The following is a 72,089-nucleotide window of genomic DNA, read 5'->3' on the forward strand; positions in this document are numbered from 1 at the left end:
TAACATTACTAGAGTAGCACATAGATAAATTGTGATACAAAACACATTGCAATCATAAAGAGATATAAATAAGCACTTCACTATGCCATTCATAACACTGAATAAGTATTCTGTGAAATATAGCCTAAGAGACCCACACGGTGCACACACTGTCACCTTTACACACGTGGGACAAGGAGTCTCCGGAGATCACATAAGTAAAACTCACTTGACTAGCATAACGACATCTAGATTACAAGCATCATCATATGAATCTCAATCATGTAAGGCAGCTCATGAGATTATTGTATTGAAGTACATAGGAGAGAGATGAACCACATAGCTACCGGTACAGCCCCGAGCCTCGATGGAGAACTACTCCCTCCTCATGGGAGACAGCAGCGGTGATGAAGATGGCGGTGGTGTCGATGGAGGAGCCTTCCGGGGGCACTTCCCCGTCCCGGTGGCGTGCCGGAACAGAGACTCCTGTCCCCCAGATCTTGGCTTCGCGATGGCGGCGGCTCTGGAAGGTTTTCCGTATCGTGGCTCTCGGTACTGGGGGTTTCGCGACGAAGGCTATTTGTAGGCGGAAGGGCAGGTAAAGAGGCGGCACGAGGGGCCCACACTATAGGTCGGCGCGGCCAGGGCTTGGGCCGCGCCGCCCTATAGTCTGGCCACCTCGTGGCCCCACTTCGTCTCCTCTTCGGTCTTCTGGAAGCTTCGTGGCAAAATAGGACCCTGGGCGTTGATTTCGTCCAATTCCGAGAATATTTCGTTACTAGGATTTCTGAAACCAAAAACAGCAGAAAACAGCAACTGGCACTTCGGCATCTTGTTAATAGGTTAGTTCCAGAAAATGCACGAATATGACATAAAGTGTGCATAAAACATGTAGATATCATCAATAATGTGGCATGGAACATAAGAAATTATCGATACGTCGGAGACGTATCACCCATCAACATCAAGGGTACTGAGAGAGATCAGATTTCTAGCCATGTCAGGTATGTGTCTCACATCTGTCAGAGTGGGTGTCATGCCATCATGCATCTTGATCTGAACGGAGCCAATGCCCACGATCTCACGTGGGTTGTTATCTCCCATACGCACAACATCTCCACTCTGCAAAAACTCATAAGAACTGAACCATTCTTTGTTACATCAAATATGAAACGAACATGCAGAATCAAGGATCCACTCATCATTAACAGAAACACAACCAGCAAACACAACTAGGCAATCGCTATCAGAATTATCACTGGAAACAACATCAGTCTTACCATCACCCTCAGATTTGTTTTTCGGTTGGCAAGTACCATTTCTTTTCTCTTTGTTCTGCAACTTCCAGCAATCGTCAATATTGTGGTTAGTTTTCATACAATGCTTGCAGAACTTACCATCTCGTCCCTTGGACTTTGAGCGACCTCTGTCGGTCTTGCTCTTATCTCTGTTGTAGTTGTTGTAGTTTTTGTTTCTATTCTCGGTCCTGCCTCGGACCTGCAGTGCTTCTGCCTTAGATGACGAACCCTCTGCATGCACCATAGATTTCATTTTTTGCCTCTGCTGGAGGGCCTCACAAACTTCGGCAAGGGTTAGTTCATCACGACTGTATAACAAGGTGTCTCGAAAATTCACAAAAGAATTAGGCAATAAGACTAACAGTATAAGAGAGAGATCCTCATCCTCATAACTTACTTCCATGGATAACAAATCAGAAACGATCTCTCTAAATATCGATAGGTGATTCATCATTGACGCACCTTGTTGCAGCTTGTGCGAGAACAATTTCATCTTCACGTGCATCTTACTGGTTAGATCTTTAGACATGCAGATCGATTCCAGTTTCAACCACAGCGCCGTGATACGTCTCCAACGTACCTATAATTTCTGATGTTCCATGCTTGTTTCATGACAATACTTACATGTTTTGCTTGCACTTTATAATGTTTTTATGCATTTTATGGAACTAACCTATTAACAAGATGCCGAAGGGCCAGTTGCTGTTTTCTGTTGTTTTTGGTTCCAGAAAGGCTGTTCGGGCAATATTCTCGGAATTCGACGAAATCAACGCCCAGAACCCTATTTTTCCCGGAAGCATCCAGAACACCGAAGGAGAGTCGGAGAGGGGCCAGGGGGCCACCACACAACATGGCGGCGCGGCCCCAGGCCTGGCCGTGCCGGCCTACTGTGAGGGCGGCCCAGGCACCCTCCGACTGCGACTCTTCGCCTATATAAGCCCTTTCGACCTAAAAACGCGAGACGGATTGACGAAACTCCAGAAAGACTCCAGGGGCGCCGCCACCATCGCGAAACTCCAATTCGGGGGACAGAAGTCTCTGTTCCGGCACCCTGCCGGGACGGGGAAGTGCCCCCGGAAGCCATCTCCATCGACGCCATCGCCTCCATCATGCTCCGTGAGTAGTTCCCCCATGGACTACGGGTTCTAGCTGTAGCTAGTTGGTATCATATCTCCCATGTACTTCAATACAATGATCTCATGAGCTGCCTTACATGATTGAGATTCATCTGATGTAATCGGTGTTGTGTTTGTTGGGATCCGATGGATTATTACGTTATGATTGTCTATCTACAAAGTTTGTGAAGTTATTGTTGCTGCAATCTTGTTGTGTTTAATGCTTGTCACTAGGGCCCGAGTGGCATGATCTTAGATTTAAGCTCTATACTTATTTCTTAGATTGTATCTACAAGTTGTATGCACATGTCTATGTCCGGAACCAAAGGCCCCAAAGTGACAGAAATTGGGACAACTGGAGGGGAAGGCTTAGATATGAGGATCACATGTTTTCACGGAGTGTTAATGCTTTGCTCCGGTGCTCTATTAAAAGGAGTACCTTAATTTCCAGTAGATTCCCTAGAGGCCCGGCTGCCACCGGCTGGTAGGACAAAAGATGTTGTACAAGTTTCTCATTGCGAGCACGTATGACTATATATGGGAAACATGCCTACATGATTAATAGACTTGATATTCTGTCTTAATGCTATTTCAATCCTATCAATTGCCCAACTGTAATTTGTTCACCCAGCACTTGTTATTGGAGAGTTACCACTAGTGTAGATAGCTGGGAACCCCGGTCCATCTTTCATCATCATATACTCGTTCTACATGACATTGGAAGTAGTATCAACTATTTTCTGGTGCCATTGCTCTCATATTACTGCTCTTGTGTTATCACATTACTACTGCTCTCATATTACTGCTGCTTTCACATCACCCCTGTTACTAGTGCTTTTCCAGGTGCAGCTGAATTGAAAACTCAGTTGTTAAGGCTTATAAGTATTCTTTACCTCCCCTTGTGTCGAATCAATAAATTTGGGTTTTACTTCCCGCGAAGACTGCTGCGATCCCCTATACTTGTGGGTCATCAAGACTGTTTTCTGGCGCCGTTGCCGGGGAGGCATAGCTCTACTCATAAGTTCACCTGGGGAGTACACTCTACCTCTCTCTGTTTTATTTTATTTTGTTTTGCTTAGTTTACTTTTCTCTAGTTTATTTGTGCTTAGTTTATTTCTGTCTAGTATTACTTTGCTTAGTTTACTTTTGTCTAGTTTGTTTTTGTTCTGTTTTACTTTCCTCATATACCCAAAAATCCATAAAAATTTGAAAAACCTAAAAATTAAAAACTGTTGCTATGGGAGAACCTACAACCTACTTGGAGCTTATAGAATATTATAATAATTATAGAGAATCAAGAGCGGGAAAAGTGATGAGTGCTGTGATAGAAAAATTGAATACAATTGCTAAAATCTTGCTTAAACGCCATGATATAAACTGTTGCTCTCAACAGGACACTAAACATCTTAAATATCAATGTGGCTTTAGTGAGGAATTTTTAATTAAGAACTATAATCGGAATAGCTATATTCATTTTGGGTTCGAAGAGGTAGAACAATTTGTCATATTTATGGGAGCCTCTGAGATAGAATCCTTCATTGCTAAAAATTATGAAACTTGTGTTGTTTGTAAGGACCTTAAAGATTATGTCTCTTCTATCCTTAATTTTTGCATAGAAAGCTACAGTGATAATCCTTATATCATTGATTATAACGAGAGACTCATTAATGCACAAGAATGCACTCACAATTTGCAGGAACCTGTGGAAGAAGAAATTGATGAACCTGAAAACTTATTGGATGAAAAAGAGGAGGAAACTGATGAACCTGAAAGCTCATTGGATGAAAAAGAAGAGGAGAGTGATGAACAAAAGGAGGAAGAATGGATTAGCTACTCATGCCAACCTTCTAATGAGAGTAACTCTTTATCTCTTACATTATTTGATTGTCCTCCATGCTTACCAAAGGAGGATGAATGTTATGTTCCTGTGGATTCTCTTAAAATATTACCTATGAGTAAAACTTGTGAGAATGATTATGCTACTGTTATCTATGATAATCCACGCTATTTTGATAAATCTTATGATAATGCTTTGTTTGTGCCTGATGTCGAAATGCATGGTACTAAAGAATTTTGCGTAGCAAATGTTTATGATAAAGCTCTTGATGATGGTCCTATGTTACTTGATAATATTAATTGTACTACTATTGAAAATGGGATTGGAGAGTTCTTGACTTTATCTATGAGTCCCATATCTTTTGAGATTGATCAATCATCTTGTTACATTATTGATAAAAGTGGTTTAGAAAGTTTTGATCCTATTATTTTTTGAACTTGATAAAAATTATGTGTTTGTGGATCATGAAAAGTATGCTGCATGTGATAGTTATATTGTTGAGTTTATCCATGAAGCTACTGAAAATTATTATGAGAGAGGAAAATATGGTTGTAGAAATTTGCATGGTACTAAAACACCTCTCTATATGTTGAAACTTTTTGAGTTACTCTTGTTTTATCTTCTTATGCTTGTCACTTTGTTCTTCATGAATTTATTTGTGTACAAGATTCCTATGCATAGGAAGTGGGTTAGACTTAAATGTGTTTTGAATTTGCTTCTTGATGCTCTCTTTTGCTTCAACACTTATTTCTTGCGAGTGCATCATTAAAACTGCTGAGCCCATCTTAATGGCTATAAAGAAAGAACTTCTTGGGAGATAACCCATGTGTTTATTTTGCTACTGTTTTGTTGTGTCTTGGAAGTTTTTACTACTGTAGCAACCTCTCCTTATCTTTATTTTCTTGCATCGTTGTGCCAAGTAAAGTCTCTAATAGAAGGTTGATGCTAGATTTGGATTTCTGCGCAGAAACAGATTTCTATCTGTCACGAATCTGGACAGGGATCTCTGTAGGTAACTCAGAAAAATCTGCCAATTTACGTGCGCGTCCTCAGATATGTACGCAACTTTCGTTAGTTTTGAGTTTTCATATTTGAGCAATGTAAGTACCTGTTTAAAATTCGTCTTTACTGGCTGTTCTGTTTTGGCAGATTCTGTCTCTGTTTTTTGCATTGTCTCTTGTGGACTTTAAGCAAGGCTTTCTAGACATGGAGAGCTGTAGCTAATGTTTTATTGAGTTCTTGCAATGTATCACTACAGGACCAAGGTGGATTCAAGTTTTTTTTGAGTACTAACCCCTCTAATGAAGTTTATGAGAAGTTTGGTGTGAAGGAAGTTTTCAAGGGTCAAGAGAGGAGGATGATATATGATCAAGAAGAGTGAAAAGTCTAAGCTTGGGGATGCCCCCGTGGTTCATCCCTGCATATTTCAAGAAGACTCAAGCGTCTAAGCTTGGGGATGCCCAAGGCATCCCCTTCTTCATCAACTTATCAGGTTCTTCTATTGAAACTATATTTTTATTCGGTCACATCATATGTGCTTTACTTGGAGCGTATGTTTGTTTTTATTTTGTTTATGTTTGAATAAACTCGGATCCTAGCAATCCTTGTGTGGGAGAGACACACTCTCCGCTTTTTCATATGAACACTGGTGTTCTTAGCTTTATTTTAATGTTCATGGCGGAGTTGAAAATTGCTGCATTTATCGATATTTGGTTGGAAACAGAAAGTGCTTCATAATGTCTTGAATAATTTGATACTTGGCAATTGTTTTGAGCTCTCAAGTAGATCATGATTAAGCTCTTGCATCATGTAGTTTAAACCTATTAGTGGAGAACTACCGTAGAGCTTGTTGAAATTGGTTTGCGTGATTGGTCTCTCTAAGGTCTAGATATTTTCTGGTAAAAGTGTTTGAGCAACAAGGAAGACAGTGTAGAGTTTTATAATGCTTGCAATATGTTCTTATGTAAGTTTTGCTGTACCGGTTCATACTTGTGTTTGCTTCAAACAACCTTGCTAGCCAAAGCCTTGTACTGAGAGGGAATGCTTCTCGTGCATCCAAAACCTTGAGCCAAAACCTATGCCATTTGTGTCCACCATACCTACCTACTATGTGGTATTTCCTGCCATTCCAAGCAAATACTTCATGTGCTACCTTTAAACAATTCAAAAGCTATTATCTCTTATTTGTGTCAATGTTTTATAGCTCATGAGGAAGTATGTGGTGTTTTATCTTTCGATCTTGTCATTTACTTCGGACAGACTTTCACCAATGGACTAGTGGCTTCATCCGCTTATCCAATAATTTTGCAAAAAGAGCTGGCGCGGGGTTCCCAACCCCCAATTAATCAACCTTCATTAATAATTCTCTTCACATGTTTTGCTCTGATTCATCAGTAAGCAACTTAATTTTGCAAATAGACACTCCTTCATGGTATGTGAATGTTGGAAGGCACCCGAGGATTCGGTTAGCCATGGCTTGTGAAAGCAAAAGGTTGGGAGGAGTGTCAACCATAAATAATGAAACAAAAATACATGTGTAAACAAAAGAGAAGAGGGATGATCTACCTTGCTGGTAGAGATAACGTCCTTCATGGGAGCCGCTCTTGAAAGTCTGGTTGATGAGGTAGTTAGAGTGCCCACTATCATTCGTTGACAACAACAAACACCTCTCAAAACTTTACTTTTATGCTCTCTATATGATTTCAAAACTTAAAAAGCTCTAGCACATGATTTAATCCCTGCTTCCCTCTGCGAAGGGCCATTCTTTTTCTTTATGTTGAGTCAGTTTACCTACTTCCTTCCATCTTAGAAGCAAACACTTGTGTCAACTGTGCATTGATTCTTACATACTTGCATATTTGCATTCATCATATTACTTTGTGTTGACAATTATCCATGAGATATACATGTTGAAAGTTGAAAGCAACTGCTGAAACTTAGATCTTCCTCTGTGTTGCTTCAATGCCTTTACTTTGAATTTATTGCTTTATGAGTTAACTCTTATGCAAGACTTTTGATGCTTGTCTTGAAAGTACTATTCATGAAAAGTTTTGCTATATGTTATCTATTTGTTAGCAACTATAGATCATTGCCTTGAGTCACTGCATTCATCTCATATGCTTTATAATAGTATGATCAAGGTTATGTAAGTAGCATGTCACTACAGAAATTACTCTTTTTATCGTTTACCTACTCGAGGGCGAGCAGGAACTAAGCTTGGGGATGCTGATACGTCTCCAACGTACCTATAATTTCTGATGTTCCATGCTTGTTTTATGACAATACTTACATGTTTTGCTTGCACTTTATAATGTTTTTATGCATTTTATGGAACTAACCTATTAACAAGATGCCGAAGGGCCAGTTGCTGTTTTCTGTTGTTTTTGGTTCCAGAAAGGCTGTTCGGGCAATATTCTCGGAATTCGACGAAATCAACGCCCAGAACCCTATTTTTCCCGGAAGCATCCAGAACACCGAAGGAGAGTCGAAGAGGGGCCAGGGGGCCACCACACAACATGGCGGCGCGGCCCCAGGCCTGGCCGCGCCGGCCTACTGTGAGGGGGGCCCAGGCACCCTCCGACTCCGACTCTTCGCCTATATAAGCCCTTTCGACCTAAAAACGCGAGACGGATTGACGAAACTCCAGAAAGACTCCAGGGGCGCCGCCACCATCGCGAAACTCCAATTCGGGGGACAGAAGTCTCTGTTCCGGCACCCTGGCGGGACGGGGAAGTGCCCCCGGAAGCCATCTCCATCGACGTCATCGCCTCCATCATGCTCCGTGAGTAGTTCCCCCATGGACTACGGGTTCTAGCTGTAGCTAGTTGGTATCATCTCTCCCATGTACTTCAATACAATGATCTCATGAGCTGCCTTACATGATTGAGATTCATCTGATGTAATCGGTGTTGTGTTTGTTGGGATCCGATGGATTGTTACGTTATGATTGTCTATCTACAAAGTTTGTGAAGTTATTGTTGCTGCAATCTTGTTGTGTTTAATGCTTGTCACTAGGGCCCGAGTGGCATGATCTTAGATTTAAGCTCTATACTTATTGCTTAGATTGTATCTACAAGTTGTATGCACATGTCTATGTCCGGAACCAAAGGCCCCAAAGTGACAGAAATTGGGACAACTGGAGGGGAAGGCTTAGATATGAGGATCACATGTTTTCACGGAGTGTTAATGCTTTGCTCCGGTGCTCTATTAAAAGGAGTACCTTAATTTCCAGTAGATTCCCTAGAGGCCCGGCTGCCACCGGCTGGTAGGACAAAAGATGTTGTACAAGTTTCTCATTGCGAGCACGTATGACTATATATGGGAAACATGCCTACATGATTAATAGACTTGATATTCTGTCTTAATGCTATTTCAATCCTATCAATTGCCCAACTGTAATTTGTTCACCCAACACTTGTTATTGGAGAGTTACCACTAGTGTAGATAGCTGGGAACCCCGGTCCATCTTTCATCATCATATACTCGTTCTACATGACATTGGAAGTAGTATCAACTATTTTCTGGTGCCATTGCTCTCATATTACTGCTACTGCTGCTGTGTTACTGTTACTACTGCTCTCATATTACTGCTGCTTTCACATCACCCCTGTTACTAGTGCTTTTCCAGGTGCAGCTGAATTGACAACTCAGTTGTTAAGGCTTATAAGTATTCTTTACCTCCCCTTGTGTCGAATCAATAAATTTGGGTTTTACTTCCCGCGAAGACTGCTGCGATCCCCTATACTTGTGGGTCATCACGCCGCTATGGATTTCTCAGCCAGCACTTCCTGCAAGATATTGTTGGATAGATGAAGCTGAATTAATGAAAAAGCCTTACGGTCTTTCCTCTTTTCATTGTCTGTCCAGGTCTTGGCATCATTCTTGCCAAATCCATAAAGAGCTTCATCCAGATCAGAAGATTGGGTAAGGATCGCTCTCATCTTCATTTGCCATAGAGAAAATCTCGTGATATAATCCAGCGGCGGTAGATTGAACTTCAAGGAAGACATGTCGTAAAACCCTAGATTGAAACACGGCTCTGATACCACCTGTTATAAAAGCGACAGGCAAATAACGAAGAACGATAAAAGAAAACGCAGCGGAGACACGAGATTTAACGTGGAAAACCCCTTCCAACACAAAAAGGGAAAAACTCACATGCGCCAGCAAATACTTCACTATATCGGGGAGTGTTTACAAACGCCGTGGGTTATCTTATAATCTGATAAATCCTATCCGGCGGCTTACAAGAGGTATATATAGACGGTGGCATCGATCTGTACCACGACGGGCCCAACCCTACCGGCGACGGGCCTCGCTCCGCTAGTCAGAAGTTAGCCTCCCTTTAGTATATGAATTTGGATCACAATACAACAGAGATTCCGCATAACGAGTCATGTTTTCTTCTGTAGGTGCATCTCACACACCGCCAAGTAAAGACGAATGAAGTCGTGAAGGTGATACGCCATGAGCACTTGGCTTGTATCGATGTTAGTGATCCAAAAGTTGTCATTCTTTCGATGGATACATTTTTATGTTTGGAGTTGCAGAGATGGACGACGCCATGTCCTTAGGCTACAACCATGAAAGCCATGGTGTGTGCCAAAATTTATCCTTTTCTCCATTTCAGACGAACACTACCGGTGTATTGGATTTACGTTCTATTAAGCTGGTCATAGTGGTAAGTATCATGTAGTACTATCATGCATATGATACTTGTGTATGATTTTATCTCTATAGTGGGTAGTATGATGAGAAATGCAGAGTGGCTCTCGGGTGCTACACACTCCCATACTTAAAAAAAGTTATTTTTTTATTTTTTTGAAATAAAAAATGATCAGGTATTATACTTGTACATAAATATTTCCCTAGGAATACTTTCATTGTATCATGGGTTAACAAACAAACCTAAAACGTCCCATGACCAGATACTATTCACTTTATATTCATCATAAATTTTTTTCTTCTGAAAACCATGGGAATAATTTCTTTTCTAAACATATTTTTTACGAGTACAAACTTGATCATCCTTGGTTTCCAGGAAGATTCATTTTTTGGTTTTTTCTTTTTACTTACTACAATCTTTTGGGTGTATAGAGGTGTGTAGCACCCGAGAGCCAAAAGTCCGAGTTAGTAGTATCATGGAGTACTATCTTAGTCATCATATATTTATTATTTTTTAGAATCTCAATGTAAATTTTTGTACAAGATTTTTTTGGCACTAACTTTTCTCGTGAGTGATATGCGCTTGATAATCTAGTCTCCTCTCTCCTCCTTAGACTACTTATAGTGAGAGTAACTAAGATAGCAACATAGAGCTATATGCATTGTCAACTAGTCAAATTAATGACATTGCATGATATTAAATGAAGAAAAAGATGTTTGTGCTAACTAGTATGTTACCATAACATCACACTTTTCAATGTAGGATGAGTCCACAAGCTAATAATACACTAATGCATGATACTACATCTAAGTTGTTATGCACTATGAAGGCAGTAACATACTAACATAGACTAGTGTCATATACATGACACTACTCTTTGTTACTTACCACTATGACTAGTCTTAATTAGCTGTCACAATAATATTTTTGTAGGACCAATATGCATGATACTAGCATATACCAGCACTATGGCTAACCATCTTTATTTTCTCCCTTTGGTATTGACCGCCGAAAATTTATGATGCGGAAGACTTATTCCATGCTTTTGATAATTTCATGCGGTACTACCAGTAGAAAATCCCTAGAGTACTTGACCAGGTTGGAGTTGACCGCTGTTAATTCCAAACCATCTCTATTGTAGAACCTTTTTCCCTTGTTCTCGATCCTGTTTCCAGAATCGATTTTGACGACTACGGAAACTTTTGTGATGTGACGTGATTTTCTGATGCCATGCCATGGATTTATTCAAGGTCCTGGTCTATTCCACTTGGCACTACTGGTACCAGAAGAAAAAAAAATGTAGTAGACGAGGTAGCCATCACCGTTCTAGGTCCAGAACGTCTGTTATGCGAATGTTTTTTTCTTCTTTCCTTTCATGGCCGTGTTTTCGTAAGTGATGCTGACGTGTGAAACCAGTGTGATGTTGCAGATTTATTTCGATCGTCGGTCAATTACATATGGTACCGGTGAAGATCTATTGGGCCACTTGACAAGGATGCATTGGCGTTGGCGGCTACTAATCCAAACCCGTCTCTTTTAGAGAATGTTTTTCTATTTTGCTGATTCTCAAATGACACAGAATTATCTTAGTTTTTAGAAGACTCCAAAATCGTTAGATGTTTTTTGCGAGAAAAATCTGTATCTATGATAGAAGTTCACAAGAAGTACATGAAACCCCAAACATAGTAAAAAAACAGTCGACATTCTTGGGTCACCTAATGACCACTACCGTCACCAGAGCGACGTGCCGGTGCCGTTGCTCTCCTACCACACCACTGTCTCCTACCATAACCAGCTTGACGTTGTTGATGACGGTCGGGAAGTCTATCCCTACGGACTAGCGCGCTAGAGCCGAAGTCATCTTCATTGAACCCTTGAATTGTTATCCGAATTTTCTGACACCAAAGCTATAACACAGGTAGATCGGACAAGATCAACGAAACCCCACTCCCCTCATCGCCAGCGGTGAGATCGCCGCTGACGAGGTGGACGACGAGTAAACTTTATTCTTGTCCCGCACAACACCACCATAGCTATTATAATGTTGCTGCCGTTGACCAACTCTAACTTAGACAAGTCACAGTGATAAGTATCATAAAACATTATCATCATGCATATGATACTAGCATATGATAAGGATGCATGTTAACTAGTATATGATAAGGATGCATGTTAACTAGTATATGATAAGGATGCATGTTATCATATAGTAGTATTACGATATTTTTATATTTATTGGTTTGTAAAACCTCAATACAAATATGTGCACAATATTTATTTAATATTTATTTTTCTATTTCTATGTGCTATGATATGGTATCTATCTATGATACCACTATGATATCTCTTATTACTAATTATACTGATCCATCAGCTTTTTTTCATACATGGTACTACCTATAATACTCCCTCCGATTGATATTAGAAGACTTAACTTTGTATATAGATGTATCTAGTTAACAAACACATCTAGCTACATTCATATGTAGATAATACTAGCATGAATTGGCGCGGCGGCACGCCGCGCCTACGCTGTAGTGTGACGGTGGTAATTATATTTAAGACCATCACATATGATATGATTGATTATGATGGTTTTGATGCAGTTCGGATCACGATTTTGTTGGAAAAATATATCGGACGGCATGAATTACAGTCTAACACGGCAACGGCAACAAAGAGCAGGCGCAATTCAGAAATTCTACCGATGGGTCATAGATAAATAGTTGCATAACAACAGGAAGAGATTACATGCAGTGACATGGATCATAGCGGTAGGAATCAAAAATTGTTCTAGGCTTGGTATCTATGTGTTGTATCCCTCAATGTGCTCGGGGATTTTTTTCGCAGCCATTGCTCCCGAATATGTTCACCTTCATTGATGAACTCACCGTGTAAATGAAAAACATGGTAATTCTTCCATGAGTAATCTGTTACCAAGCAACTTTTCAGTGGGAATAGACTCAATAATAAAGGCCAAAGAACGTCCGTTCGTACCAAACATTAAGAAAATTTGTGAAGCAACCGAACGTGAAAGATCTAATAGGAATTACTTGACGTAAATTCCCCAAAGACAATCATCCTGCAAAGATATGTCATCTCCCAAATACTGCCGATATCAGTCGAGCGGATTTCTACTATTTGTGACATATACAAAAAAAAAACAGGTATACACAAATGCCAAGATTAAAAAAAGCACCGGAAAACATGCCTGCCAAGCTTCCTTGAACGTGTTGTATGGCCCACGGTTGCGTGTTGTGACAGTTGAGTGAAAATGCTGCATTTTAGGAGTCATTGACCGACGGCAATTTGAATTTGTATCCACCAACCTGCAATACACAAATCTTAGTGTAGGTAACAATCGCTCCGGCTTATAAAAATTTGTTCAATATTCGTGCATTCAGTACTACCATACCTCGTGTGACCGGAAACCATCAGTAGCATTAATAAAATTTAGCTCCTCACTAATTTATAAACTTCCTTATTACTTTTTAGTTATGGGCAGATAAGCCTTGATGTTGAGAGAAGCAGTTGGAGACCGAGCTTGGATCAGCACAGTAAGTATTACTGATTGAGAATGTAATAAGAGGAATCTAAGTAGATTGCATGGAATCTAGTTTGGCATTGTTTGAAGTAATCACAACTTTAGGAAGCGTCTTGGGAAATCGCCATCTGCAAATGAAACCTAGCAGCGGGAAATCACCATCTGCAAACGAAACCTACCAGATTAAGAGAAAATTTGATATGCACTGTTCCATTTTTTGTATTGTTGGTATAAATTGTCAATTTATTCAAAACCGTTCTCCTAACTGTATCTGGAACTTCTTATAATACCCATTGGTTCTGCATTTAGACAGCAACTTGTCTGTAAGATATAAGAGTAGACATGCTACAGAAACTAAATGCAAGGAAACGAAAAACATTGCATAACAATTCAGGAACAGCCCAATGACGTGACATGAGCGGCAGCAAGTCGTAGCCATTGGAATAAAGCATCGTGGCCCATATATTGTGCAAATGAATTGACAACTGTAGGTGGCGGCCCTGAACTTCGCCACAATAGGGGGAAAAAACCAGCAAGTGTAAGACTGCCTATTGAGGCGTAGCTAATCGAAAACAGATTCCCCTAAAAAAAACTAATCGAAAACAGATAGTTATAATTAAGCAGTAGCAAAACAGAGAATAGTAATCGACTGAGAATACATGGCAATAGTACGTGCATAGATAGTAATATGAACGGAACAAATGATAACGGTAGAAGAGCTAGGTCAATATATTACATGGCATATGATAACACATGAGTGTGCAAGGACGTATTATACAGTGAAGGTGATGACAGCCAAAGTAGTAGATCTTTAACAAAACAGACATAACACCTATGAGCACAGATAACTCGTAGGACTTGAGGACATGGTCTAAACAGTCTACTGGTCATTGATATAAAAAAAAAAGGCATACACAGGATAAACCTATGGGCCTTGAACAACAGAACCATGCCCCAAAACAAAGCCTACTTGCTACATATACCAGCCAGAGAATAGCTTGTAGATAGTAGAAACGGTAGTAGATGCAGTACTTCTGACGACTGAATTATCCAATCCTTCACTCTCTATGCGAGTTGTATGATACGTGCGCGAGAACGTGTGAAGCAACCTAGTCATCATCTCAGAAATGCAATCCCTTCTTCGACTTGAGGTTCTTACCAGCACCATCGTTCTTGCAGTTTGTTCTTCCAGCAGTATCAGAGGCAGTCTATAGGCAGAAGGCATTGTTTGTCAGAAAATCAAAAACAGAGGTGCTCTGCTAAGACAACACAATTTTAACTCATCGACTATAGAAGCTGATGATGGTGTACTCTGTGGCATAAGATCCATGGACGGTGCCGGAGTTGAAGTTTCACCAGGGCCTTGAACCTGCTTTGGAGTTTGAGGAATAGGGAGACCCTTAAAATGCCTTGTTGCAGAGTAACATTGGCACAGATAATCGGCTCGGCAATCTGTAACTGGAGGTGGCTGTGCAATGCATCTAATGATTCACACCTTGGGAGTGACAATGACACTGAATTCTCTTCCCGTGATGGCAAGCAAATCATGGGGCACTGCATCAGCTTGACCTCTGACACTTGACACAAGCATCAATGCCTCTTTTCCAAAGACAACTTCTCCTCAGGGCCCAAACAAATATAAGTCTGCAAATTTCGCGGTATGAGGATTGGCTAAGTCAGCATCAACTACTTAGACAATGAATCCGTACTTGATAGAGTAATAGCACAAGGGAAAAAAAAGTTGGGCAAGAACTTGTCACAAACAGGACAGAAAAATGTATAATAAATACAGCGGAAATCAGAAGACATGGTGAACAGGTGCGTGTACCTTGGCAGAGGTACAACAGTAGGGCACCGAGGACATTTGTATACTCCATCCGCTAACCTACTTTCTTCCAGCATTCTATGCAGCTTATATAATACCACCCCTTTTTTTGTGAGAACTTCAGTGATTCTAACAGATATCTTGTAGCGTTTGCCCTAAACACATGTACCAATGGATTTAGCAAAGAGAATGCATAACTAATATTTCAGCAAAAGCACTGGAGTTCATTGCGTAAACCCTAAACCTTGTATACTGTAGCCTTTTTAAAGATAATGGGCATATTAAATTCGGATTTAATATTACATCTGATCAGCTATTTGATGGAATATATGCACAAAACTGAAGAAGCTCAGAGTGGAATATATTTTGCGGCATGCAAATAGAAATTCCGGAAAATTGGAGAGCATGCTGCACTCTCATGATTTAGAAATAGGGAATTTGAATGTATATACTGCACAAAGGACAAACATCTTATATGTAAGAGCATAGCGAAGTGACAGGATGGCATATGTGAGTTAACACCACTGAAGTGGTGAACTTTACTTTCAGTACACTATACGTTAAGCTCATCATCGTTTCTTAATGTCTAGCGTGCAAGGAAATCTGAGAAGCAGGCATCATATTGATGTAGAATATGGAAATGATGAGAAAAGGAATGTACTGTGCAAATAGATGTCTTCACTTTGAAGATGTACAACAGGGCCTTTCCTCTTCGTTCTTAAATTCAGAGGAAAACCCACTATCCAAAGGTATGTGCAGATCCATAGGGATTTGAAGTTAGTAGTCACCAAAGTGTGTACCTGACTTGAATCTTTTGCAGTATAATCTGTCATCCGGACATACTGCCTAGAAAATATAAAGAAATAATTTAGTAACCTTTGTGTTATGGAAGAAATAAATAAAAAGTTCAATGATGTATCAAATGAACACAAGGGGTGAGAAAATAGCTTGCAGAACCATGTATGAATCACAGTGACAGTAGTAAAACTCTCCGTAACCAGATTCCGCATAAATAATTCAGGTACCAATCAATAAAAATTAAACAACGTAATATTGATAGTACAGCTGGAATATAATGACTAAGAAGATTTAGATACAGCATTTGCAATATTTCAAAATATACAGAAACTTCATACTTTCAAGGCCAACTAAAGTAGTCCATTCTTTTAGCTGGCCATCAGACCAACCAGAACTATTGTAGATGTAGCAAAACAAACTGATACTCCCCAAAGGAAAATCTATAAGATATTTCTTATAAGAGATCCTAATAATTAAGGAGTTTCTAAGAAGAAGAAACTCTAGCTTCACAACATATGAATCAGCGGTGCAAGTGCATGATAGCAGGGAAGTTCAGACAACAGATAAATTAATGGTGGAAAAACCCTCGGTGCAAGGACCACTGTGGCGTCATGTTGCACCCTGCTGGTAGCCATGGGTGCAATAATAATAGATATTTCTATCGTACATATTATGACTATGGCACGGTTTTGGCAGAAAATCATGGGATACACGATGGTAAATATTATTTTATCAATTTGAAGAGAAAAGTTGATTTGCTATCACATAATCCTCAGGATCACGTTCTTGACAAATATCATCAAACCTGTATACACCAAGGTAGATTGAAGAAGCAATTCAAAATGCAGATCACAATTCCATATAATTTTCTAACCCAAGGTAGATTGAAGGAGGAATTCAAAATCCACAGTTCAGTTCCATATAATCGGATAACCCGTGAGCACCTCGATAAATTTTCAATGTTATAAATGAACAAAAAACTGGTAGGTGATGATGTTCATGCTCCTGCTAATATGAGGAAAATGATGTCCTTGTGGTTAGTTAAATAGAATATATTGACAAAAACGCACAATAGGATTTTGCTTGTTTTAATGTAGTGTCATGGTTCAGTAATAGAGATGTTAGATGGGTATGTTAACAAAAAGCACAATAGGCTTTTGCTTGTGTTGATGTAGTGTCATGGTTCAATAATAGAGATGTTAGATGGGACTGCAACACGAAATTGGTTTGTTTTGCTTGCCAGTTGCGCGCTACACATCGAATAATATGTATTCAAGCACTTGAATAAACAAATATCTTACTAAACATAAGATGAATAAATCATCCAGTTACCACAAGGTAAAATAAATTAACATCCAAAAGATGAGCCAAATGAACGATTAGTAAATAAAAAGTTGATGTTGTACAGACTTAGGTGTTTAAGCATGACACTTCACAGTGAGTACCTTTTGTTTGAATCACATCGGAAATACATGAGACAATCCTGAAGCCAACATCAACTTTGCCACTCTCTAATAAGTGGTATCCAATATATGTTCTTAAACATGATATAAATGTCAGGGAACTGAATTTGGACTGCACTTCCTAGATTTTGGCGTTACTAAGAATACTCATTAAATAAGAAACGTTAAAAGCATATGTTAATACTGGGAGAAATACAATCATCTAACTATATTTGTGTCTCCATCCATATACAAAATTTATCTTAAGATCAGCAGTAGTATTATAATTATGATAAATCAAGCTATCAACAAATATCATTTCAAGCTGTAATGGAAACCTGTATATATTTGGTAACAATACTTATCAATGGAAGGTAAGCAAGAGCTGAACTAAGTTGTTGGAGCAAGTAACTATAGAAGTGTGTGGAAGCCAACCTTCGGTATACTGAAATAGCTAAACGAAAATACATGGGATATATATATGATCAACAAATGGCTCACTTCAAATACATATTTTAAGCATTCATGTAAGAAATAGTGTCTGAGTCTAACTTGCATATTAGTACATCACACAAAGAGTCGAACAGAACAAATAGATGGTTGCAGGCATATATTAGAACATGTCAATGCAATTTGTTTATATAAGAACTGTAACAGAAACTTACTGTGTTCGAGTCTTTTTTCCGTCAGAATCCCATGACCAGCTCCCCTTCTAGATCTATTGGACAGAAACTTACTGAACAATATAAAATATGACCCAATTTATAACAGTGAGGAAATTAGGTCATCAGTCTCAGAAAATTCAGAAACTTTAAACAACAGAGTAAATCACGATTGGAAAAAGGTTCAGGCTTTCCCTTTGCAAGATTGAACATGTGACAGAACAACTGGAAACCCAAAAAATCGCTACTACCGAACCTGCAATCTATCGTGCTCCATGAGTAAATCTTCCATAGAACCATCGGCTCTCCATGGACCAACAAAACTGCTAGAAGACCAAACCAGCTAGACGCGGCCTAGGCTCGGCGCGGTTCATTGCAGTACGCACATACCTGCAGTAGTAGCACCCGTCTGAAGAACGGCCATATGAGAAGATGAAATAGACACTCTCACGCGTGCAGGTGACAGGGAGTGCGATGGAGACGATGCGATGGTGTACTACAAAGTGAGCGGCAGGATGTCTGCCGTGGACTCCATCCTCGTGGAGGCGGCCGATTTAGTTGTTCCGGAGCAGCCGCCGGGATGAAGACCGTGCCCCTCAGCGACATAGCGGCGCCATGTCCAGCCAAGAATCCCGCAGATGAGGCAACTCCCCACCCGCAACAGCTCCTCCCCCCGCGCAGCACGGCGAATCAGTCCGGCGGGGTCGTCGGCCGCCATCCAGGTGAGGAGCTACAGTGGAAAAGGCAACGCTGGGGGCAGCTAGAGCGCCTTGATGACGGCCAGCACTCCCAGGGGGACCCGATCGAGGCCATGGCCGACGCCCGCGAAGGAGACCGTGGCAGTGGGTCAGCACATCCCACCGCTTCTCCCACTGTATCCCCGTGGCATGGCCCGATGAATAACCGCCCAGGGAGCACCACGAGAGGACCGCCGCCACTGGGATCCCCTCCGTCCATGCGCCTCTTCCCCGCTCCCGCCGTTGGATTTCTCTGGTACCACCATCCTCTGCGCTCCGCCCTGCCGACGACGTCGTAGTTGTCGGTGGCGGCTGTTCGGGGCAACCGATCTACGGCGGCTGCGGAGGACTGCGGAAGCGGCTCGGTGATGACCACGGCTTCGGAGGACCTACACGCAAGGCCAGCGGCCAGAGAGGAGATCGGCCAAGGAAGGGCTGGTGTGGTGAGGAATCTGGCAAGATGGGTGGAGTTGGAGCAGGGTAAGATGAGGATGATTAATGTGGAGTTCTCCGTAGATGAGGTAGATGAAGCTGAAGGGAGGGCATCCGACGTGTAAAGAATTGAGAAGGGAAAGAGGCAAGGTCAAAGCGGTTCTGATCAGGTGGCCCACTATAAACAGCAAAAGCCACACAATAAATAGACCAATCTAAGATAACGGGCCAAATCACACACGCGTCAGCACCATACGGACTGGTTGGTTCCCTAAAATTTTCTGACGACACCCAAATTGCACACGGAAAGAAACACTGCAGGAATTAACCATCAAGGAACCTACGTGTCAGCTCACAGTTAATCCAAAAAGTAACTCAAAATTATGAGAAAAATCGAGTTGGTTCAGGTTTAGTATAGTAGTTATTAAGTCAATTAATTATAATTGGAGGGAATACTTTTATTGTGGATAATTTTAGAAAACGTAATACAACGCCGAACCACAAGCGGGGGCAGGTCCAAGGTCCTCACACTCTAACTTAGAGCATCTCCAGCCGTCTCCCTGGGAAGGTCTCCAGGACGCCTTTTTTCATCCGGATGGACGAAAACGGCCCAGTTGCACCCCCGGCTCCTCGTTTTCCTCCGGATTATGCCTTTCATCCATCCGGAGAGCCCAGTTCATCCCCGGATTCCTGAGGCCCGGTCGGGGACTCTAGACGAAACAAAAGCTCGTGAAACATCGAGCGGGCCCGCGTTGTCGGCGACAGAACTGGTAGCTCCCTCCATTAATTTCGTTTTCCCTCCAAAATGCGCCGCATAGAACCATTTTCCCCGACGAATTTCGGAGGAGCTACCGCCATTCTCCCCCACAGTTGCAGCTCCTCCTCTTCCCTTCCACCACCATGCCGCCGAAGAAGCTCACCGCCGATGGCGCGCCGAAGGAGAGGAAGCCACAGGCGCCAAAAAAGAGGCCGTCGGGCTGGACAAATGCGCAGTGGGCGGCGGATGTGGAGCGGCAGCGGAATGAAACTCGCGGCAGGGCGGAGAGGGAGAAGAAGTGTAACGCGAAGAGGGTGGCGGCGGCGACGGAGGAACAGGCGAGGCTGATCTCCATTAACTTCGGCCAGCCGTGCGTCGGTGATACGTCTCAAACGTATCTATAATTTCTTATGTTCCATGCTAGTTTTATGACATTACCTACATGTTTTGTTCACACTTTATATCGTTTTGATGCGTTTTCGGAACTAACCTATTGACGAGATGCCGAAGTGCCAGTTCCTATTTTCTGCTGTTTTTGGTTTCAGAAATCCTAGTAAGGAAATATTCTCGGAATTGGATGAAATCAACGCCCAGCACCTTATAATTCCACGAAGCTTCCAGAACACCGGAGAGGGACCAGAGGGGAGGCCCTGGGCCCCCACACAATATGGCGGCGCGGCCAGAGAGGGGGGCTTGCCACCCTGGCGTGTGGCCCCTCCGTAACCCCTCCGACTCCGCCTCTTCGCCTATTTAAAGGTCCCTGACCTAAATCTTCGAGACGGAAAAGCCACGGTACGAGAAACCTTCCAGAGCCGCCGCCATCGCGAAGCCAAGATCTGGGGAACAGGAGTCTCTGTTCCGGCACGCCGCCGGGACGGGGAAGTGCCCCCAGAAGACTTCTCCATCGACACCACCGCCATCTTCATCAACGCTGCTGTCTCCCATGAGGAGGGAGTAGTTCTCCCTCGAGGCTAAGGGCTGTACCGGTAGCTATGTGGTTAATCTCTCTCCCATGTACTTCAATACAATGATCTCATGAGCTGCCTTACATGATTGAGATCCATATGATGAGCTTTGTAATCTAGATGTCGTTATGCTATTCAAGTGGATTTTACTTATGTGATCTCCGGAGACTCCTTGTCCCACGTGTGTAAAGGTGACAGTGTGTGCACCGTGTGGGTCTCTTAGGCTATATTTCACAGAATACTTATTCACTAAGTTATGATTTGAGTTGGATGTCTCTATGAAATTGTGGTGTGTTAGTACCTCCTATGAATGCTCAAAGTGATAGCGTGGGGTGTTCATTAGTACTTGGGAATACATCTTTAAGGTTTGCCTACATGATGAATTAGAGTTCGTTATCTTGCCAGAGAGTAATTCGGAATAGCATAGTGAAGTGCTTATTTATATTCCATTATGATTGCAATGTTGAGAGTGTCCACTAGTGAAAGTATGATCCCTAGGCCTTGTTTCCAAATACTGCAATCATCGCTTGTTTCTTTGTTTTCTTGCATCTTTACTTCCTGCAATATTACTACCATCAACTGCACGCCAGCAAGCACTTTTCTGGCGCCGTTACTACTGCTCATATTCATTCATACCACTTGTATTTCACTATCTCTTCGCCGAACTAGTGCACCTATACATCTGACAAGTGTATTAGGTGTGTTGGGGACACAAGAGACTTCTTGTATCGTGATTGCAGGGTTGCTTGAGAGGAATATCTTTGACCTCTTCCTCCCTGTGTTCGATAAACCTTGGGTGATCCACTTAAGGGAAACTTGCTGCTGTTCTACAAACCTCTGCTCTTGGAGGCCCAACACTGTCTACAAGAATAGAAGAACACGTAGACATCAAGCACTTTTCTGGCACCGTTGTCGGGGAGGAAAGGTAAAAGGCACTCATACTCCGGTCCCAGGTAACTAAGTACTATTCTGTTGCCGTTGTGTGTGTGCTCGAAGCTATTTCCTTTAGATCCTGCAATTGCATCTTTTTGTTTCTTGTTAAACACTAGTAAGGCATAATGGAAAATATCTGTGAGCTTTTTAAACTATTTCCTGAGTCAAGACATGAATGGTTTAATGCGAAAAGTAAAAAACCTATGGAACCTTATTTGCATGCTAGTAGCAATGATATTAGTATGAACGCTTTGAACACCATTGTTGCTAATGATATAGAAAATTCTAAGCTTGGGGAGGTCGGTTTTGATGAAAATGATCTCTTTAGCCCTCCGGGTATTGAGGAGAAAGTTTATGTTGATTATGATATGCCTCCCATATATGATGATTATAATGATAGTGGTCTTTTGGTGCCGCCTACTATGGAGAGTAAATTTTATTATGATTATACTATGCCTCCTACACTTGATGAGAATAATAATGATAGCTACTTTGTTGAATTTGCTCCCACTACAACTAATAAAATTGATTATGCTTATGTGGAGAGTAATGATACTTTTATGTATGTGAATAAGAATGCTTTATGTGATACTTATATTGTTGAGTTTGTTCATGATGCTGAAAGTTATTATGAGAGAGGAAAATATGGTTGTAGAAATTTTCATGTTACTAAAACATCTCCCTATATGCTGAAATTTTTGAAGTTACACTGGTTTTATCCTCCTATGCTTGTTGCATTATGCTTCATGAATTTTTTTATTTACAAGATTCCTTTTCATAGGAAGTGGGTTAGGCTTAAATTTGTTTTGAATTTTCTTCTTGATGCTCTCTTTTGCTTCAACTCTTATTTCTTGCGAGTGCATCATTGAAATTACTGAGCCCATCTTAATGGCTATAAAGAAAGCACTTCTTGGGAGATAACCCATGTGTTTATTTTACTACAGTACTTTTGTTTTATATTTGAGTCTTGGAAGTTGTTACTACTGTAGCAACCTCTCCTTATCTTTATTTTATTGCATTTTTGTGCCAAGTAAAGTCTTTGATAGTAGGGTTGATACTAGATTTGGATTACTGTGCAGAAACAGATTTCTGTCTGTCACGAATTTGGGCAGGGTTCTCTGTAGGTAACTCAGAAAAATCTGCCAATTTACGTGCGTGATCCTCAGATATGTACGCAACTTTCATTCAATTTGAGAATTTTCATCTGAGCAAGTCCAGTGCCTCTAAAAAGTTCATCTTTACGGACTGTTCTGTTTTGACAGATTCTGTTTTTTATTTCGCATTGCCTCTTTTGCTGTGTTGGATGGATTTCTTTGTTCCATTGACTTCCAGTAGCTTTGGGAAATGTCCAGAAGTGTTAAGAATGATTGTGTTACCTTTGAACATGTGAATTTTTGATTATGCACTAACCCTCTAATGAGTTTGTTTTAAGTTTGGTGTGGAGGAAGTTTTCAAGGGACAAGAGAGGAGGATGATATACTATGATCAAGAAGAGTGAAAATTCTAAGCTTGGGGATGCCCCGGTGGTTCATCCCTGCATATTTCAAGAAGACTCAAGCGTCTAAGCTTGGGGATGCCCAAGGCATCCCCTTCTTCATCAACAATTTATCAGGTTTCTTTTCTTGAAACTATATTTTTATTCGGTCACATCTTATGTGCTTTACTTGGAGCGTCTGTGTGCTTTTATTTTTGTTTTGTTATTTTCATTCTCTGAATAAATGCTTGTGTGGGAGAGAGACACGCTCCGCTGTTGCGTATGAACACATGTGTTCTTAGTTCTATCTTTAATGTTCATGGCGGAGTTGAAAACCGTTTCGTTAATTGCTCTTTGGTTGGAAATAGAAAATGCTTCATGTGGTAATTGGTATAATGTCTTGAATAATTTGATACTTGGCAATTGTTGTGCTCATATGGATCATGTTTAAGCTCTTGCATCATGTACTTTGTACCCATTAATGAAGAACTACATAGAGCTTGTTAAAATTTGGTTTGCATGATTGTTCTCTAGAGTCTAGATATTTTCTGGTTAAGGTGTTTGAACAATGAGGAGACGATGTAAAGTCTTATAATGCTTACAATATGTTCATATGTGAGTCTTGCTGCACCGGTTTATACTTGAGTTTGCTTCAAACAACCTTGCTAGCCTGGCCTTGTATTGAGAGGAATTCTTCTCGTGCATCCAAATCCTTGAGCCAAAAACTATGCCATTTGTGTCCAGCATACCTACCTACCACATGGTATTTCCTGCCATTCCAAAGTACATTACTTGAGTGCTACCTTTAAACTTCTATTCTTTGCCTTTACAATACATAGCTCATGGGAAAATAGCCTTAAAAACTATTGTGGTGAAGAATATGTACTTATGTATCTTATTTCTTAATAAGTTGCTTGTTGTGCGGTAACCATGTTTCTGGGGACGCCATCAACTTTTACCTTTGTTGAATATCATGTGAGTTGCTATGCATGTTCGTCTTGTCTGAAGTAAGGGCGATTTTCATGATCAAATGGTTTGAGTATGCATATTGTTAGAGAAGAACATTGGGCCGCTAACTAAAACCATGATCCATGGTGGAAGTTTCAGTTTGGACAATCAATCCTCAATCTCTTATGAGAATATTATCTGTTGTTAAATGCTTATGCATTAAAGAGGAGTCCATTATCTGTTGTTTATGTTGTCCCGGTATGGATGTCTAAGTTGAGAATAATCAAAAGCGAGAAATCCAATGCGAACTTTCTCCTTAGACCTTTGTACAGGCGGCATAGAGGTACCCCTTTGTGACACTTGGTTGAAACATATGCTATGCAATGATAATCCATGTTAATCCAAGCTAATTAGGACAAGGTGCGGGCACTATTAGTATTCTATGCATGAGGCTTGCAACTTATAGGATATCCTATACATAACACATATGATTTATTACTACCGTTGACAAAATTGTTTCTATGTTTTCAAAATAAAAAGCTCTAACACAAAAATAGTAATCAATGCTTCCCTCTGCAAAGGGTCTTTCTTTTACTTTATTGTTGAGTCAGTTCACCCATTTCCTTCTATCTTAGAAGTGAACACTTGTGTCAACTGTGTGCATTGATTCTTACATGTTTACCTATTGCACTTGTTATATTGCTTTATGTTGACAATTATCCATGAGATATACATGTTGAAGTTGAAAGCAACCGCTGAAACTTAATCATCCTTTGTGTTGCTTCAATGCCTTCTACTTTGAATCTATTGCTTTATGAGTTAACTCTTATGCAAGACTTATTGATGCTTGTCTTGAAAGTACTATTCATGAAAAGTCTTTGTTATATGGTTCAGTTGTTTACTCATTGTCTTTACCATTGCTTTGAATCGCTGCATTCATCTCATATGTTTTACAATAGTATTGATCAAGATCATGTTGGTAGCATGTCACTTAAGAAATTATCATTGTTATCGTTTACCTACTCGAGGGCGAGTAGGAACTAAGCTTGGGGATGCTTGATACGTCTCAAACGTATCTATAATTTCTTATGTTCCATGCTAGTTTTATGACATTACCTACATGTTTTGTTCACACTTTATATCGTTTTGATGCGTTTTCCGGAACTAACCTATTGACGAGATGCCGAAGTGCCAGTTCCTGTTTTCTGCTGTTTTTGGTTTCAGAAATCCTAGTAAGGAAAGATTCTCGGAATTGGACGAAATCAACGTCCAGCACCTTATAATTCCACGAAGCTTCCAGAACACCGGAGAGGGACCAGAGGGGAGGCCCTGGGCCCCCACACAATATGGCGGCGCGGCCAGAGAGGGGGGCGCGCCACCCTGGCGTGTGGCCCCTCCGTAACCCCTCCGACTCCGCCTCTTCGCCTATTTAAAGGTCCCTGACCTAAATCTTCGAGACGGAAAAGCTACGGTACGAGAAACCTTCCAGAGCCGCCGCCATCGCGAAGCCAAGATCTGGGGGACAGGATTCTCTGTTCCGGCACGCCGCCGGGACGGGGAAGTTCCCCCGGAAGGCTTCTCCATCGACACCACCGCCATCTTCATCAACGCTGCTGTCTCCCATGAGGAGGGAGTAGTTCTCCCTCGAGGCTAAGGGCTGTACCGGTAGCTATGTGGTTAATCTCTCTCCCATGTACTTCAATACAATGATCTCATGAGCTGCCTTACATGATTGAGATCCATATGATGAGCTTTGTAATCTAGATGTCGTTACGCTATTCAAGTGGATTTTACTTATGTGATCTCCGGAGACTCCTTGTCCCACGTGTGTAAAGGTGACAGTGTGTGCACCGTGTGGGTCTCTTAGGCTATATTTCACAGAATACTTATTCACTGAGTTATGATTTGAGTTGGATGTCTCTATGAAATTGTGGTGTGTTAGTACCTCCTATGAATGCTCAAAGTGACAGCGTGGGGTGTTCATTAGTACTTGGGAATACATCTTTAAGGTTTGCCTACATGATGAATTAGAGTTCGTTATCTTGCCAGAGAGTAATTCAGAATAGCATAGTGAAGTGCTTATTTATATTCCATTATGATTGCAATGTTGAGAGTGTCCACTAGTGAAAGTATGATCCCTAGGCCTTGTTTCTAAATACTGCAATCATCGCTTGTTTACCGTTTTACTGCATCTTTACTTCCTGCAATATTACTACCATCAACTTCACGCCAACAAGCACTTTTCTGGCGCCGTTACTACTGCTCATATTCATTCATACCACTTGTATTTCACTATCTCTTCGCCGAACTAGTGCACCTATACATCTGACAAGTGTATTAGGTGTGTTGGGGACACAAGAGACTTCTTGTATCGTGATTGCAGGGTTGCTTGAGAGGAATATCTTTGACATCTTCCTCCCTGAGTTCGATAAACCTTGGGTGATTCACTTAAGGGAAACTTGCTGCTGTTCTACAAACCTCTGCTCTTGGAGGCCCAACACTGTCTACAAGAATAGAAGCACACGTAGACATCAGCCGGCCAATTCCTCGGGCCATGGCCGACCCAAGGTATGATCGGCTCTACTTCCTAGTCGCCGGTGTCGCCGTCCACGGCCATGTTCCAGGACACCTACGCTGCCGGCATGGCGGGGTTTACGCCGCCACCGCCGGCGTACGACGGTGCGATGTACGAGGGTATCTCACCTGCCGTGCGACGTGGGCCGCTCTCCTTCTCCAACCCCGGGATGCCGCCGCCGAATGAGCTTGTGATGCACGAGATGATCACGTCGGGCTCCATGGCCGCCGCGTCGAGCCCGAGTTTCTTCACACAAGAGGAGGCAAGGGCGACGGAAGCCGTCGCGGGGCAGCGTCAACCTCGACCAGGACGATCACCACGATGAGAACGACGGTACCCAAGACGTTGACGAAGAAGATGAGCAGACCTACCTCGACCAGGACGTCGACGAAGAGGAAGCGCCTGAACCCACGGAGGCGCCGTCCAAGGGGAAGAAGAAAAGGAAGAAGAACTCGTCGCCAGCCGAGACGCGGATCAAATGGACAGACAAAGAAGAGAAGTGCCTCGCCGAAGCTTGGAAGACCGTGTCCATGAACGGCATCACCGGCGCCAATCAGAACTTCGACACGTACTGGCAGCGGGTCAAGGTGGCGTTCGACGAGCGCAAACTCGTCGATCCATACTACAACAAGTGATACGCAGCGACAAGGCAATGGGCACCCATTGGGGGCCGGCGTGCAGCCAGTGGCACAGCATACAGGAGGAGCTCGACAAACGCGTTGTGAGCGGCGACGACTTTGAAGCAAAGGTATGCTCACTCGCCGTGGCTCCTCCGTCGACTGTACATCGTCCGAGGTTTAATCTTCAATCGCCGGCCTGTTTTTGCAGATGCAGCGGGCGCTCGACATGTACGCGGACGACAACGACGGCCAGATGTTCAAGTACCTCAACGTGTTCGCCCGCATCGAGGAGTGCGAGAAGTGGAAGGAGGTGCGCAAGAATCTCGCCAATAACAAGGGCGAACAGTACAACCCTGACGATCCAGCACCTGCCGCGTCGGCAGGCCGCCCCGAGCTCGGCCAGAAGAAGCTGAAAGAGCAGAAGAAGGCCGGCCATCCAGCCGACAGGTTGCAGGCGTCCTTCAATAAGTGCTGGGCCAACGCGAGGGCGCACGCCGCCGGGGACGACAAGCACGACGTGCGGTGGGAGGTGATGCTCGCCAACCAGGGCGTCCGGATTGCCTTGCTCAAGGAAACCTCCGCGGCGAAGAAGAGAAACACCAACCTGGCGTTCCTGATCGGCGGCAACGACGTCAACATGGACGAGGAGACGAGGGCTTGGTACGACGCCCATCGCCAAGAAATCCTCCTGCCCCCGTCGGCTGCTTCGTCCTCCTCTTCGACGTCAACTCCCGCCGCTGCGACAACTGCAGACGCCAATGCTTCGCCGCCCGATGCCGCGCCAGACGAGGCTCAGGACGGGACCGCCGATGAGCCTGTAATCATCTAGTTTCTGTTTCGATCGCCGGAATGTGGCTGATGATCGCTGGACTTTGGCGATTCTTTTGTGTAGCGGGAAGACGGTTTTTTGAAACTATCGCCGTTGATGGGCGAATGCCAGCGGTGCGACTGGAAAAATGCTGCCCCCACGCCCTTTTTACATCTAATCCGGCGTTTGTTATATCCGGATTTTCGCCCAGGGGCTCGAACGGCGGGAGATGCTCTTAGTCACTTCCAACGTTTTTTTTTTTTTTTTGCTTCGTTCATAGTAGTGTTTCCGGAATCGTTGTTGACGAGTGTGGAAAACTCTTTTGTGATGTGGCGGGTTTATTCCGCCCCTCCGTCAAGTCCATTTCACGTGATAGAAAATTATCAGAGTATATACGTAGCTTGACAAGGTAGCATTGACCGGCCGCTGTTAACTTGAAACCATTTTAAACCTCCATCTGATCAAAACCATAGCACACACCTGGATTTCAATCAGTAAAGTATACGCAAATAACTTAATCAAGTCAGCACCCGGCAGCCAATGGTGCAGTCGCCCCAAAAATTCTTCAGCCGCCGCCCAGCGACTCCATCCGCGCGCGCGCGTATAAAAACCTCGAGACGGCGCCGCGTACATGCCGTCGTCGTCCGTGGCCTCGCCGATCGAGGCAGACTACTCATTATCCACCGCATGCCGGCCGCCATGTGGCCTTGGCCGTTGGCGTCGTGGTCGTGGTCGTGGCAGTGGAGCTGGGCCGCCGCCGTGCTGGTGGGGGCGGCGTGCCTGTGCGTGCACGCGGCGGCGGAGGCGCTGTGGTTTCGTCCCCGGCGGCTGGAGCGGCACTTCGCGCGGCAGGGCGTGCGCGGTCCGGGCTACCGCTTCTTCGTCGGCAGCTCGATCGAGCTGGTGAGGCTCATGATAGATGCCGCGTCGCGGCCCATGGCGCCGCCGGACTCCCACGACATCCTCCCCAGGGTCCTCGCCTTCTACCACCATTGGAGGAAGCTCTACGGTAATTAGCATATCTATCGATCATACAACACTTACAATTGCACCAGCTAGCTTGTACTTAACATTCTGATTCTTCTTCTTTGTCTTCTTCTTCTTCTTTTTCTTGAAGCAAACGTCAGGAGCTCTTCTTCTTCTTCTTCTTCTTTTTCTTCCACCCGGTTAATTAATCAACATTAATTCCTATTCCAATAAAGTTTAGTGTACATGAAATTAAAAAATTATATACTGGTTAAAAAAGGAACAAAAGCGCGTGCATTTGCAACTAATTTAAATCGACGGCTATATACAATTGAATTAGTTTAGATTAGAACAGTGGCGCGTGAACCCGGCCGGAGGAAAGGAGGGGACATGCTTCCATGCTTTTGCGAGTAGGAACAAGAACTGAGACTTTAAACTATTTCCCTGCCTGATTAGGTGAGCTCCTCCTCCGTTTCACTTTTTAGGTCCTACCGCTGCTACTTGCTTCCTTCGTCACTTTAAAATTCTAGTTAATGATGCTACTAATGAACAAGCAAGCGCCAACAAATTTTAACATGCAAGCGAGGCCTCTCAAGTCAAACCTGATGATGCTGCCATGATCGATGGATCGGTCGATCTTTCGACCAGGCTGTCGATGTATGCAGGTCAATGATAATGCGAGTAGATTAAGCGGTAAACAACCTCTTGTGCCGCGTATGGGCATGATCGGCAGCGCATTGCCAGTTCAGGATCCAGCTTAATGTGCTTCTGGTTGTTGATGTCATTAGTTTATTTATCTCTGTTTAAATCCTGCGGCACAGCACGGCAACCGATGATAGTTCTCTCGATCTCGTTGTGTTTCAGTGGTGTGGTTAGTTTAATTCAGTTAATGGAAGTTAGGAATCTTGTCGCTGATAATGATGACAAAGAGGTGTGGACGTGATCGAACATAGTACTCCCAAAGGTTTATCCCGACCGTCCAAATGTTTTGACTAGACCAACGGCTAACATTTTCTTACAAATGACAGAATGTTTACTCTAAAAACACATCACAATATGATTTTTGATTCGATTGCACTGTTTCTAACACTAGATTGTCTAGGTTTCTTTGCGAGATCATGGACTACAAATGGGTAATTAAGCCTAAATTGAAGTACTGAAGGTGTACTTTTGACAGGTCCAAAGCATCTGATCTGGTTCGGGACCAAGGCGAGGCTGACGATCAGCTCGCCGGAGCTGATCCGGGAGGTGCTGCTGACGCGCGCGGAGCACTTCGACCGGTACGAGGCGCACCCGCTCATCTGCCAGTTCGAGGGCTACGGCCTCAGCAACCTCCACGGAGACGCCTGGTCCCGCCACCGCCGCGTCCTCTCCCCCGCGTTCCACACCGACAACCTGAAGCGGCTCCTCCCCTTCGTCGCCGACACCGTGGGCCGCATGCTCGACGACCTCGCGGCGGTCGCGTCCGGCAATGCCGGTGGCGAGGCGGAGGTGGACGTGGTGGAGTGGTTCCAGCGCGTGCCGCAGGAGGTGATCACGTTCGCGACGTTCGGGCGCCGGAACTACGAGGACGGCAGCGTGGTCTTCAAGCTCCAGGACGAGCTCGCCGGCCTCGCCGCCGACGCGCACAGCAAGGTGTTCATCCCCGGGTACCGGTTCCTGCCGCTGAGGAGGAACATGCGCGTGTGGCACCTGGTCAGAGAGATCAGCAAGGGCCTCGCCGCGTTCATCGCCAACCTGCAGCAGGCCAAGCCTGACGATCAGGAGGACGGAAAAGGCGGGATGAGGGACTTCATGAGCTTCATGGCGCCGGCCATGACGCCTGAGGAGATCATCGAGGAGAGCAAGAACTTCTTCTTCGCTGGGAAGGAGACGCTGTCCAGCCTCCTCACCTGGGCCACCGTCGCCCTCTCCATGCACCCGGAGTGGCAGGACCGCGCCCGCCAGGAGGTCCATGCCGTCGTCGGCCGCCATGACCTCCCCACAAAAGACCACCTCCCCAAGCTCAAAACCGTACGTACAGTCCTCACATCACATCGGATACTCGAGAGTTGAGATGAAATTCTAACGCCAACATCTGGATGTGCAATGCAGCTCGGAATGATCGTCAACGAGACGCTGAGGCTGTACCCGCCGGCGGTGGCAATGATACGGACGGCGAAGCAAGACGTGGAGCTGGGCGGATGCGTGGTGCCGGCGGGGACGGAGCTGCTCATACCGATCCTGGCGGTGCACCACGACGAGGAGCACTGGGGCGCCGACGCCACGGAGTTCAACCCGGCGCGGTTCGGCGACGACCGGCCGCTGCGGCGGCACCAGATGGCGTTCATGCCGTTCGGAGGCGGCGAGCGGGTATGCATCGGGCAGAACCTGGCGCTGATGGAGGCCAAGATGGCCCTGGCCGTCGTGCTGCAGCGGTTCACATTCCGGCTGTCGCCTTCATACGTGCACGCGCCTCAAGTGCTCATGATTCTCCAACCGCAGCACGGCGCGCCGGTGATCTTCCGACCGCTGTGACGACCCGACGCCGGACAAGGCCACTCCATAGCTCAGCTCAGTAAATCCAAGTCCTCCCACCTCAGTGTGAATGTTAGTCGGATTCAATTGATTCCTTCCTGTAAATTATCATCCCCTCTTGTCAAGTCAAAATGTATAAAAGAAAGTATACCATACGTAGGCAACAACTGCCGGATTACAAAGAGTCAGACGCAATCAGTAGCTGTTCATTCACAGCTTGACACACTTCTTCAGAGATATATTTCATTAGCCCAATCTCTCCGAATCTCATACTGGCGACACATGAACTTATGAATTACTATTCACAAACATAAAACAACAAAACCTTCAAAATGCCAGGCATTCTCTCCAGGTCGTTTCCCAGTTTATCGCACTGGAGCGGCGCACTCACTTCTACAGAACGACAAACAAATTACGAAATATATCGAATATGGTGCGGTAAATTCATTTGATCCATATATGCATGCAGCAAATGCTTCATGTTATTGTGAAAGAACTCACTTTTTGACCGAACTGTTTCAAGTATAGTGATAAATGTTGAACAGGTCTGTACAGGGTATCATATTACACAGGAGGTTTCGAAATAAGAATGGAAGGGATTCCCTTTCTTGACCACTAAGCTTTGAAAGGATGATTCTGATTTTCAGAAGGGACTATACTGCTGAGCGCACGAGCTTCTTGATTTCCTCGATAATTAAGTCTCGCTCCTCATCAAATTGTTCGTCGTCACCTATTAAGAGGAATGCACTCAAAGTGTCACAGCTTGCATACATTTCTCAACAATCTATCAAGGAATCCTCTTTAACACTAAAGTCACAGCTGCCATGGTTGGTTCTTCCATTACGCGCATTAGTCAGTGCACAAAATCTGATAATCCTGTAGGGTTAGCTGGAAGTAGAGAATGCAAAAGTACCTTTGCTTGCAGGAAGATCATGGAGTAATTTCAACAATTCTCTGTGATTGTCAACCAAAACTTGAATAATATCACGAGGCTTGTTTGGATTGGCAACAAACACCTAATTCCATGCAATGAAAATGAACCGCCGGTAAAATAGATGTGCTCATAAAGTTATAACTGACTAACCATATCCAGTCGCAAAAATTCTCAACATCAAACAAGTACAAAAGTTGAAAAACAAATACAGTAATACCTTAAAAATGTGGAAGGCACATATCCTGATATTTTTGCTTGAATCCTACAAAAGCTTCAGTTTAGTATAGGTAATAAGAAAGGATAGGAATTGAGCCAAAGAAAGCTGATTAGCCATGAAACTCAAAAGGAATCTACAACTACTTCACTGATTGCATCTTTCAGTTGTCTCGTCAGAAGAAAAAAACTTAACACTGTTTCCTTTGGGACTTGGGAGCGTGTCTATAAGAACAATTTCCATATTGGAAAAGCAGCATTGCTTCAACACTTTCGAGATAATAAGCATGTTCCCCAAACAGCACATAATTAGCTGGAGGGCACAAAACTGACAGTTACAATATATCACCCTTCTATCAGCTAGACAGAAAAATGAAGCCATCTATCATAGTTAGAAACAGAAAAAACATCCAGCTCTCGACCACTAGTAGCCACCAAAGAACAATTGCAGGGGAACAGTTTTGATTATCTTGGGGGTTGGCCAGCTAGTAATACGGAACTTGTGTTTCTCCTTTCTCATACTAGTACCACTATCCACCATTGCTAAAAGTAAGCTGTAAGTGCATGATAATTTTTAAATGTGGAACCCGGAAATATATAATCAACAATTTAATACCTTCAGTAGACCAATCATAATGTTTAAGTAACGAACTTCCAAAATGTACCGCTTCATTATCTGAGCATTCGGCGCCTCCAACAGAAATTCTGAAAGAAACTGACATGCAAAACACATTTTAGGTAAATTTTCACTGCTCAACAACAAATGTTACTGGAGTGACTTAAAATAGACTAACCTTCACTGATTGTCTTCTTGTCACATAATTATCTGAAGTTAAAAGCCTTTTGTAGAGTTCAAAGAACTGTACAAATTTACATAATCAAAATAATACAAAATGTGGATAAGTCGATAGAAGAACATCTAATTTTGTTAACATGAACATGGTGGAATTCACTCATTTCAGAAAGAAAAGATATCGTTCTCATCTACCTGTTCATAATGGGAAATGAGAAACTCAGAAACTGCATCTTCATGTCTTGTGAGCAAATCCTGCAAAATCCTTGTAAAAAATATCAATCGTGAAGAACATAGCATAAATTCCAATGAATGTATAACATAAATACTACCTGTTCCGAGATATAATCCTTTTTAGAAAGCTAGCTTTCTAAAAAGGCTTACATTTTGGAATAGAGGTAGTACCAAATTAACAAAGTTGGATTTACCTTGAAGGTATTCAGAGCATCAGAAGCAATATCAAAGTTTGGCAACTCAACATACTGGAAAAACAACTCAAAGCTACTTGACGCCAATATATATCTGAAAGAGCACTACAAAATCAAAATGCATGTAAAAATTAATCAATTATGTAGCTGGTTTATGCAATCATCTCGTATCTGATGAGCAAAGCTACTGCTGGTATATTATTACAGTTCAAGGGTTGAACTGAAGGAAAGACTGATTCAAATTGAACAGCCAAATAATGCTTGTCAAGCTAACCAGTGTTAATTTAGTGTGGAATCAACTGGGGAAAGGGGAACTAACTTTTGCAAATCTTTTCTTTCCCTTGGTTCAGTGCCACCATATGTCAAATTAATGAATTATGTTACTACATGATGTACATAATTTCTATCGAGAAACAGTCGAAAATATGAACACAATTTCTCTTCAAGGCATATATGTTGGACAACATATGTTAATTCAAGCCAGCGATAGCCCCTAATAACACTGAGAAATAGAAATAAATAGTTAAACAGAGACTTTGAAGCCTTACTTGGCAAGTGCAGGATACTTTATGCATTCTCGTAACATGTTTCCACAGTTCAATGCAACCTCCAGGTTATTGTAGCTGGCACAACATAGTTAACCAATCAAGCAAAAAATTATTACAGTTGCATATACTGCAGACATGAACAAATACAAGAATAATGGAAGTATAGGCGAGCAAATATATTGAAAAGGCACCAACTAAACAACTGAAGGAACCAAGGGCTACTGACTAGCAGAAATTCATGGCCAAACACAACAACAATTCAGGAAGATAATGATGGGGCTAGAAGGAAAGCGAAGTAACATGAAGCATTCAACTACAAGCAACATATAGATAGCTTCCAAATGGTGGTAATAAACCAATCAACCTGTTCAAAGTGTATCAAGAAATCAGCAATAGGCCTTACCAAACAACAAGGAAATCCAGAAGATCAACATGATTTTCGATATACTGCACGCAGCAGTAACTTTCATCCACCTTCTGCCTCAACAAAATGCACCAGCAGTGGACAAGATCCTTTCTACCCTGCAATTAAAAGTAATGTGTCTAATACCCTAGCAAAAATGACATCACTTTCAATTGATGAATGACATACCTCCCAACCCAAGGAAGGCAGATTCTGAACAAAGAGAGAAAGTACATCCTCCTTGCAGATTTCAAGGGCTATCTGTAAAACCTGCTCCTGGTTTGGTTCAACTTCTCCATCACCAGAAAGTGTTTGTCGCAAGGTGAATATATTTTTCTCAACATCTTCGAGAGCCTGATAAGAGAAAGCGTAGTATATGAGCAACCAGTGATCTGTATCCATTGTGTTGTGTGTGTTAAATAATTATATACATGAGTACACAATAGTCACGAAAAACAAAAAAGAGTAAATCAAACAAGCAAACATTCCTATTGTAATGACAGGCTACAAATGTGCCTCTAGTTCGCACCCCACTTGTATACGGACACTGTTAAAAGAACGCAGGCACAAAATTCATGTTTATAATTACAATCAATGCGACGTGCGCACTTTTTGTACTTATAAACTGGTGCCAATTTAATAACGAAGCTAATTCCGGCATAATCCCTTATTTGCAGATACACGGTGTAACCCTTTTAACGGACTTCTAGAACAAAGTGGTGCAGTGAGCTATTTCCTTATCAGGCAGATCCAGAATCGAGGATAAGTTAGTTCTTGAATTAGATCCAGCCCAACATGGATATGCCTCTGTGGCCACCACCATTGGGGCGAAATGAGCACTCCTCTGGTAAACACATTCTCAGCACTGATAGTTCTTTCTGAAGCTTTGAACGACAAACCAATCCTTCCATCCCAGGATGGCAGAGCCACACAAACCAGTGGCAATTACGTTTCCTACCAAGCTAGGTACTTGCACGATGGTTTAGGCTGCTAAGGCGAAGCTCCGACCAAATCCCAGTCCCCTACATGAACAGCCCGATCGCGTGAGCAGACAGTAGGATCCGTCTGACCATCGTTCCCATTTTGGATATGCGCGGATCGGGCCAAGAAGTGGACGGAAATGGTCACCGAAGGTAGAGACGCGAGGGAGGGGAGCAGTACCTTGGCGCCGGTCTTGGTGTCGAGCGCGAGGAGGGAGTCCTTGATGGAGCGCCCTAGCTCCTGCTGCGGCTGACGGGGACGCGACGCCGCTCGGAAGAAGAAGGACATCTCGCCGCCGGCGGAGGGAATTGAACTGGCCGCCGCGGGGAGCGATTGGGGGGCAAAGTCGAGATTTGTGGTGGACTAAACGAGGAGTTGAAGACGACCTCGCGAGTTTTTGCTAATTTTTTATTACTCCCTCCGGTTCATATTAATTGACTCTAATATGGATGTATCTAGACACATTTTAGTTCTACATACATCCATATTAAAGTCAATTAATATGAATCGGAGGGAGTATTAATTTTAGTTTCTAAAAAGCTGGTGATGTACAATTTATGGATTTTTCAGGGTTTTATGTTTTATTTCTTTGAATTCAGGAGCTTCATTTTACCAATAGGGTTACAATCCTTAACTGGGATGCCAACTTGGAAAGGATGTGCGTAAGAAAGATTTAACATTGTAAAAACACTGTCACATGTTAATATCCGGGCAAATGCTGACAAATCCTAAGCTCCCGTTGCTTGAATCCATCGGACTAGTCGCCTCCTCGGCATTCGTCTGTGTCTTTATCCATTGGCGGCCTCGTTTAATAGCTAGTCGGGCACCGTTTCCAAAGGCGGCTTGTGCCTCTATGATTACACGGAACTGCATTTTCGTACCACAAGGCTTGAGCTCTAATCATGCAAATCCTCGACAAGTGGGCTAGTTACTCCATGTTTTACGTTGTCTTTGGACCTAACCCCAATTTTGATCTTGATCAGGGACGGAGCTACGTTGAAGCACTACATTCAATCAATATTCTTGACCTTCGAAAATACTTAAGGAGATAGTGCTTATACTCAGTCAGTGACACAATCGACCTAACATGCTCAAGGTGCACATGGTGCAACATGACCATGTCGACTCGTTTTCCAGTTGCACCCCTAATTTTGATGATCCCTTGTCTAGAAATCTTCCATCTAGCTTTCACCCGCAACTATTTGACTTGCTTCTTATCATTGAGTTTAAGATCACATATTGTTTCCATGGCCCATCCAATAAAATCAATCACCAATCTTCTTTTTTCTCCATGGAAAACACATTAATGTCCGTCCACAAACTCAACACCCACATAAAATAACACATGCTTCTTCCTTGATAACTCAAAACCATTCGACCAAACATGTCCACCATGAGTTTAGAAGAAGAGTTGGTACCCCGATGGACTAGAAGAACACATAAGACATCGATTCATGTTCAGCCCCACATGTTGTACAAAAGGGTATTTTTCCGTGCATTTATTCTTTAGTACTTGTACAATTTTGTTGGTCAGTTCACCAAAATTCCCAAACCTTGGAGTGGAACAAAAGGTTTCCAAATATTCTTCCAAAACAAATTGGCCTCGCTCTATAGTTAGATCACCATTCATTTATTTGTTAGAGCGATGCAATCAGTTTATCTCTTCTTTTATGATCATGCGTAGACATCATCAACAACAATTTATTTGTTCTTTTGTGATCATGCGTAGGCATCCTCAACAAATTAATCTTCCACTAAGAATACTGCATATGGCTAAGGAAATTAGGCTAATGAAGTTTCTTCTATTTTTTTCTTTATCCCATAACACCAACTCTTCATCACTCAGCTCTTGTACCATTGTTACATTAGCCGCTGAAAACCTAACAAAAGGTCTCATGCTTCGATTCCATGGTATCAGTGTGTACTTCCATGCGCAAATAGAGGATCCATCAACTACCAACTTAATTAGGCGTTTTTCAATGCTTCCCTTCCATGCAATATATAACATTCAGAACATGAGAAGTCGTTTCATCCCCGTTGGCATCAAATCAGACCATGGAAATACTTGCTCCAAAGAACCCTCACACAAAGCAAGTATGATTGCGTTAACATCCACCACTCTCGGTTCAATAGAGCTGATTAATTCAATAGTTGGAAATCTCTAAATATCATACCCAATCTTCTTTTGGTATGGCAATATTCTCCATGACTTCTTCTAATGTATCTTTCTTTTCTTCTCATCTCCACCCCGCCAGAAACAAGCCATACAATTTGTGTTCTTCTTGAACATATTCTTACATAGTCGAAATAAGCTCATAAAGTAAGTTGGTATGTCTTGGAAACACTACACAATGTAATTTAAGAAAGTATAAACAACACCAACGTTGAAGCTAGTTTTGTACCCAGGGAAAATATCAAATGCTTGATTGGCTTGTTGGTCAAGATTTTCTTTACAATAGTGTAACATACTAAGCAAGATTTACATACACATGCTAAGAATTTAGCAATTATTCAAACATTTGACTACAACCAAATATTTGTTACGCTCAATTTTGAACACCAACAAAACATATCTCTGTTGTTTCATAAAATGATTGTGAAATCAGAAGATACCCAAATTAATAGTAATGTGGACCGATCAATTAATCTTGTATGTTAGGTAAACCAATTGATACACTTGTCCATGGACTGTGGGTGTAGTTAGAGATTATGAAACTGAATCGGAATTGGCTCATGTCTTTTAGGTGCATCCTAGTATGTGTTTGGTTATTATGAAGTACAACCTTGCACATGCAACTTCACTTGGATTGATGGAAAGAAATTAAAGTAGATTGTGGTGGTGTGTTCTGTTAGCTGCTTTATTTATCCGACCCATGTTACTCACTGGAGGATCTGTGCGTGCTACCACACCCAGCTTTGTTTGCACTAGCTAGCATGGAGGTGTCTAGAAAAGGAAAAAAATATCAAAAATATAACAAATAAAATATACGTTCTTTAAGGGGTATACATTAAAATTTGGATAAGTTTGATGATGTCCGCACCACACACACACTAGAACCTCAACTCATAATAATTAGGCCATGATCAACGAGAATAAGATATGATCAGAATCTACATATACTCTATAGAGATGGCATAAACTATTTCCGACTTGTGTCTGTTTCCCATGATTTTTTCTCGTTAATCTACTGCTGAGTTACTGCTAGAGGGATCCTCGCTAGTAGGACCTCCCAAATATATGTGATCTTGTGCACTCTGGAATGTTCATGCACTTGCTATCAGGGGGTTTGATGATACTTTCATTAGATGGGTTTAAATAGGGCACACTTTTATGCCACTTTGTAAGAATGTATCTCCACACGGAATATGGTCCATTGTAAGTGAGTCATATGCCCACGAATTTCTCCCCACGCGTCACACAATGGTATGAAATATAAGATATGATCGAGTTTGAGTTCCCTTCCTCATGTCACCAAGTGTGCTATCGGTGGGGACATGGGGAGACTTTATTGCTTGACCTTTTTCTTAACTTAGGATGATGCACTTCGTGATGTGGTGGAGATGGTTATTTTACTTTAACTTAATTGACTTGATCACTAGATGGCAGGTTTACATCCTCGCTTGGAGTGCTTCAACTTGGTTTGAGGTGGATATCTCCACTTGAGTTGATGAATTATTTTGTTTAACCTTCACATGTTTGATTTCTCCTATGGGCTCTTATCCTTGTTAGCATCCATTGGCTCCAGTTGATCTCCAACACTTGGAAATTGCTTAATTTGGGAGCATCAAAACTCCACATCTATTATTTCATTGATTTTTTTGGACAAGGTGTTGAAAACTAGAAAAATGTGGTAATTTGAACCATATCTGATGTGGACTAAGTCCTTGGATGTGCCCGATCTTCACGGATTTGGATGGGATTCGTGGGGGAGGTGGATGAACACGAAGAACGTGGGTGGATGGCGGGGTGAATCGAAGATACAAACGCAACACACACACACAACCGATTGTTCTTCGTTGGCCCGATACACCAACCCAACGGAATTGCAAGAAAAAGACCCACAAGGAGTAGAATCCCTCACAAAAGGTTGGCAATAGCAATCGATAGAGTTCCAAAGAGGAAAAGAGTGCAAATAGATAGAATTGCAAAAGCAAAAGATCCAAAACACTAGAATTCCTAGAATGGAAGAGATCAATCGCCTAGAAGAGTAGATAACTTCGTAGATTCGTAGATCTAGAAGGGTTTCCCGCGGGAAGGAGCATAGCTCAGGTTTTCTCTTACATCAAGTCTAAATCTCAGATCTGAGCCAACTAGGCTATATATAGTAGGTGGGGCGAAGGAGTAAGTTACAACTAAAAGTGCTGTTGTGCTGAAGTTCGATGGGGCAGAAGTTCCGGTCAACTTGGGCGGAAGTTCCGGCCAGGGGCGGAAGTTCCGGTCTGGACGGGCGGAAGTTCCGGTCGGGGCGGAAGTTCCGGCCAAGTTCCGGCCTTGTTCCGGAATTGCGCCATTGTCCCGCAGTAACATCCAGGGGGGTTTTCGCCGACTTTCGGAACTTGGGCGGAACTTGGGCGAAAGTTCCGGTGGGCGGAAGTTCCGGTCCCTCGGGGCGGAAGTTCCGGCCTGATCCTGTCTTCTGGGCGCTGGAAGGCATCTGGAGGGAATCTGGAAGGCATCTGGGCGGAAGTTCCGGTCCTGGAGGGCGGAAGTTCCGGCCTGGCAGCTGTAGCTCCAACTTCGTCATTTCCAGCTCTCTCTCCATTGGCTTGGTCTTCATGGCTCGCTTCTTGGTCGATGTACCTGATTGAACATAGGGTATTGGCATGAAGTAGCAAGCCATCCAAAGGGGTGTCAAAGGAGTACGTGGAGAGGAGCGAATTCACCTCTTGGCGTAGGGCTTGGGCTCGAGCTCGTGTCATTGGACCACGAGGAGGGCTTGTCGGTCTTGAGGCAGTGGTGTCCGAAGGCCACCCCGTATCATCTCCCCCCCCTTGGGAAAGAGTCGTCCTCGACTCTAACGTCTCTTCATCTCCATGGTATGGCGAGAGGTCGGACACATTGAATGTGTTGCTCACCAAGTACTTGGATGTTGGTATGTCGATGACGTAGGCGTTGTCGTTGATTCGCTTGAGGACCTTGAAGGGACCATCACCTCGGGGCTTGAGCTTGGAGTTTCTTTCTTGAGGGAAACGGTCCTTGCGAAGATGTATCCACGCTAGGTCCCCTTCGTTGAAGATCCGTTCCTTTTTCTTCATGTTGAGGCGTGTTGCTTGACGAAGAACTTGTTGCTCGATTGTTGCCCTTGTATCTTCATGTAGCTTCTTCACGGCGGCGGTGCGCTTGTCGAAGTCCATGTTTGTCCGCTCATGAAGTGGAAGTGGTAGTATGTCGAGTGCCGTGAGCGGCTCAAACCCATAGACGACCATGAAGGGACTCCTTGATGTTGTCGAGTGCATGGCGCGGTTGTAGGCGTACTCCGCGTGTGGAAGGCACTATTCCCATGACTTCAAGTTTTTCTTCACGAGGATGCGTAGAAGAGAGGATAGGCTTCTATTGACCACTTCCGTTTGGCCGTCCGTTTGCGGGTGCGAGGATGATGAGAATAAGAGCTTCACTCCAAACTTTGCCATGAGCGACTTCCAAAGATAACTCATGAACTTGACGTCTCGATCCGACACAATGCTTTGCGGTACTCCATGTAGGCGAACAATTTCCCTGAAAAATAATGAAGCAATGTGTGAAGCATCGTCGCTCTTATGGCAAGGTATGAAATGAGCCATCTTAGAGAATCTATCCACTACCACAAATATAGAATCATTACCATGCTTAGTGCGAGGCAAGCCTAGAACGAAATCCATGCTAATATCGATCCATGGTGCATATGGAATAGGCAATGGAGTGTAAAGACCATAAGGGTTGGAGGTAGACTTAGCTTGTAAGCATGTTGTACACCGTCGGCAAAGGCGCTCCACGTCGCGGTACATTCTTGGCCAATAATAGTGAGTGGAGAGCATGGCATATGTCTTCTCTCTTCCAAAGTGTCCCATAAGACCACCACCATGCGATTCTTGTAAGAGCAAAAGGCGAAGCGAAGACATAGGAATACAAAGTTTGTTGCCCTTGAACAAGAATCCTTGGTGCAAATAGAAATCATCGATGCCCTTCTCACTAGAACACTTTGCAAAGATTGGGCCAAAGAAAGCATCGGAAGCATATAAATCTTTGATTTCATCAAGACCCAAAACACTAATATCCAAGCGGGTGAGTAAGAGGGTGAGTTTGCGGGAAAGAGCATCCGTCACAACATTGTCCTTGCCCTTCTTGTATTTGATCACATATGGAAAGGACTCAATGAACTCAACCCACTTTGCATGTCTTTTGTTCAAATTGTGTTGACTTTTCAAATATTTCAAAGATTCATGGTCGGAGTGGATAATAAACTCTTTTGGCCAAAGATAGTGTTGCCAAACTTCAAGAACACGAACCAAAGCGTAAAGTTCCTTGTCATATATAGGATAGTTGAGGCGTGCGCCGTCTAACTTCTCGCTATAGTATGCCACGGGTTTTCCATCTTGCATAAGCACTCCACCAATACCGAGTCCACTTGCATCGCACTCAATCTCAAAAGTTTTGGAAAAGTTTGGAAGAACAAGGAGTGGTGCCTCGGTAAGGCGTTTCTTCAACTCATCAAAAGCATTTTGTTGGGCCTTGCCCCAAACAAACGGAACATTCTTTTTGGTAAGCTCATTCAAAGGACAAGCAATGGTGCTAAAATCTTTCACAAAGCAGCGGTAGAAACCGGCAAGTCCATGGAAACTTCAGACTTGAGCAACATTGGTAGGAGTGGGCCAATTGTGGATGGCCTCCACCTTAGAAGAATCAACTTCAATACCATTAGCGGAAACCACAAAGCCAAGAAAAACCAATTTGTTTTGAGCAAATGTGCATTTAGGGAGGTTAGCATAAAGCTTTTCATGTCGCAAGATGCACAAAACTTCTCTCACATGTTGCACATGGTCCTCGAGGTTTTTGCTATAAATAAGAATATCATCGAAGTAGACAACCACGCTCTTGCCAATGAGAGGGCGCAAGATGTGATTCATGAGGCGCATGAAAGTAGAAGGAGCATTTGAAAGACTGAAAGGCATAACGAGCCATTCATAGAGACCGAGTTTGGTCTTGAATGCCGTTTTCCATTCATCACCAATAGCCATGCGGATTTGATGGTAACCACTACGCAAATCAATCTTAGAGAAAATCGTGGCACCACTAAGTTCATCAAGCATGTCATCTAAACGCGGAATGGGATGGCGGTAACGGACGGTGATGGCATTGATGGGGCGATAATCCATACACATCCGTTGCGTCTCATCCGGTTTAGGCACAAGAATCACGGGAACCGCACAAGGGCTTAAGCTTTCACGAACATACCCTTTTTCGAGGAGGTCTTGTATTTGGCGTTGAATCTCCTTTGTGTCTTCGGGGTTGGTGCGGTAGGCGGCGCGGTTTGGTAGAGGAGCGCCGGGTATGAGGTCGATGCGGTGCTCAATCCCTCGAAGCGGTGGTAGTCCATGAGGAAGCTCGTCGGGGAAGACATCTTGGAACTCCTTCAAAAGAGACAACAAAGACGAAGGAAGTGTTGTTAAGTTGTTAGTCTCCGAAGATGGCCCCTTGCAAATGAGCACGTAGTGCAATATGGTGGATGGGTTGTGGTGCAATTCTCTCATCTCACTCTTGGTAGCTATGAGGACACTCTTCATCTCACTCATATATGGCTTGTGGCGCTCACTTTCCTTTTGGTGGGTCACTCTCTCACCACTCATCTCACTAGTGATGGTAGCTTCCTTAGCCCTCGCTAAAGCCTTTGCATTGTCCGCAATTACTTGGCTAGGAGTCATGGGGCGTAGGATGAATGTCTTGTCGCCGACCTTGAAGCTATAGGAATTTGTGTAGCCATCATGGCTTGCTCTTTTGTCATATTGCCAAGGGCGACCAAGTAGCATGTGGCACACCGTCATGGGCACTACATCACAATCAACGGTGTCTTCATAGGCGCCAATCTTGAAGGATACGGAGACGGTGTGTTGTATCTTGACATTTCCATTGTCACTTAGCCATTGCACATGGTAAGGATGGGGGTGTTTCCGTAGTGTGAGGTTGAGCTTGGAGCATAGTTCAGTGCTTGCAAGATTGTGGCAACTCCCTCCATCGATGATAACCTTTATTGACTTGCCATTGATTCCGGCTCTTGTTTGGAAGATGTTGCACCTTTGATCTTCATTGGGAAGTGCATGGGTTGTCAACACTTTGGTCACCACAAGGGACGGGCTTGCATCATGCACACATAGGACTTGCTCTTGGTCTTATAAGTCATCATCTTCATGATTGGTTGCGGCTTGTACCAAGGCTTCATATTCGCCTTCACTCAAGTACTCCACATCTCCATCATCTCGAGTTATCATAACTCTTGTGTTCTTGCATTCAAAAGATTTATGTCCTTGAGCTCCACACTTGAAGCAAGTGATGTTACTAGATCCCGTGGAAGCTTTGGAGGACATAGTTGATTGATCCGGCTTGAAGCTTGTTGTCTTGAAGGCACTCTTCATTTGCTTAGGAGGATCCTTGGGAGCGATAGCACTTGTGTTCTTGATGCTTGAGGAGGTATTTGTTGCATTTCTTGCGGCGAAGAAGGACTTTGTTTTGGCACTTGTTATGTCTTCTCGCACTTGGCGCTCGGCTCTTGTAGCTTGATGAAGCAATTCAACCATGTTGGTGTAAGGCAAGAATTCCACTATCCTCTTGACGGGAATGTTCAATCCATTCAAGAATCTTGCCATTGTTTGCTCTTCTCGCTCATCCACATTTGCACTCATCATGGTCATGTGCATCTCCTTGTAGTACTCCTCAACGGACTTGTAGCTTTGCTTGAGTTGGGTAAGCTTGTTGAAGAGGTCGCGTTTGTGATGGTTGGGCACAAAGCGTTTGTGCATGACTTCTTGCATCTCTTTCCATGTAGCAATGGGGTCTAGATCTTCCTTGTCACGCTTCTTGTTCACTTCTTCCCACCACACATTTGCATACCCTTCAAACTCTAGTGATGCCATAGCCACTTTCTTTGCTTCGGAGAAGTTGTGGATGCGGAAAATCTTGTCAACCTTGAGAACCCAAGAGAGGTATACATCGGGGTCTTCTTCTCCGTGGAATTTGGGCATGGTGAATTTAAGCTTCCCAAAGATTTCCTCTTCATTGCGGTCATTGCGCCTAGGAGGTGGTCTTTCTTCATCTTCATCCTCATTATGGTTGCGAGGTTGTTGAGGTTGTTGAGGTGGATCCTCAATTCCATGGCGGCGGTTTGGAAGAGGAGGACGCCTTCCATGAGGTTGCCGGGGATGTGGCATGACACTAGCTTCACTTGAGGCGTCTTCTTCATTTTGGTGCCTTGCTTCACCTTGATGAGCATGATAATTGAGAGGGTTGTGTCTTCTATTGTCCCTATTGTTTCTTCTTGCGCCATCATCTTGCGGAGCATCAATATTGATGATTTGGCGTTCTTGGTTCACTTCGTGGTCGACGTCATGAGGTGGGTTCCTTGGAGCATTGGCCACTTGAGATGGGCGCGGCTGCCCTTGTTGTTGACGTGCTTCTTGCTCATGGCGAAGACATCCTTGCTCACGTGCATGAAGGAGATCTTGATCATGACGAAGACGTTGTTGTTCCTCTTCGAATTGAGCTTGGCGACGAGCTTGTTGTAGTCTCTCTTGTTCAAGTTGAGCACGTGCTTGCTTCACATCTCGAGCTTGTTGTTGAAGTACTTGATCATCCACATTATGGTGGCGTGGGTCTTCATTAGAATCATGGCGAGACGGTGTAGGAGCTCTTGACCTTGAACTATGAGAGCGCGAAGACCTTGAGTGTTGGCTTCGGTTGTTGGCGATGTTGGCAATAGCTTGTTCAAGGCGTGCCATCCTTTATTCTTGCCTTCTCATGCTCGCCATGTTTTGTTGACCTTGAGTAGCAAGTGTGGCTCTCATATCATGAGCTTGAGCATCGAGCTTGTCATGGATGTCTTGCACTTGGACATTGAGGTCCCATCTTTGCACTTGAGCTCGTTCTTCATAGCGTGCAACGGTCTCATCGATCCTTGCCGTGAGGTCATGGATACTCTTGTTGACGGCTTGAGTAGCGATCCAATGTTGGTGCCGCGTCATCGGTAGTTGGTTCCCCTCTCCACTAGACATGGTTACAACTAAAACAAGAACTATGTTGTGGGGTTAGAGGAAAGCTCACAAGTAAGTCAAAGACTCACAACAAAATTGGAAAGGTGTATCAAGGTGAGGAACAACCGGTTACACACACAAAAACAAAACTCTATATGGTGTTAGGACGGATGTGGAAAGCCAAATGGAAGAACCAAACGAAAAGTCTATTGTCAAAAGTGGGTAAGATCCAAAAGTCACAAGTCAAAAGCGGTGATCACAAAAGGCATACACAATGAGGAACACACGCGTGGGACAAAATGGGGTTAGCGCGACTTGGAAAATGAGCAAGAACAAAATGGTCCTAACGAAGACTACTAGCTCGGTGTCACGCTAACACAAGAGAGACCGTGGCTTGGTTGCAAAATTGAGAAGCAACAAGATTTGCGCAAGACGCCTCTCTTCTCTTTTCTCTCTTTTGCTTAAAAGCTTTGGACTCTTTTGTGTATAGGTGTCACTCACACACTTTTTCTTTTTCTCTTTTTGTATTTTTGTTTCTTTTTTTTTCTCACTATGTAAGGATACTACTATCTATGTAAGTATGTCACACTCTTTTGCTTATCTTTTCACACGAGCTTGCTTCGAAGCTTTGCTCAACACACGCACACCCTCACGGTCGGGACGCTTGCGCAATGCTTCGCAACACTAGAAAGCCACTCTCGATAGGAAAGGTACGCAAAAGAGGCTAGGGCTACAAGTTAGGAGCAAGTTATACCACTTGATGATGGTGGCCGACGATCTTGAACTTGCTATGGTGGAGGTGTCAAGGGAACCGCTTGGAGCTTCGGGGTGCCGTCGTCGTTGTCGATGTTGCGGAAGCTTTGTGGTAGCTGAAATGGCACGCAAACCGAAGTCCAAACACAAGGGGTTAGTACCAAAACGAAAAACGAAGGTTGCTGTCAAAATTTCGGCCAGGCGGAACTTCCGGTCCTGAGGGGCGGAACTTCCGGTCCCGGGCGGAACTTCCGGTCCTGCCGGGCGGAACTTCCGGTCGCAATCAGATCTGCGGGCTGTTCGTCAATTTGGGCGGAAATCCGGGCCGAAATCCTTCGAATTCAAGGAAAATTTGGCACTAGAAGCTGTGGGAAGGTGGGGGAATTGCAGATCAACACCAAAGGCAAGTTTCTATTGGAGCAAAACCACAAATAACTCAACAAATCGAGAGATCGATCCAAGGCCAATTTGGGGCTATTTTTTGGGAAAAAATTTTGAAATTTTTTTTGGGCGAAATTGGTGGAATTGGGGGATGTGGGGGTCAAATCCGTGGCAACCAAAGAGCTGCTGATACCATATGATGTGGACTAAGTCCTTGGATGTGCCCGATCTTCACGGATTTGGATGGGATTCATGGGGGAGGTGGATGAACACGAAGAACGTGGGTGGATGGCGGGGTGAATCGAAGATACAAACGCAACACACACACACAACCGGTTGTTCTTCATTGGCCCGATACACCAACCCAACGGAATTGCAAGAAAAAGACCCACAAGGAGTAGAATCCCTCACAAAAGGTTGGCAATAGCAATCGATAGAGTTCCAAAGAGGAAAAGAGTGCAAATAGATAGAATTGCAAAAGCAAAAGATCCAAAACACTAGAATTCCTAGAATGGAAGAGATCAATCGCCAAGAAGAGTAGATAACTTCGTAGATTCATAGATCTAGAAGGGTTTCCCGCGGGAAGGAGCATAGCTCAGGTTTTCTCTTACATCAAGTCTAAATCTCAGATCTGAGCCAACTAGGCTATATATAGTAGGTGGGGCGAAGGGGTAAGTTACAACTAAAAGTGCTGTTGTGCTGAAGTTCGATGGGGCGGAAGTTCCGGTCAACTTGGGCGGAAGTTCCGGCCAGGGGCGGAAGTTCCGGTCTGGACGGGCGGAAGTTCCGGTCGGGGCGGAAGTTCCGGTCGGGGCGGAAGTTCCGGCCAAGTTCCGGCCTTGTTCCGGAATTGCGCCATTGTCCCGCAGTAACATCCAGGGGGGTTTTCGCCGACTTTCGGAACTTGGGCGGAACTTGGGCGGAAGCTCCGGTGGGCGGAAGTTCCGGTCCCTCGGGGCGGAAGTTCCGGCCTGATCCTGTCTTCTGGGCGCTGGAAGGCATCTGGAGGAAATCTGGAAGGCATCTGGGCGGAAGTTCCGGTCCTGGAGGGCGGAAGTTCCGGCCTGGCAGCTGTAGCTCCAACTTCGTCATTTCCAGCTCTCTCTCCATTGGCTTGGTCTTCATGGCTCGCTTCTTGGTCGATGTACCTGATTGAACATAGGGTATTGGCATGAAGTAGCAAGCCATCCAAAGGGGTGTCAAAGGAGTACGTGGAGAGGAGCGAATTCACCTCTTGGCGTAGAGCTTGGGCTCGAGCTCGTGTCATTGGACCACGAGGAGGGCTTGTCGGTCTTGAGGCGGTGGTGTCCGAAGGCCACCCCGTATCAATATCCAAGGAAAAATCCTTCGCGAGCCTTAGGAGAAAATATAGAGCATATGTTCTTCCCAAATATACTATTTAGAACCAAAGAAGAGAAATTTGGCCAACACGTGGCTTTGTACCCGCGATAAACTCATGGAGGGAGAGGTGGTTGATGGTGTAACTAGTGGATTTGAAAACGCCTACTCAAAAATGATACGAAGCATTGTCCTAGGCATCTTGATCAATGTGTGATATTCCTCCGTGTACTCTATTTTGATGATGCGTGTAGGTGTCACAGAACTCATGAACAATTCCTTCTTTTGTCAAAGAGACATTCAATATATACGTGTTCTTGAAATCCTCCCCATTATCTCTTCTTGCCCTATTATTATGACTTCATGCTCATTTTTTAGACCTCATGATGAAGTTTGTGAATATGATCTCCAGTTGCCCCTTATAGTCAACAAAGAACACCCAAGTGAAATGAGAAAATCATTAATAATAATAAATCCATAAGATTTACCACCGGTGGAAGCTCAACTCGTTGTTTGGTCGTTGTTAGTTTCTTGGCTGGAGATTGACTTACAACTTGCTTGCAACCTTGGCATGATTTTATATAGATGATTATGCTTATATTAAGTTTACCCTTCAGCATCTTTGCAAGATTTCTCATTCCCATGTTGTAAGTATTTAGTGCCAGAGACATCCCACCAAAGATCTAGCTATCAAATAAGTTTGAAATTTTGGTCCATGCGATAAATCAACAAGATATAGATTTAGTCTTGTTTCGCCGGTGAAGAATTAAAAATATCGACAAGGAACAATCATTAGTCTTCAACACTTAAGAATATTTTTAGCAAATAACACATGTAATTCAGTATCATCTATTTGTGTAATAAATGTGAGATCTTAACCTAGGATCCCTTGATATAAAAACTTCACTTTGTCTGGTTACATGTCCATTATAATTATGTCCAAATGTGGCGATCTTGTAAGGTCCATTAAGTGACTTGAATACAATGAATATCTCCTTATCTCCTGTCATATGATTGGTGCATCCAGTATCAAGTAACCACTATTTGCCACCACATGGGAAACTTTGAGAGACCTTGGCCTCGAGCACGAAGGTGATACGTCTCAAACGTATCTATAATTTATTATGTTCCATGCTAGTTTTATGATAATACTCACATGTTTTATATACACTTTATATTATTTTGATGCATTTTCTGGCACTAACCTATTAACAAGATGCCGAAGCGCCAGTTCCTGTTTTCTGCTGTTTTTGGTTTCAGAAATCCTACACAGGAAATATTCTCGGAATTGGACGAAACAAAAGCCCACGGTCTTATTTTCCACGGAGCCTTCCAGAAGTCCGAAGAGGAGACGAAGAGGGGCGACGAGGCGGCCACACCATAGGGGGGCGCGGCCCCACCCCTGGCCGCGCCGCTTATGGGGTGGGCCCCTCGAGCGTCCCCCGACTCTGCCCCTTCGCCTATATAATCTCTCCGTCGCGAAAACCCTAGTACCGAGAGCCACGATACGAGAAAACATACTGGGACGCCGCCGCCATCAATCCCATCTCGGGGGATTCTGAAGATCGCCTCCGGCACCCTGCCGGAGAGGGGAATCATCACCGGAGGGCTCTACATCACCATGCCCGTCTCCGGACTGATGCGTGAGTAGTTCATACTTGGACTATGTGTCCATAGCAGTAGCTAGATGGTTGCCTTCTCCTCTTGTGCTATCATGTTTAGATCTTGTGAGCTGCCTATCATGATCAAGATCATCTATTTGTAATGCTACATGTTGTGTTTGTGGGGATCCGATGAATATGGAATACTATGTCAAGTTGATTATTGATCTATCATATATGTGTTGTTTATGATCTTGCATGCTCTCCGTTGCTAGTAGAGGCTCTGGCCAAGTTGATACTTGTAACTCCAAGAGGGAGTATTTATGCTCGATAGTGGGTTCATGCCTCCATTGAATCTGGGACAGTGACATAAAGTTCTAAGGTTGTGGATGTGCTGTTGCCACTAGGGATAAAACATCAATGCTTTGTCTAAGGATATTTGTATTTTTTACATTACGTACAGTACTTAATGCAATTGTTTGTTGTTTGCAACTTAATACTGGAAGAGGTGCGGATGTTAACCCGAAGGTGGACTTTTTAGGCATAGATGCATGCTGGATAGCGGTCTATGTTCTTTGTCGTAATGCCCTAAGTAAATCTCATATTAGTCATCATGATATGTATGTGCATTGCTATGCCCTCTCTATTTGTCAATTGCCCAACTGTAATTTGTTCATCCAACATGCTATTTATCTTATTGGAGAGACACCACTAGTGAACTGTGGACCCCGGTCCATTCTTTTACATCTGAAATACAATCTACTGCAATCACTGTTCTCTGCTGTTCTTTGCAAACAAACATCATTCTCCACACCATACGTTTAATCATTTGTTTTCAGCAAGCCAGTGAGATTGACAACCTCACTGGTAAGTTGGGGCAAAGTATTTTAATTTTGTTGTGCAGGTTCCACGTTGGCGCCGGAATCCCTGGTGTTGCGCCGCACTACACTCCTTCACCAACAACCTTCACGTGGCCTTCATCTCCTACTAGTTCGATAACCTTGGTTTCTTACTAAGGGAAAACTTGCTGCTGTACGCATCACACCTTCCTCTTGGGGTTCCCAACGGACGTGTGCTTTACCGTCACAAGCAATTATTTTTCTAGCGCCGTTGCCGGGGAGATCAAGACACGCTGCAAGGGAAGTCTCTCACATCCAATCTCTTTACTTTGTTTATTGTCTTGATTTACTTTATTTTATTTTCTGTTTTGTTTGCTTTCTTTATATCAAAAACACAAAAAAATTAGTTACTTGTTTTACTTTATTTAGTTCGGTTTTGCTTAGTTTATTTTTATTATTGCTAAAATGAGTAATTCTGAAGTTGAAGTTCGTTCGTTTAAGCAACAAGGGGGAGAGAGTTTTAAAGATGCTTGGTATAGAATTTGTGATGCTCATCATAGGTGCACTAAGAAACACTCCACTATTATCCTCCTTAGGAACTTTTATGTTGGTATCTCTAGCTGGAATAGGTATGTTCTTGATACTCTTGCGGGAGGTAATTTCCTAGGCACTCCTGCTTTAGAAGCTAGTTGCATTATTGAGAGTCTAGTTGGAATACCACCTATTAATGAAGCTAAAATTGAAATCTCTCTTGAGGATGTCATGAAAAAGTTGGAGGCCATAGAGAAAAATCTTCCAAGTGTTGAGACTAAATTGGGAATATTACTTGATAACACTGATAAACTTGATAAATCTCTAGGAGGAATTAATGAAAGAATTGCTGTCTTAGAAACTTGTGCTATCCATGATAATCAAACCCATAGGATTGGTGAACTTGAAGAAGCTATGGGAACCTTGGGTTCAACTTTTTCTTCTCTTAAGTTTAAGGAGAAAGCTTATGTGGGTAAGGAGCAAAAGTTCATGTATGTCTCTAAGGTGCCTAAGCCAAAGAATTATTATAAGCCTAAAATTTATAAAGCCCTTAGTACCACTATGGGAAATTTAGATAATGGAACATCTAAGATACCTATTGTGACAAGTTGTGTTTTTAAGGAAAATCATAATGGTAATGCTTCTTCTCTTGATGTTACTTGATTTACACTTTCTGCGCCTAGGTGAAAGGCGTTAAAGAAAAGCGCTTATGGGAGACAACCCATTATTTTATTTTTGTTTTATATTTGAGTCAAGGTGCTTGTTACTACTGTAGCAATACCTTTGTATCTTTACTTTATTGCATTGTTGTGCCAAGTAAAGTCTTTGATAGTAAGGTTGATTCTAGATTTGGATTTCTGCGCAGAAACAGATTTCTAGCTGTCACGAATTTGAGTAGATCTCTCTGTAGGAGAGTCTAAAAAATCTGCTAAAATTCATGAGTAATCCTCAGATATGTACGCAACTTTCATTCAATTTTAGCTTCTTCATCTGAGCATGTTAAGTGTCTCGAAAAAAATTCGTCTTTACGGACTGTTCTGTTTTGACAGATTCTACCTTTTATTTCACATTGCCTCCTTTACTGTGTTTGAGTGGATTTCTTTGCTCCATTAAATTTCAGTAGCCTTGGGTAATATCCAGAAGTGTTGCGAATGATTGTGTCCTCTCTGAACATGTGAATTTTTGATTATGCACTAACCCTCTAATGAGATTGTTTTGAGTTTGGTGTGGAGAAAGTTTTCAAGGATCAAGAGAGGAGGATGATATAATATGATCAAGAAGAGTGAAAAGTCTAAGCTTGGGGATGCCCCCGTGGTTCATCCCTGCATATTTCAAGAAGACTCAAGCATCTAAGCTTGGGGATGCCCAAGGCATCGTCCCCTTCTTCATCAACAACTTATCAGGTCACCTCTAGTGAAACTATATTTTTATTCTGCCACATCTTATGTGCTTTACTTGGAGCGTCTGTATGTTTTTATTTTTGTTTGTGTTTGAATAAATTCGGATCCTAGCATTCATTGTATGGGAGAAAGACACGCTCTGCTTTTTCATATTGAACACTGGTGTTCTTAGTTTTACTTTTAATGTTCATGGCGAAGGTTGAAAGCCGCTTCATTCATTGCTATTTGGTTGGAAACAGAAAATGCTTCATGTGGTAATTGGTATACGGTCTTGAATAATTTGATACTTGGCAATTGTTTTGAGCTCTCAAATAGATCATGTTTAAGCTCTTGCATCATGTAGTTTAAACCTATTAGTGGAGAACTACCGTAGAGCTTGTTGAAATTTGGTTTGCATGATTGGTCTCTCTAAAGTCTAGATATTTTCTAGTAAAAGTGTTTGAACAACAAGGAAGACAGTGTAGAGTCTTATAATGCTTGCAATATGTTCTTATGTAACTTTTGCTATACCGGTTCATACTTGTGTTTGCTTCAAACAACCTTGCTAGCCAAAGCCTTGTACTGAGAGGGAATGCTTCTCGTGCATCCAAAACCTTGAGCCAAAACTTATGCCATTTGTGTCCACCGTAACTACCTACTATGTGGTATTTTTCTGCCATTCCAAGTAAATTGCTTGCGTGCTACCTTTAAAAAAAATTCATTCCTTGTCTTTGCAATACATAGCTCATGGGAAAGTAGCCTAAAAACTATTGTGGTAAAGAATATGTCGCTTATGTATCTTATTTCTTATAAGTTGCTTGTTGAGTGGTAACCATGTTTCTGGGGACGCCATCAACTGTTACACCTTTGTTGAATATCATGTGAGTTGCTATACATATTCGTCTTGTCTGAAGTAAGGGAGATTTACCATGAGTTGAATGGTTTGAGTATGCATATTGTTAGAGAAGAATATTGGGCCGCTAACCAAAGCCATGTATCATGGTGGAAGTTTCAGCTTGGACATTAATCCTCAAATCTCTTATGAGAATATTATCTGTTGTTGTATGCTTAAAGCATTAAAGAGGAGTCCATTATCTGTTTTCTATGTTGTCCCGGTATGGATGTCCTCAAGTTGAGATCTATCAAAATCGAGAAATCAAATGCGATTTATCTCCTTGGACCTTTGTACAGGTGGCATAGAGGTACCCCTTTGTGACACTTGGTTGAAACATATGTAATGCAATGATAATCCATGGAAATCCGAGCTAATTAGGACAAGGTGCGACCACTATTGGTATTCGATGCATGAGGCTTGCAACTTATAGGAGGTTTTATGCATAACACATATGAATTATTACTACCGTTGACAAAATTGTTTCCATGTTTTCAAAATAAAAAGCTCTAGCACATGAGTAATCCCTGCTTCCCTCTGCGAAGGGCCTTTGTTTTACTTTATGTTGAGTCAGTTTACCTAATTCTTTCTATCTTAGAAGCAAACACTTGTGTCAACTGTGTGCATTGATTCTTACATACTTGCTTATTTGCACTCATCATATTACTTTGTGTTGACAATTATCCATGAGATATACATGTTAAGTTGAAAGTAACTGCTGAAACTTATATCTTCCTTTGTGTTGCTTCAAAACCTTCTATTAAGAATCTATTGCTTTATGAGTTAACTCTTATGCAAGACTTGTTGATGCTTGTCTTGAAAGTACTATTCATGAAAAGTATTTGCTATATGATTCAGTTGTTTAGTCATTATCTTTACCATTGCTTTGAATCACTTCATTCATCTCATATGCTTTACAATAGTATTGATCAAGATTATGATAGTAGCATGTCACTTCAGAAATTATCCTTGTTATCGTTTACCTACTCGAGGGCGAGTAGAAACTAAGCTTGGGGATGCTTGATACGTCTCAAACGTATCTATAATTTATTATGTTCCATGCTAGTTTTATGACAATACTCACATGTCTTATATACACTTTATATCATTTGGATGCATTTTCCGGCACTAACCTATTAACAAGATGCCAAAGCGCCAGTTCCTGTTTTCTGCTGTTTTTGGTTTCAGAAATCCTACACAGGAAATATTCTCAGAATTGGACGAAACAAAAGCCCACGGTCTTATTTTACACGGAGCCTTCCAGAAGTCCGAAGAGGAGACGAAGAGGGGCGACGAGGCGGACACACCATAGGGGGGCACGGCCCCACCCCTGGCCGCGCCGCCTTATGGGGTGGGCCCCTCGAGCGTTGATGTCTACGCACGCTTCTATTCCTGTAGACAGTGTTGGGCCTCCAAGAGCAGAGATTTGTAGAACAGCAGCAAGTTTTCCCTTAAGTGAATCACCCAAGGTTTATCGAACTCAGGGAGGAAGAGGTCAAAGATATCCCTCTCAAGCAACCCTGCAATCACGATACAAGAAGTCTCTTGTGTCCCCAACACACCTAATACACTTGTCAGATGTATAGGTGCACTAGTTCGGCGAAGAGATAGTGAAATACAAGTAATATGGATGCATATGAGTGGTAATAACAATCTGAAATAAATATGGCAGCGAGTAAACATGCAGTAGAACAGTAAATAAACGGAGATTCGATGTGTGGAAACAAGGCCTAGGGATCTGATGTCTACGCCCCCCTCCTTTTCCTGTAGACAGTGTTGGGCCTCCAAGAGCAGAGGTTTGTAGAACAGCAGCAAGTTTTTCCTTAAGTGGATCACCCAAGGTTTATCGAACTCAGGGAGGAAGAGGTCAAAGATATCCCTCTCATGCAACCCTGCAACCACAAAGCAAGAAGTCTCTTGTGTCCCCAACACACCTAATAGGTGCACTAGTTCGGCGAAGAGATAGTGAAATACAGGTGGTATGAATAAGTAGCAACGGCACCAGAAAAGTGCTTTGCCCAGGACAGTAAACAAGCAGTAGTAACGCAGCAGTAGTAACACAGTAAAACAGTAAACAAGCAGCGATAGCAGTATTTAGGAACAAGGCCTAGGGATTAGACTTTCACTAGTGGACACTCTCAACTTTGATCACATAACATAATAGATAAATGCATACTCTACACTCTTGTTGGATGATGAACACCATTGCGTAGGATTACACGAACCCTCAATGCCGGAGTTAACAAGCTCCACAATTCAATGTTCATATTGAAATAACCTTAGAGTGCATGAAAGATCAACACGACTAAACCAAGTACTAACATAGCATGCACACTGTCACCTTCACACTATGTAGGAGGAATAGATCACATCAATACCATCATAGCAATAATTAACTTCATAATCTACAAGAGATCATGATCATAGCCTACGCCAAGTACTAACACGGATGCACACACTGTCACCATTACACCGCAAGTGTGAGGAATAAAACAACTTTAATAACATCACTAGAGTAGCACATAGATAAATTGTGATACAAAACACATTGCAATCATAAAGAGATATAAATAAGCACTTCACTATGCCATCCATAACAGTGAATAAGTATTCTGTGAAATATAGCCTAAGAGACCCACACGGTGCACACACTGTCACCTTTACACACGTGGGACAAGGAGTCTCCGGAGATCACATAAGTAAAATTCACTTGACTAGCATAACGACATCTAGATTACAAGCATCATCATATGAATCTCAATCATGTAAGGCAACTCATGAGATTATTGTATTGAAGTACATAGGAGAGAGATGAACCACATAGCTACCGGTACAGCCCCGAGCCTCGATGGAGAACTACTCCCTCCTCATGGGAGACAGCAGCGTTGATGGAGATGGCGGTGGTGTCGATGGAGGAGCCTTCCGGGGGCACTTCCCCGTCCCGACAGCGTGCCGAAATAGAGACTCCTGTCCCCCAGATCTTGGCTTCGCGATGGCGGCGGCTCTGGAAGGTTTCTCGTACCGTGGCTTTTCCGTATCGAGGTTTTAGGTCGAGGGGCTTTATATAGGCGAAGAGGCGGCGTCAGAAGGTCAACGGGGCGACGACACTATAGGGGGGCGCGGGCCCCCCCTTGGCCGCGCCGGCCTATGCTCTGGTGGGCCTGTGGCCCCCCTCTGGCCTCTCTCGTGTGTTCTGGATGCTTCCGGGGATTCTAAGATCTTCGGCGTTGATTTCGTCCGATTCCGAGAATATTTCTTTACTAGGATTTCTGAAACCAAAAACAGCAGAAAATAGCAACTGGCCCTTCGGCATCTCGTCAATAGGTTAGTTCCGGAAAATGCATAATAATGACATAAAGTATGCATAAAACATGTAGATATCATCAATAATGTGGCATGGAACATAAGAAATTATCGATACGTCGGAGACGTATCAGCATCCCCAAGCTTAGTTTCTGCTCGTCCCGAGCAGGTAAACGATAACAAAGATAATTTCTGGAGTGACATGCCATCATAAACTTGATCATACTATTGTAAACATATGTAATGAATGCAGCGATCAAAACAATGGTAAATGACATGAGTAAACAAATGAATCATAAAGCAAAGACTTTTCATGAATAGTACTTCAAGACAAGCATCAATAAGTCTTGCATAAGAGTTAACTCATAAAGCAATAATTCAAAGTAAAGGCATTGAAGCAACACAAAGGAAGATTAAGTTTCAGCGGTTACTTTCAACTTATAACATGTATATCTCATGGATAGTTGTCAACATAGAGTAATATAACAAGTGCAATATGCAAGTATGTAGGATTCAATGCACAGTTCACACAAGTGTTTGCTTCTTGAGGTGGAGAGAGATAGGTGAACTGACTCAACATAAAAGTAAAAGAATGGTCCTTCAAAGAGGAAAGCATCGATTGCTATATTTGTGCTAGAGCTTTGGTTTTGAAAACATAAAGAGAGCATAAAAGTAAAATTTTGAGAGGTGTTTGTTGTTGTCAACGAATGGTAGTGGGCACTCTAACCCCCTTGCCAGACAAACCTTCAAAGAGCGGCTCCCATTTTATTTTTATTTTTGTGTGGCACTCCTTCCAACCTTTCTTTCACAAACCATGGCTAACCGAATCCTTCGGGTGCCTGCCAACAATCTCATACCATGAAGGAGTGCCTTTTTATTTTAGTTTTATTATGATGACACTCCTCCCCACCTTTGCTTTCTCAAGCCATGGCTAACCGAATCCTTCGGGTGCCGTCCAACAATCACATACCATGGAGGAGTGTCTATTTTTGTTAATTAATTTGGGACTGGGAATCCCATTGCCAGCTCTTTTTGCAAAATTATTGGATAAGCGGATGAAGCCACTAGTCCATTGGTGAAAGTTGCCCAACAAGATTGAAAGATAAACACCACATACTTCCTCATGAGCTATAAAACATTGACACAAATCAGAGGTGATAAATTTTGAATTGTTTAAAGGTAGCACTCAAGCAATTTACTTTGGAATGGCGGAGAAATACCATGTAGTAGGTAGGTATGGTGGACACAAATGGCATAGTGGTTGGCTCAAGTATTTTGGATGCATGAGAAGTATTCCCTCTCGATACAAGGCTTAGGCTAGCAAGGTTATTTGAAACAAACACAAGGATGAACCGGTGCAGCAAAACTCACATAAAAGACATATTGTAGACATTATAAGACTCTACACCGTCTTCCTTGTTGTTCAAACTCTTTACTAGAAATTATCTAGACCTTAGAGAGACCAATTATGCAAACCAAATTTTAGCAAGCTCTATGTATTTCTTCATTAATAGGTGCAAAGTATATGATGCAAGAGCTTAAACATGAGCACAACAATTGCCAAGTATCACATTATCCAAGACATTTTACCAATTACTACATGTATCATTTTCCAATTCCAACCTAACAATTTAACGAAGAAGAAACTTCGCCATGAATACTATGAGTAGAAACTAAGGACATACTTGTCCATATGCAACAGCGGAGCGTGTCTCTCTCCCACACAAAGAATGCTAGGATCCATTTTATTCAAACAAAACAAAAACTAAAACAAACCGACGATCCAAGCAAAGCACATAAGCTGTGATGGAATAAAAATATAGTTTCAGGGGAGGAACCTGATAATGTTGTCGATGAAGAAGGGGATGCCTTGGGCATCCCCAAGCTTAGACGCTTGAGTATTCTTGATATATGCAGGGATGAACCACCGGGGCATCCCCAAGCTTAGACTTTTCGCTCTTCTTGATCATAGTATATCATCCTCCTCTCTTGAGACCCTTGAAAACTTCCTCCACACCAAACTCGAAACAAACTCATTAGAGGGTTAGTGCATAATCAAAAACTCACATGTTCAGAGGTGACACAATCATTCTTAACACTTCTGGACATTGCCTAAAGCTACTGGAAGTCAATGGAACAAAGAAATCCATCCCACATAGCAAAAGAAGCAATGCGAAATAAAAGGCAGAATCTGTTAAAACAGAACAGTCCGTAAAGACGAATTTTATTGAGGCACCAGACTTGCTCAAATGAAAATGCTCAAATTGAATGAAAGTTGCGTATATATCTGAGGATCACTCACGAAAATTGGTATAATTTTCTGAGTTACCTACAGAGAATTTTGCCCAGATTCGTGACAGCAAAGAAATCTGTTTCTGCGCAGTAATCCAAATCTAGTATGAACCTTGCTATCAAAGACTTTACTTGGCACAACAAAACACAAAACTAAGATAAGGAGAGGTTGCTACAGTAGTAAACAACTTCCAAGACACAAATATAAAACAAAGTACTGTAGCAAAATAATACATGGGTTATCTCCCAAGAAGATCTTTCTTTATAGCCATTAAGATGGGCTCAGCAGTTTTAATGATGCACTCGCAAGAAATAATATTTGAAGCAAAAGAGAGCATCAAGAGGCAAATTCAAAACACATTTAAGTCTAACATACTTCCTATGCATAGGAATCTTGTAAATAAACAAGTTCATGAAGAGCAAAGTAACAAGCATAGGAAGATAAAACAAGTGTAGCTTCAAAAATTTCAGCACATAGAGAGGTATTTTAGTAACATGAAAATTTCTACAACCATATTTTCCTCTCTCATAATAACTTTCAGTAGCAACATGAGCAAAATCAACAATATAACTATCAAATGAAACATTCTTATCATGAGTCTCATGCATAAAATTATTACTCTCCACATAAGCATAATCAATTTTATTAGTTGTAGTGGGTGCAAATTCAACAAAGTAGCTATCATTATTATTCTCATCGTCAAATATAGGAGGCATATTGTATTCATAATCAAATTCATCCTCCATAACAGGTGGTAACAAAAGACTACTATCATTATAATCATCATAAATAGGAGGCAAAGTATCATCAAAGTAAATTTCCTCCTCATTGCCCGGGGGACTAAAAAGATCATGCTCATCAAAACCAGCTTCCCCAAGCTTAGAATTTTCCATAGCATTAGCAACAATAGTGTTCAAAGCATTCATAGTAATAACATTCCCATTAGCATGCATATAAAGTTCCATGGGTTTTTTAATTCTCTCTTCAAACACATCATGTCCTAATTCAAGATATAGTTCATAAAGATCTCTCATATTTTTGTTGTTTTCCATTATGCCTAACTAGTGTAAACAAGAATCAAAAAGATGCAATTGCAGGATCTAAACGAAATAGCTTCGAGCACAAACACAATGGCGCCAGAAAAGTACTGTTACCTGGAACCGGAGTATGAGTGCCTTTTACCTTTCCTCCCCGGCAACGGCGCCAGAAAATAGCTTGATGTCTACGCCCCCTCCTTTTCCTGTAGACAGTGTTGGGCCTCCAAGAGCAGAGGTTTGTAGAACAGCAGCAAGTTTTCCCTTAAGTGGATCACCCAAGGTTTATCGAACTCAGGGAGGAAGAGGTCAAAGATATCCCTCTCATGCAACCCTGCAACCACAAAGCAAGAAGTCTCTTGTGTCCCAACACACCTAATAGGTGCACTAGTTCGGCGAAGAGATAGTGAAATACAGGTGGTATGAATAAGTAGCAACGGCACAAGAAAAGTGCTTTGACCAGGACAGTAAACAAGCAGTAGTAACGCAGCAGTAGTAACATAGTAAAACAGTAAACAAGCAGCGATAGCAGTATTTAGGAACAAGGCCTAGGGATTAGACTTTCACTAGTCGACACTCTCAACTTTGATCACATAACAGAATAGATAAATGCATACTCTACACTCTTGTTGGATGATGAACACCATTGCGTAGGATTACACGAACCCTCAATGCCGGAGTTAACAAGCTCCACAATTCAATGTTCATATTGAAATAACCTTAGAGTGCATGAAAGATCAACACGACTAAACCAAGTACTAACATAGCATGCACACTGTCACCTTCACACTATGTAGGAGGAATAGATCACATCAATACCATCATAGCAATAATTAACTTCATAATCTACAAGAGATCATGATCATAGCCTACGCCAAGTACTAACACGGATGCACACACTGTCACCATTACACCGTGCAGGAGGAATAAAACAACTTTAATAACATCACTAGAGTAGCACATAGATAAATTGTGATACAAAACACATTGCAATCATAAAGAGATATAAATAAGCACTTCACTATGCCATCCATAACAGTGAATAAGTATTCTGTGAAATATAGCCTAAGAGACCCACACGGTGCACACACTGTCACCTTTACACACGTGGGACAAGGAGTCTCCGGAGATCACATAAGTAAAATTCACTTGACTAGCATAACGACATCTAGATTACAAGCATCATCATATGAATCTCAATCATGTAAGGCAGCTCATGAGATTATTGTATTGAAGTACATAGGAGAGAGATGAACCACATAGCTACCGGTACAGCCCCGAGCCTCGATGGAGAACTACTCCCTCCTCATGGGAGACATCAGCGTTGATGGAGATGGCGGTGGTGTCGATGGAGGAGCCTTCCGGGGGCACTTCCCCGTCCCGGCGGCATGCCGGAACAGAGACTCCTGTCCCCCAGATCTTGGCTTCGCGATGGCGGCGGCTCTGGAAGGTTTCTCGTACCGTGGCTTTTCCGTATCGAGGTTTTAGGTCGAGGGGCTTTATATAGGCGAAGAGGCGGCGTCAGAAGGTCAACGGGGCGACGACACTATAGGGGGGCGCGGGCCCCCCCTTGGCCGCGCCGGCCTATGCTCTGAGTGTCTGTGGCCCCCTCGCCTCTCTCGTGTTCTGGATACTTCCGGGGATTCTAAGATCTTCGGCATTGATTTCGTCCGATTCCGAGAATATTTCTTTACTAGGATTTCGAAACCAAAAACAGCAGAAAACAAAGAAGCCCTTCGGCATCTCGTCAATAGGTTAGTTCCGGAAAATGCATAATAATGACATAAAGTATGCATAAAACTTGTAGATATCATCAATAATGTGGCATGGAACATAAGAAATTATCGATACGTCGGAGACGTATCAGGATCCTACTTTCACTACTGGATGATGACCCACAAGTATAGGGGGTGTATCGTAGTATCTTCGATAAGTAAGAATGTCGATCCCAACGAGGAGCAGAAGGTGTTGACAAGCAGTTTCGATGAAGGATTCACTGTAAATGCTCACAGACAAGTATTCAGGGGGTTTTGATGTAACAGATGAATAAAGTACGAGTAAGTAAAGTGCGAGAGTAACAATTGCAGCGAGTGGCCCAATCCTTTTTAGCACAAAGGACAAGCCGGTTTGTTTACTTATAATGACCAGACGTTCTCGAGGACACACGGGATTTTAGTCTAGTGCTTTCGCTACATATGGCTAATTAATCTTCATTGTTTTGATAAGTGTTGTGTGGGTGAACCTATGCTAATGTACCGCCCTTCCTAGGACTAATACATACTTGTGATTATACCCCTTGCAAGCATCCGCAACTACAAGAAAGTAATTAAGATAAATCTAACCACAGCCTTAAACTCTGAGATCCTGCTATCCCTCCTGGATCGGTATACCAACGGGGATTTAGGTTTCTGTCACTCCGGCAACCCCGCAATTGGCAAACGAGTACAAGATGCATTCCCCTAGGCCCATAAATGGTGAAGTGTCATGTAGTCGACATTCACATGACACCACTAGAAGAATAACACCACAACTTAAATATCATACCATTGAATATTACTCAACCATAGTTCACTACTAACATTTAGACTTCACCCATGTCCTCAAGAACTAAACGAACTACTCACGAGACATCATATGGAACATGATCAGAGGTGATATGATGATGAATAACAATCTGAACATAAACTTGGTTCAATGGTTTCACTCAATAGCATCAACAACAAGTAGAGATCGATACCGGGAGAGTTTCCCCTATCAAACAATCAAGATCAAACCCAAATTGCTACGGCGGTGACGGTGTCCAGCGGTGGAGACGGCGGTGATGATGGTGGAGATGATGATGATGGTGATGGAGATGATGTCCAGCTCGATGACGGTGACGATGGCGTCGATTTCCCCCTCCCGGAGGGAATTTCCCCGGCGGATCTCAGCCCGCCGGAGAGCTCTTTTCTCTCTGGTGTTCTCCGCCCCGCAGAGGCGGCTGTAACTCTTCGCGAGGTACGCTCTGTGGCTTAGGTCTTCGGGACGAAGGATTTCGCGAAGAAAAGGAGGCGAGAGGGGCTGTGGGGCCCCCTCCTCACTAGGTGGCGCGGCCAGGCCATGGGCCGCGCCGGCCTATGGTCTGGGCCCACCTTGGGTCCCCTCGGCTCCCCCTTCTGGCTTCCTTCGTCATCTGGAAAAATAGGATTTTTGGTATAATTTCCTTCCACAGTTGATCTTCCGAAATATTGCGTTCTGATGGTGCTTTTTCCAGCAGAATCCTGGCTCCGGTGCTCGATCCTCCAATAATGATGAAACATGCAAAATAGATGAAATAACATAAGTATTATGTCCAAATATGAAATATATCAATGAATAACAGCAAATTATGATACAAAATAGTGATGCAAATTGGACGTATCAACTCCCCCCAAGCTTAGACTTCGCTTGTCCCCAAGCGAAACTGAACTCAGTAAACAGGACCACATGTTTATGGAGTGAAGAGTCGATCAATAAAATACGGACAAGAAGCATCATATTCATTCACACAAGACATTCTAGTAAACAACTTCCCCATATAACTCAACTTGAAACAAGTATAAGCTAATCACAAATAAAGGTGCATAAGAAATCATAGTTGGTGATGGCAAACTTCGTTCTTGGTCAGAGAACAATTAACAGGTTATATTTATCTATTGAGCAGCGTTCTCATGTTAAAGTTTATATTGCACAACCTGCATACTCAATCATAATAGTCTCCTCATAATCATTGATAACTTGCAAAGCTATATTCATTCAGATAAAACTTGTACTAAACAAGGAAGAATAAAAGACATGATGAAGCAAATCACAATATATTGGTTTGATCACAACTACTCAAATGCTTGCTTGAGATGGAGGGAAATAGGTTTACTGACTCAACATAAAGTAAAAGACAGGCCCTTCGCAGAGGGAAGCATGGATTAAATCATGTGCTAGAGCTTTTTCAGTTTTGAAATCATATAAAGAGAATAAAAGTAATATTTTGAGAGGTGTTTGTTGTTGTCAACGACTGGTAGCGGGTACTCTAACCCCCTTGCCAGACAAACCTTCAAAGAGCGGCTCCCATTTTATTTTTATTTTGTGTGGCACTCCTTCCAGCCTTTCTTTCACAAACCATGGCTAACCGAATCCTTCGGGTGCCTGCCAACAATCTCATACCATGAAGGAGTGCCTTTTTACTTTAGTTTTATTATGATGACACTCCCCCCAACCTTTGCTTACACAAGCCATGGCTAACCGAATCCTTCGGGTGCCGTCCATCAATCACATACCATGGAGGAGTGTCTATTTAGATTAATTAATTTGGGACTGGGAATCCCATTGCCAGCTCTTTTTGCAAAATTATTGGATAAGCGGATGAAGCCACTAGTCCATTGGTGAAAGTTGCCCAACAAGATTGAAAGATAAAACACCACATACTTCCTCATGAGCTATAAAACATTGACACAAATAAGAGATAGTAAATTTTGAATTGTTTTAAAGGTAGCACACGAAGTATTTACTTGGAATGGCAGAAAATACCATGTAGTAGGTAGGTATGGTGGACACAAATGACATAGGTTTGGGCTAAGGTTTGGATGCACGAGAAGTATTCCCTCTCAGTACAGGTCTTTGGCTAGCAAGGTTAATTAGCAAGCATAAGAGTTGAAGGAAGCAAACAAATATACATGTGATAGAAATAATCATGCATCTTCCTTATAAGCACAAACAGTTTTAACTTCAGAATAATAGGCTATGAGCTAACAAGAAAGAAAGACAATGAAACAACTACATGTATTTCTCTTTTCTATTTAAACCTCAAAGTGTTGTTGCTATTGACCAATGCTAAGTTTGCCAAAACCAAATAGATTTATTCAATGCTCCCAAAGTGATACCAATACTAACAACAAGGTAAATCATATAGTAGAGATTGCAAACTAAAATAAGATGTGCAATACGTAAATGATAAGACTTCTCATTAATATTCCATAACGATAACTCACACCAAGGGATACATAGACAACCAACTAAAGGAGAGATACTTCCAAACTGCAACCCATCTTATATGATAACTTCCCTACTCATGATATGACACTACTTGACAGTAAAAAGTAAAAGGTAGTGATGATGTGATACCGCGGCACTCCCCCAAGCTTGGAACAAACCAAGGGGATGCCAATACCGATGATGAATTACTCCTTCGGCGATGGTGGTGATGAATTCCTGACAAGCTTCTCAACAAGCTCCTGAAGCTCATCAATCTTGTACGTGAGGTTGCGAATCATCTCCAAATTGTGCTCGACGCGGTTAAGAAGTATGTCCGACGGCGAGTCCCAACTCTTGGAGTTATTTCCCCACTCTTCACCCTCAGGTTTCATCCTTCCTGCAGTGTTAGAACGATCTATATCCCAATTGCTAGGCAATGCTGCCCTGGGAATCCTTTCAATTTGATTATTGAAAATTAGATTGCGGAAGGGATGGTGAGTGCCTGAGAAGGATGTCTTCGGAGCTAGGTAATGACGTGGAACCCCTCCTCCGGTGCGAATTCTTGCGCTCTTGTTTGCACTAAAAGGGTTGTCCACCACCTTGATGCTTGCAATGGTAGCACGCGGGTGTGCGCGTGAGTCTTCCTCCACCTCTTCTTCATCCTCTTCCTTGACGCCCTTGTCCACCTCTTTCCACTCGGGATCTTGAATATCTTCATCCGAAAGCTCCTTGCCCTTGTTCTTGGAGACCATGGTGCTTCTAGACTGAAAACAGATCCTGGCAGAAACAGCTCGAAACAAAACACGTCGAGAAAACGATATACGGACCTCCAGGGGTCCGGGGGATTATATAGCAAAAATTTTCACGACAAAAAGAAAGTACCAGGTCGAACCAGAGTCGGAAAGGGGCGACGAGGCGGCCAGCTCATAGGGCGGCACGGCCTAGCTGGGGCCCGCGCTGGCCTATGTCGGCACGCCCTCGTGCGTCTCCTCTACTCCGTTTCGATCTCGTAATTTTTCATATTTTCCAAAAACAGCAAAAATATTGTTCGGAAAGTAAATTGCGAACTTTTCATTACCAGTACTGTTACCTATTCAAAGTCGAGTTACGTGATTTGTCAATTTGTCCTTTGATGAAGGTTTCCGGTGTTTCCACTCGAATAATATCAATATCAACATTATAAGAATCACCTGAGATATAATGCTTGAGTCTTTGTCCATTCACCACTTGTGTGGCATTGCCTTGGAGAGAGCTAATTTTAATTGCTCCTGAGCGATACACCTGTTGGAGATATGCCCAAGAGGCAATAATAAAATGGTTATTATAGTATATCTTTGTGTTTATGATAATGTTTGCATACCATGCTATAATTGTATTAACCGAAACATTGATACATGTGTGTTATGTAAACAACAAGGAGTCCCTAGTAAGCCTCTTGTATAACTAGCTTGTTGATTAATAGATGATCATGGTTTCGTGATCATGAACATTGGATGTTATTAATAACAAGGTTATGTCATTAGGTGAATGATATAATGGACACACACCCAAATAAGCATAGCATAAGATCAAGTCATTAAGTTCAATTTGCTATAAGCTTTCGATACATAGTTGCCTAAGTCCTTCGACCATGAGATCATGTAAATCACTTACACCGGAAGGGTACTTTGATTACATCAAACGCCATTGCGTAAATGGGTGGTTATAAAGATGGGATTAAGTATTTGGAAAGTGTGAGTTGAGGCATATGGATCAATAGTGGGATTTGTCCATCCTGATGACGGATAGATATACTCTGGGCCCTCTCGGTGGAATGTCATCTGATTAGCTTGCAAGCATATGATTGGATCATAAGAGATGACATACCACGGTACGAGTAAAGAGTACTTGTCGGTAACGAGGTTGAACAAGGTATGGAGATACCGATGATCGAACCTCGGACAAGTAAAATATCGCGTGACAAAGGGAATCGGCATCGTATGTAAATGGTTCAATCGATCACTAAGTCATCGTTGAATATGTGGGAGCCATTATGGATCTCCAGATCCCGCTATTGGTTATTGCTCGGAGAGGAGTCTCGACCATGTCTGCATAGTTCGCGAACCGTAGGGTGACGCGCTTAAGGTTCGATGTCGCATAAGTAGATTTGGAATATGGTATGGAGACGAAGTTTGTTCGGAGTCTCGGATGGGATCCAGGACATCACGAGGAGGTCCGGAATGGTCCGGAGAATAAGATTCATATAAGGAAAGTTGATTTCTAGGTTTCGGAAAAGTTCGGGATTTTTCCGGTGAAAGACCGGGAAGGTTCTAGAAGGTTCCGGGGGTCCCACCAGTGGGCCCACGACCCTAGGAGGCCTAGCATGGGCCGAGGGGATGCTCCCTGGCCTAATGGGCCAGGGGCACCTGCCCCTCAAGGCCCAGGCCGGCCAACCCTAGGGTTTTCCCCAAAACCCTAGGGGGGATCAACTTGGGGGGGAAGAATTCCCCCTCCCCCCTTTGGCCGCCGGCCCTAGATGGGTTTGGGGCTTTGGGGGGCCACCCAAACCGACCTCCCCCCTATATAAAGAGGGGAGGGGGCAGGGGGCGTTCACCCCTTCAGACCTAGCTACGCCGCCCCCTCTCTCCTCCATAGTCTTTGTCTGGCTTGGCGAAGCCTGCGGTTTTCTCCTCCACCACCACCACCACGCCGTCGTGCTGCTGGGATTCCGTGGAGATCTACCACACCTCCGCTGCCCGCTGGAATGGGGAGAGGACGGGCTTCATCGACACCGTACGCGCGACCGAGTACGGAAGTGCTGCCGGATTGCAGCACTGGGGATGATCGTCTACACCAACAACGAGATCTAATCTCGTAGGCTTTGGAAATCTTCGAGGGTTAGTCTCACATCAATCTCGTTGCTTCGATCTTGTAGATTAGATCTTGGGTGTTCCATAGATTAGATCTTGGATTTATTCGTCTTGCGGTAGGAAAATTTTTGTTTTCTATGCTACGAACCCCATCAGTGGTATCAGAGCCATGTCTATGCATAGATCTGTTGCACGAGTAGAACACAATGGTTTTGTGGGCGGTGATGCTCTTGTTGCTTTAGTTTGTGTACTTTGCATCTTGCGGGATGGTGGTATGAAGCGGCCCGGGCTAACTTTACATGACCGCGTCTCATGAGACTTGCTCCACGCTTGACATGCAACTTGTATTGCATAAGTGGCTTTGCGGGTGTCTGTCTCTCCCACCATAGTGAAGATTGCAATTTAATCTTTCTATTGACAACACTAGTATCACCGTTGTGGTTCATGTTCATATGTAGATTGGATCTTACTCGAAAACCCTAAACCACGTAAAATATGCAAACCAAATTAGAGGCGTCTAACTTGTTTCTGCAGGGTTTGGTGATGTGATATGGCCATGATGTGATGATGATTATATTTGATGTATGAGATGTTCATTATTGTATTATGGCAACCGGCAGGAGCCTAATGGTTGTCTTTAAATTTGTTAAGACCTGCGTGTCTATTCATCATGTAATAGCTTTATTTCAAGTAGTTGTTATAGTAGCTATAAGTGATGGACAACCATGAAGCGGTGCCATGAACCTTGGTGCAATGCTGGTGATGATGGAGATCATGCTCGTGTGCTTTGGAGATGGAGATCAAAAGCACAAGAAGAAAGGCCATATCATATCACATATTATGAATTGCATGTGATGTTAATCCTTTATGCATCTTATCTTGCTTAGATCGAGACGGTAGCATTATAAGATGATCCCTCACATTAATATCAAGATAATAAAGTGTTCTCCCCTCGTATGCACCGTTGCTACAGTTCGTCGTTTTGAAGCATCTCGTGATGATCGGATGTGATAGATTCTACGTTCACATACAACGGGTGTAAGCCATGTTTGCACACGCGGAATACTTGGGTTTGCTTGGCGAGCCTAGCATGTACAGACATGGCCTCGGGACATAGGAAACCGAAAGGTTGAACACGAGTCATATGGATGATATGATCAACATGTTGATGTTCACCATTGAAGCTACATCATCTCACGTGATGATCGGTTTTGGTGTAGTGGATATGGATCGTGTGCCACTTAACAACCATGAGGGATGTTGTATTAAGTGGGAGTTCATTAGTAATTAGATTAAAACATGAACTAATTATCATGAACATAGTCTGAATAGTATTTTGAATTAAAGTTTGTAGAATTGGCATCCGTTTTCCACCATGCGCTAGTCTTGTAATTGAGATAGAAATATTGTTAAGTCTGACAAGTAACTTTACGGACTGGTACCGTATTGTTAAAGAATCAAGATATGATTAAGTCCTAATGCAAATTTTTAGTAAACCTCACATTGATGATTCAAAGAGCAATGGTTTCAATTAGTACCCAATCATCTTTTCTCCGTGAAACTTGAAATCCGTTTGAAAAGTAAGGAGCTGAAAATTTTGTTTTTAGAAATAAGCGAGGTATGAGATATATGTGATATCTAAGACCTTATTGCAAGATGATAGAATATAATCTAGTGAGACTACATAAACTCATAAGTTTTATGGGAATGTACGAAGGTTGAAGACGCCAGGCGTCCCAATCCTCCAACTAAGTTGGGCACTAACGATATTCGCATATCCATGAAATGATCGTCCTTAGTATGCATCGTTGCTAAGACTCGTCGTTTCGAAGCATCACGTGATGATCGGGTGTGATAGATTCTACGTGTGCATACAACGGGTGCAAGCCAGATTTGCACATGTGAATACTGAGGTTAAACTTTACGAGCCTAGCATGTGCAGACATGGTCTCGGAAAGTCGTCATGATATGATGGATAAAATTATGACTGAAATTGTTCATCATATTACGAAGTTACTAATAGTGAAGTCTGGAACACTTGTCATATGATGATCAACTTCAAGGTAAGAACCTCAAGGTTATTGGTATTTGACCAATGGACCTAGAAGTTATTGAAGGTGAAGTGTTTTCTGAGAATGGGGAAAGCTAAAAGAGAAACCACAAAGATATTTTGGCAGAAAGAAAGGAAAAGACTAGAAAGTCTAGCTCAGGTGTATATAGATGATATACATGTTATGGATGTATTCCTTGCTTGGTCACATAATAAAATTGTTGGGTATTTGTACTAGATTGGTTGGTATGAGATGTCATACAATACAACGCAATACAAGAATACGATGGCCTAAGTGACTGATAAGGAATATGGTAATAATGCACGTCTGGAACATAATAAAGTGTTATTATGTTTGTCGTTGGCATTCTACCTAGCCCTTAGAGTTTATAATAAAGAACTTAATAAATTGTTATTTTGCTCTGGTCAAATGAAAACAACGAGTTGTTCAAATTATGACATTGCTCCATGTACGATGGATAAGTTATTATAAATCTTAATGGTGAAACACACATACATAACACTGATGCTAAAATGCCATAAGGCAAACGATTTGAATTCCACTCATTAGTGGAACCGCCATTTAGGTCATGTTAGAAAGGAACGCATGAAGGAACTCCATTTGAATGGAATTTTTGGAGTCATATGATTTTTGAATCATTTGGCGCTTGCAAATCTCTTCTAAAAGGAAATGACTTAAATACCGTTCATAGGCCAAGAGTTGAACGGGCAACTAACTTAGTGGAAACATACATGATGATATATGTGGTTCACTGGGCATAGTTGTGTGCGGGAGATTCTTGTACTTCATGAAAACTTCCAACAATGAATTGAGTATATATATGTGGATATATTCGATAAGGAAGAGGTTTGAAACATTTGAATGGATTCAAATAAATTTCAGCATGAAGTGGAAATCATCGTAATAGAAAAGTCAAATATCTATGATTGGATCATAGTGGAAATATTTGAATTACGAGTTTTAGCGAACATCTAAGAGAGTTATGAAGTTGTTCTACAACTCACGTTTCTTGGAGTATCATACTGATGATAAAGTGTCCGAGAGACGTATCCAAAGCTTGTTGGATCAATGATGAGATAAAATAATATGAAGCCATTATATTTTTGTGGATTATGCTTTAGAGACTACCGCTTTTACACTGAATAGAGCATCATCATGATCCGTTGAAATGACACCATACAAGTTATGGCATGGGTATAAACCCTAATAGTCCTTTCTTAAAATTTTGGTATAAGTAAATGAGTTTACAACCAAAACCGGATGAATATCTTTGTTGGTTATCCCAAGAGAATGGATTAGGGAATTCTTCCCACTATGAAGTAAAATACAAAAGTGTTTGTTAATGTTACTTGCTTATTTCCAAGAAATTGTTTTCTAGCGAAGTATTTGAGTGGGAGGACAATAGAACTTGATAAGGTTTATG

General features: G+C 42.7%; 2 protein-coding genes and 1 long non-coding RNA gene across 3 annotated transcripts; 1 reads left to right on the forward strand and 2 right to left on the reverse strand.

Moving 5' to 3' along the window:
* Positions 1 to 14,143: 14,143 nt before the first annotated feature.
* Positions 14,144 to 18,538, reverse strand: LOC139835142 (uncharacterized). Its single transcript, XR_011750863.1, has 4 exons — positions 16,064 to 18,538; positions 15,267 to 15,418; positions 14,750 to 15,082; positions 14,144 to 14,646 (listed from the first exon to the last, which is right to left on the reverse strand). It is a non-coding gene; the product is annotated as an uncharacterized lncRNA (long non-coding RNA).
* A 10,476-nt stretch (positions 18,539 to 29,014) lies between these two features.
* On the forward strand, positions 29,015 to 32,144 carry LOC127331855 (cytochrome P450 734A5-like). The gene is made up of 3 exons (XM_051358065.2): positions 29,015 to 29,423; positions 30,558 to 31,393; positions 31,475 to 32,144. Exons 1-3 carry the CDS (start codon positions 29,102 to 29,104, stop codon positions 31,895 to 31,897), a joined length of 1,581 nt encoding a protein of 526 aa, XP_051214025.1. The 5' UTR covers positions 29,015 to 29,101; the 3' UTR covers positions 31,898 to 32,144.
* Positions 32,145 to 32,317: 173 nt separating this feature from the next.
* LOC127331856 (uncharacterized) lies at positions 32,318 to 36,568 on the reverse strand. Its single transcript, XM_051358066.2, has 11 exons — positions 36,378 to 36,568; positions 35,406 to 35,570; positions 35,217 to 35,335; positions 34,814 to 34,888; positions 34,266 to 34,359; positions 34,033 to 34,092; positions 33,839 to 33,904; positions 33,661 to 33,759; positions 33,049 to 33,093; positions 32,811 to 32,913; positions 32,318 to 32,627 (listed from the first exon to the last, which is right to left on the reverse strand). The coding sequence occupies exons 1-11, from the start codon at positions 36,483 to 36,485 to the stop codon at positions 32,551 to 32,553; spliced, it is 1,011 nt and encodes a 336-aa protein (XP_051214026.1). The 5' UTR covers positions 36,486 to 36,568; the 3' UTR covers positions 32,318 to 32,550.
* Positions 36,569 to 72,089: the final 35,521 nt, after the last annotated feature.

The sequence above is a fragment of the Lolium perenne genome, chromosome 2 (genome assembly GCF_019359855.2).
Source record: "Lolium perenne isolate Kyuss_39 chromosome 2, Kyuss_2.0, whole genome shotgun sequence".
Lineage (NCBI taxonomy): Eukaryota > Viridiplantae > Streptophyta > Magnoliopsida > Poales > Poaceae > Lolium > Lolium perenne.

Excerpts from the sequence above, each read along its gene's own strand:
- LOC127331855 (XM_051358065.2), top strand. The coding sequence starts at position 29,102 with ATGCCGGCCGCCATGTGGCCTTGGCCGTTGGCGTCGTGGTCGTGGTCG. Across the intron at positions 29,424-30,557 it reads CCATTGGAGGAAGCTCTACG|GTCCAAAGCATCTGATCTGG; the intron begins GTAATTAGCATA and ends TACTTTTGACAG. Across the intron at positions 31,394-31,474 it reads ACCTCCCCAAGCTCAAAACC|CTCGGAATGATCGTCAACGA; the intron begins GTACGTACAGTC and ends TGTGCAATGCAG.
- LOC127331856 (XM_051358066.2), bottom strand. The coding sequence starts at position 36,485 with ATGTCCTTCTTCTTCCGAGCGGCGTCGCGTCCCCGTCAGCCGCAGCAG. Across the intron at positions 35,336-35,405 it reads TGCCTTCCTTGGGTTGGGAG|GGTAGAAAGGATCTTGTCCA; the intron begins GTATGTCATTCA and ends TTTTAATTGCAG. Across the intron at positions 33,094-33,660 it reads TTATGATTGGTCTACTGAAG|GATTCAAGCAAAAATATCAG; the intron begins GTATTAAATTGT and ends AAGCTTTTGTAG.